Consider the following 63,237-nt stretch of genomic DNA (forward strand, 5'->3'; position numbering starts at 1 on the left):
ACTCGTAACACCTGTTGACTGGAATAATCGTGATTCGCTAATTCGTCTGTTAAAGATTTTTCATTGGCCCAGAGTCCTTCAGATAAACTGTAGCCCAATCACTGAAGCAAAGTAATGTCAAAAGTATTTGGACTCTATCCTATCGCGAAATGAATCCGCGAATTTTATAGGTCACTATTTATACATTAATTACAAAAACACAATGTGAGCTAGTCTTTCTGCACTCGCCAGAGATGTGTAAAATCTAACCTGTGTCACAACCGAATTCATGTGTTCTCATGTTGCAAATACAATTTTAATGCAAAATTTGTAAACGAAATTTAACGTGGAATTCTTGAAAATAATTCTGAATGTGATAAATGTACGTAAATGTTGTTTTCAATTAAATTTATGGACGCGAATCACACGTAGTTTCCGCAACCACCGCTACAATTCACTGCCACAGCAGCTACAGCAATATCCCGTAATTTGAATAGCAGAGTGAAATTTGAATCTATATAATGACACTGCTCCCATAAAAACGAAAACGACTTGAAAAAAATCCTAAACCCTGCCTTTTGTCCTGCTTTTCGACGAGAAATTTGATTTAAATACTGTATATCATGTTTAAATTCATTGAGCAGTTAGTACTATAATTTTTTCCTTTAGCTTCATGAACTTTGGTGTGGGAAATCCGTCACAGATGGCAGCACCGTGGTTACACATTTCTGTTCCATGCGACTCTCGATGCATTCACTAAATACCAAATGCCGCATACCGAGAGATAAGAATGATTTGGTTGTACACTCAAAACCAAGTACAAATAGCATTGTCCTAAACTTTATCTAAAACCTTTAGCTGAAACAATCTTTGATGAAATTACCTACTACCTTTAAAATAGGAATTGAAATTTAAAAAAAAATTAAAACTTACTTAGTTTCAAATTCGTCGGATTTTATTAATAACCATCTTAATATTACCTTAAACGTTTGTCCAAGTATTTTTATAAGGGATGAAAAACAGTGTTTGGAGGTTAAAAATAATTACTTAAGAATATCAGTAGGCATAATATGAAATTCGTTAAGACATTCAATGCTGGATGCATTAAGTTAAAAACATTCAAAATATTTTTTGCTGCGTAGAATATGTCTTTGTTTTAATTATTGGCGAACATATAGAATAGTATGTAGGCCACATTAAGTTCCTAAAATGTTCCAGGAGTTTATATAAGTTTCAAAAATATTTCCAGAAGAAATAAGTACTTCGAAATCTATCTACGCCTGTAGGCTGTGCCGAAATATTTTTTTTTTACAAACTGTAGTCCAACGGACACGCGTTTATGTTCATAACTAAAATTCGATGCAATATTTCTAAATGGAACGTAATTAAATGTACTAGTAATGAAACAGCAGACTTTTATTGCAACTCGTACATGCAAAGTATAAGAGATGTTTTAACCACAGCAATACACAAGCTACAACCTCCATTTGAGGCGCTTAATTTTGGTACCAAGAACATGTTGACATCCATCATGGGCGCATTCTCTAATCCAGATTTTAGGAGGATGGAAAATGTAGCATTGTGCATGTATGACGAGTATATGAATAAATCTCTTTTGGCACAGCTTACAGTCGTATAGGTAGATTTCGAAGTACCTTTTTCTTCTGGAAGCGTTCTGGAAACTTCTATAAACTTCTGGAACAATTTAAGCACTTCATATACATTACATTCTTTATCTTCTCCAATACTCTAAAATGATTGATTAAACATTTTCTCATATTTCATGCAACGAAAATGTTGCGAATATTTTTAACTCAATGCATCCAGCATTTAATAGCTTCGAACGAATTTCATATTTTGCCTACTAAGGTGGTTATGCATATTGGACCTTCAAACACGATTTTCCATCCCTTCGACTAATCCAATGTCGTATAAAAATTTGTTTGGACCAAGTTAAAAATAATATTAAGATGTTTATAATAAATTCGAATAAATTTAATAGTAAGGAAGTTATAATTATTTTTATACCCCTGTTTTCGCGGAAGCAGGGCAGGCGCGTCCATGTAGGCGAACTAGGCAACCGCCTAGGGCGCCAAGTAGCTGGGGGCGGCGCAGCACGACACACAACAGCTGATATAATATGTTTAACGATTATTGAAACTAGATGAAAATGGATTCTTGTAACAGTTTGGAATGTTTATATTAATATAAGTAATTATTTAAAGTCCACGGTGACCTGTTTATGATTTGTAATAAAAAAGAAAAAAAACACAAGCCTGCTTACATTTGATTGTTGACAAAATCTTAGGCTTATGTGGTGTATTTTGAGGCAAGGAAAATTTTTTTGGGGGTGTCCGATTGGGGGGGGGGGGGGGGGGGTTGGCGGGCATTAAGGTTTTTCGCCTAGGGCGCCAATTTACCTTGCACCGGCCCTGGGCGGAAGTAGTCTGTCTCGTCAAAATTTGTTTCAGCCAAAGGCTTTAGATAATGTTTAGAAATTTTGCGATGAATTATAACGTATTTGAAAGTATATCTACTAAAATGGTTTTGGTATTTTTGTCTTTCAAATATTATTTTTACCCCTTACAATAATGGTTGATCATATAAAAAATTATTCTGGACCTAAGTTCTACATAATATTTTAAGGTTATGTAATAACTAAGAACGGATTTAATGGTAGGCATATGGAATCTATGTTGTTTTTAAATTTCCACCCCTTTTTTTCAACTCTTGGTAGCATTGATTTGTCTTATCAAAATATATCAAAGACAAAAGTGTTAGATAAAAATTATAATATTACATAAAGTTTGAAAGGATTTGATTTGATGGTGTGCCTACTAAGGGAGTTATGATTATGGTCCGTTTGCACCTCGAAGAGATATTTTTGAAATTCGTACTATTCATTTTTTTTTTATTTATTCAACCACGTTTGCACCACTTTTTTTCCAGATAATCTTTATGGCAACGTATACTGTATTGTTGATGCCTAAATCACGTTAGGATTTTAATCAGGACTTTACGTTATGATGTTTATCTTAGAATCGACCCAGTATTGGTTAAATAATTGCAAATTAGAAACCAATTAAAATAAATATGGTATTTTTTGTTTTATATTTCTTCCTTATTTCTCTCAGTTATATTGAATTTTTTTCATAAGTTATTTTTCATTATTAGTTTTTCACGTGCTAACGTCTTATAAATAGATGAACGCCGGCTGCACGCACGGAAAAACATGACTCATTGTCACGTTCCGCCTGAGCCGAGCGTGCAAGAACCGGCCAACCACCCTGTAAGAAAATCTTCTATAATATCAAACAGGTTAAGGCTGGCTTTTTAACTAATTGTTCGTGATTATATTTAAACAAATTATTGGAATTAAATTTGCAAAAACTGTAAATTATATTTGAAAATTCAAAAGAATGCAATTTTTTCATCAATGTGATCTTTTTGACGTTACCACGTAAAATTATCGTCCGTAAACCGACTTTACAGACAACCCCCTTTATTGACGTGACGTCTAATAAATCGATGACCGCCGGCTGCACGCACGAAAAAGTGTCCCGTTTTGCACATTGTCCCGTTTCGCTGTGTCCCGTTACGCTCATTGTACGTTTGCGCCGCATCTATAACTCTTCCACTCGATTGGAACAACAATCGATTTGACTTTTTCGAGGCACATTAAACTTGAAACACTCCCTTACATTTCCTATCATCGTCCTATCCTTACCAGAATAACACAGATTGTAAGAAGTTAAATAGCAAACATGTATAAAAGTTATAGTTAAAATAATCTCTTCGTTAAAGTAATAAACATATTTGAATTAATGAGTGCAAATAAAAAGTAAATTTATCAATTAAATTGTATATTTCATTTAACTCCTTCTTTGTATCCATACAAAATATTGATAATTCGATAAAAATGATTCAATTTTATTCATAAAAGTATGCAATCATTTCATAAATGTTTTTGTTATGACGTTACCACGTAAAATTATCTTCCGTAAACCGACTTTACAGACGACCCCCCTTTTTTTTAATGTTCGACGCGTGGCAGTGGCGTACGGAGGAAGAGGGGCGTGAATAATGAGCAATACGACCAGCCAGGCGTGCGTGTGTTGCTCAGCGGGCGAGTCCAGGGATACGACAACTGCCGACCCCGGCGTAGCGGGTCGCGCCAAGGTGAAGCGGCTCTTCAGCCACCTGACCGCGCTGCTGGTGCTGAAGGCGGTGACGGTGGGGGCAGTGCTGCTGGGGGCGGCCAAGCTGGTGGCGGGCAAGGCGCTGCTCCTGAGCGCCGCCTCCTTCCTGCTGGCCGCCGTGCTGGGGCTCAAGCGGCTCGCCGCCTCCGGGGGCGGCAAGGCGGTCATCGTGCACGCCTCCAGGCCCGGCGGCGGCTGGGACGAGTACCACGAGGGCTGGGAGCCCTTCAGACAGGTCCACCGCCGCCAGGGAGGCGGCGGGGGCGGCGGCGGCATCAACCCCTACGGCGGGTACTACGACGCGGGCAGCCTGCCGCCGCCGCTGAGCGGGAGCTAACCCCGTCACACCCCTGCGACCTCCCACAAACATTACAATGCAGTGCCTTTCCATCTGCAGCAGGAAATTAAAGTCCATCGAACCATTGTTATCGCCTTGTAAATGCCGTAAGCAATCTAAATTGAAGCAAGTTGTGAAAAAAAAAAATTGTAACCTCTTCGTATGACATTTTATTTATTTTCACTTACATTGTTCAATATATGCGTGGAGATATCCTGTGTAAAAAAAAACTAATCTTCTGAAACTGTAATTAAACATTGTGCTGAATAAGTCATTACATGAAAATAATTTTTTTTTTCAGACTTGTATTCTGCGATTAAGTCACAAAATACATTTTGTGCCTTAATTTTTTTTTAATGTATTTATTATAAATGGCTTTTACTTTCGACTGTATTTATTACCATTTTCTTTTCTGGAGTAACTGCCAATCAGATTTGCTAAAGCCGTCCTTCATTTGAGCAGTTGGCTGGTCAGTAAATATGACGTGTCTCTTCTTGTAAATAGCCACTATAATGAAATAAGTAATTTCATTCCCTTAAGTCAAAACATTCAATTAGTTTTGACTATTTATTTGTATAAGTATTGCTTGAGAGGAAAGGGTGTAGCACTAGGATTTTTTTTTGTAAAGTCAGAGTACTTGCCTGAATATCAGTTATATTTAATATCACTAGATGCGATTCCATCTGTGTGTAATTTATTGATCGAAGTGTGTATTATTTAAAAATCTCTGTGTTATTCTGTTTCGTTGAATTAAATAAATCTTAAAACTACAATTGTTTCCACTTATTTCTTTATCAAACTCTCAATATAACCAGGGGGAAAAAATTCAAACCCTAATTTTTATTTAGTATGTAATTAATATTCTGATTATGTTCAAATGGGTATAGATGTTATATAAATGACACTTAGGTACACAATAAATAACGGTAATTTCAAGCTAACATTAATAGTATATTTGTTTACTTAGCATATCCATCTACATGAGTTTAAATATTTACAAATAATAGAGTATTATATCCTCGTAAAAAATGTAAAGACAGTCCTAGTAAGATAAATAAGCATTATGATAAATTTTAAGTCGTTTCTCAACACAAATTAATAAATTTAATGTTGAAATGAAATCAATATATGAATTCTTCTTCTTCCAAAAATATATTTTGTAAATTATTTTAACGACCACTTATTAATGATCTTCAGTTCCCTAACGATAGATAAACGGTTGGATTATATCTAAGGTCTGGAATACCTAGTTAGATAAAAATTTATTACAAAATATTATGATTATTATTATGAATGCAGAATGTACCAATAAATATAAATTATTTTAATAAAGGCTTTTTACTAAAAATCTACATTGTGAATATTTGTAGTTGTCATAGCTTTATAAGAGAACATTTGCTCTTAATTAATCATCTTTTGGTGTTTTGACGCAAATAAGGTCCATGACTCCATCTTAAATTGATGATTTAGTAGTACATATACATATTAAATATTTACATTTTTATCAAGTAAATGATAACATATGTTTTCACAAACTCTTTGAAGGATACATGAGAAAATTGTGTAATTATTTTGTTAACTTTATTTTTTATGCAATTAAAATTAGTTTTAAACAGAAACTGTTATCACGAAAAACTTCAAATTTCCAGTTGCTGCTGAGAAAATTGTACTGATATGATGTTTTGAACTTTTTGCCACAATTTTACTCCATCTTATTCATCGTTGAATTAGTTTGTCTCACCTATATACAATTTTCATTCCCAAATTCCGTCAAAGCCAAAAGAACATATCTGCTAGTTTTTTGCACAACTATTTTCAGATATCGCATACGAGATAATTAATCGACTTCAGGATATTGTCGTTTCGCACGGCCTAATGTCGGCAGCCCAATGCTCACATCAGCTCAACTGGTTGCCTACTTCTGAGGAAAACAAAACTCTGCGAATAAAACACTAAATAATTCCACACCTGACTAAAAACAGCAAGTATTGACATTGTGGGGTTATTTATGGTATTCCCTTGTTTAGTAAATATGTTTTGGCTTTTGCTTATATACATATCTTATATATCTACAAATATTTTAACCAATAAATATTCCATTGTTTATACTCTCCAGTTTATATAAATGCAATATATTTTGCTTTTATTCAATCAAATGAAACTAAAGAGCTACAAACATTATAAGTTTCTAACATTTTTGTTTTATTTTTTGTATTTTTACATTTGCAAGATATAAGTTAATATTTCGTACCCTTCCTTAGCACTAGAATGAGAGTAACCAGAAATTTTAATGTCATTGACTTCTTGGGAAAAAAAATTTCCGCAAGGTTAAACATTTTGTATCCTTACCTCCTACTTCAAGTAGCATGTGTATCAACATTTAAGTGCAAGTGGCTTGAATTTCTCAAATTGCAACTAGAAAAAAAATCATCAAGATGGTTAGAAGTGTGAATAACTCTTTGTTAAACTCATCAATATATTTCCATGAATTCCGTAGCTGTGAGAAAACTGAAAAATTTCCTTTTTTCAAACTTTTAAAAAATCCCTTTTTTTTAGAGAGAGAGAGAACAGTGGTATAGTAGCTCATGTAGTGAAGACCGGCGTGATAAATATTTATGAGCTACTATCTGTGATTTGTATTGTGGGGAGTCCTCAGTAATATTGGAGGTACTATACCATCGTCTTGAGAGCTATGTCTCACACACATAAAACAATTCTGTACTTTTACAAAAGATTCCTGTGAACATAAGTTGCCAAGAAATAGTTTGCACTCCGTTTTTAACAAAGAAACCCAAATATGCAGTCTTGGTTTCAAATATTATCTGTTAGTTTTTGCAGTTGGTCATAATGTATGATCAAAATTTTAATTGCGGGGAATAAGAATGTGATTCAAAAGTGGACGTGATAATATTTTAGGGTAAATTATATATATAAGTTAGATAACAGGATACAATGGACTTTTGCCCTTCTGTACTAAAAACTCAAATTGGTTCAAAAACAGGGATGCACAGGCACGTAATACAACATCCTAAAGCTAAAAATATGAGTGGTTTGTGGGATGGATGGGATGTTTTATGGGAGACATTTTAATATTAAATGTTTTTTTTCTTCTTTAAACCAAGTTACGTGACATAATTTCACTGCTGTTGTTCCCGATCCTGAACGCGAAAATCCAATATTTTTCCCGACCGAATACCGTTTCGAAGTGAACATGCCCTTCCCGTCCACTTCTAGATATTACACATAAAAAAATTGCAAGTAACCATAAAATCAAAGTGAGTTGCCGTGGTAAATTTACAGTAGTGGCCTTTAACTATTAGTAAAGACAAGGAAACGAAATTACCAGCAGTGCAAGTGGAAAAGAGTCTAAGAATTTGTGAACAACATTGTGACGTGAAATACTGTGAAATAAATAAATTTAGCTTTGTGGTGATACCCACAACTATGGGACAAATAAGATTTTTCCACAATTGTAAAGGAAGGCTATAAATACCGTTTTGTTGGTGCGTTCGGCTGGAGTTTTGCCACAGCGCGATTACGTATTCCGTGTGCACGTAACAACGATGTTGGAAAGAGAGGGGAGGAGGAGGGGCTAGAATCGTACGTGAGCGCAGTCCAATCCAGCGCGCCTCTTTAAGGATCCCCTTCCATCTCCCCCGCCCCCAATTTTTTTTTTATTCTTCCCCAACGGCACGAGTTAAGGAAGGGGAGTTGCTCCACATGGCGAGGCTATGTGTCACACTGATGGTCGCTCACGCGCTGAAAAGCATTTCGGCCTCGGGCCAACCCGGAAGAGCGGGAAGCAGTCATAGATTACACGACATCGTGCTACGTAGTCTATGGTGAATTCCCGAACGATATCTGCCAGTGTGTAACTTGAACACGAAGCACACCCAACTATATACACTGGGAACGCTTTGCTGTAATGAAAACCGAAAGTAAAGATGGGCTCTGAATGGACTATGAATTGAGTAAAAAAAAACACAGCAGCGTAGTAATGAGACCTAGTGGTTTAACTTTCTACAATTTCAATCCATCCGAAAAATTCTGAAAGAGAGCGGGTTGATTGGTGCCAGATTAAATAATACCAAAAAAAATAGAATGCCGTTTGTAGTTACGTGTTTAAATGGCATCGATTCTTTCACTCATCTCTTAAATTTAAAAAAAAATTACAGTGTTCTAAACTTGAGGGTTTGCTCCTGAAAAAAAAATCAAAATCGCTTCAGTGCTGACAGCAAAATCAGCCTCTCTATTTGGAAGTCTAAAAAAAAAAAAGGGTCAGGCAAGTGGTCACTTAACTTCAAAGTCAAAACTAAATTATAAAAAACCGGCTCTAACTTAGAAAATCATGTATTTTATCTAAAAAAAAAAAAATGTAACGGAAATTCACAACACTTGTCAAAATAACTTCAAAAAAAGTGAAGTATTTCTAAGATGCTATGGAAGAAGTTGTAAAGTTCAAAATGATACTTAAGGCAACCGTAATAATTTTTTTACAATATTACAAACATGTTATAAAAGTTATAAAACTTAAAAAAATGGGATGCCCTTCAAATAAAAATTACCCTACTTGCAATTTTCGCAAATGAAAATAAGGCTGTTTTCTTCTATTCTCCCACGGAGTCCATGGGCCCAAAAGAAACACAGGATGAGCACAAAAGAACTATACAAATTCAAAACTTCATAAATTCTAAATGGTACAACATACGGGCTTCAAACCTTATATAGTTCATAGAGAATCTCTAGAAGTTTTTTTTAACATATTACAAGGATTCTATGTGTGCTCCTCTTGTCACACGGCAAACGTTGAGACGGTATTCAAACTCATCCAACACCCTGCACAATATGTCGGTAGTGATGGACTCTACCGCAACTGCGATTCGCTGTCTTAGCTGTGGCAAGGATTGTGGTAGGGGCGGGACAAACACCATGTCTTTGATGTAACTCCACAAGGGGTTAGGTCTGGTGATCGTGGTGGCAACCTGCACCACACGTCATCACCAGCACCTGCTCGACCGAGCCATCGCCCAGGCAGATGTGTGTTGAGGTGTTCCCGTACAGCCAGGTGGAAGTGTGGAGGTGCGCCATCTTGTTGAAAGATAAAGTTGTCGGAGTCGTCTTGCAATTGAGGCAGCAACCACAAAGAAAGCATGTCGAGGTATGTAGTGCCTGTGCACATTTGGAACTGGATCCATTGTTCTTGCGATCTCGAAGTTGAAACTCTTTCATTTCAGTAGAGACACTGTACTTATTTATGTTCATCAATCACCATCATCATCATTATCTTCAAGTAACAGTAATAAAATGTTGAAGATATCTGTGCCAAAGGGGTTAATGCATGCATATTGTCACTTAATCGTCAAATGCTAATTTAAATCGGTAGTGGTAATAATAAGCCTACAGAAAAAAAAATTGTGCTCGGTGGAAAAAGTGGCCAATAGCCACCACCAGCTTGGCCACTTTGCCCGTATTGAAACCATCTCACAGCAGTTGTTCTTCCTCAAAACATGATGGAACTATGCGGTCACCAAGATAAACCACTTTCAAAATAATTTCCTTGATTAAATGTAAGTGACTTGGTTTTACAGTAAAGAAAATAATTCACAAACTGAGCACTTACCTTACATCGGGATGATTGAAAAAACCACAAAAAAAATTATGACAACTTCGAGATACGACACGCATTACAGGACAGGCCTTCTCAAAGCGAACAGTGACCGAAAGCATCGAGAGGAACAAACTCCAGGCATTATCCGGTCCATGGCAGCACCTGTGACCACTTTTTCCACGAACTCCCAGAGAAAACAAACATACATACATACATATTGCCCATCCATTCACCGTTTGTGTATGCGGTGGGAAATTCGTCAGAATGTCGTCCAAGTACTGTTTGTTATATAGGTACATGCTCATGCTAATATTTTCATTGTTATTGACTTCAAGCGATTCTTGTTAGTTATATGTTTTTTTTTATTTGTATATGATAATATCAGTATATGTATGTTCATATAAGTATATATATACATTAGTAGGGACACGCGAATACATTTCGTGTCAAGGTATTTCACAAAATACTGTAGCTTTTCTCCTGTGGTTATTGGCTGAGGTCGGTGAGAGGTGTCGTCCCGCTTTTGACGGAGCCGATGAGAATGTGGTCACCGCACTTACTGCTGCACCCTTCACTATTTGCCATGACTCTGAGAAAAAGCTACAGTGTTTTGTGAAATACCTTGACATGAAATGAAATCGCGAAATACAGGTGTCCATGTACATTAGTATGTATTTATATTTCTGTTTATTAATAAAATAAATGTTTAGATATTTGCATTCTAGATTGATTTATTTTTGAGCTGATGTCCCCGTTTTGAAGATATTTGGCTGGGGCCCGCGGCGGAGGGGAGTGGACGGGGGATCCATCAGGCCCCAATCCGCGCGCGCGGCGATGCTTCATCCTCCCGGGCACGTAGCGGAGTTATTCGGCCTCCTGGCAGGGGATGTATGTGTGCCGCCGGCGGCCGCCAGGACAGCCGCAGGACGGACCGTCAGGGCCCTGACCTTGTCCGCGCAAGGTCGCGACCCGGTCACCCAGCTGCTGGATGCGTCGTCGTCGTCGTCAACCCCTCCTGGGCCCCCCCTGACTACGCCACCCCCCCGCGGGGGGAATGTCGTCGTCGATAAAAGCTGAGGTCCCGCGGGTGATTTACCAGCATTTCGAGATAGGATTCCGGACCCGGCGGGTGTGGTCGTCTACCGGGTGTAGACCTTCTTCCTCGCCACGCGGACCTCGAGGAGGATGAGGGTGTTTCTTCTGGTCGTCGTGTTGGCGGTGCTGGCGGCTGCAGCAGCGGAGGAGGCGGACCAGACTCTGGGGTTCCCGGAGGGACTCCGCGGCGCGCAGGAGAGCTTCCTGAGGCTCGTAGAGGCCATGGACGCCAGGCCCTCGCTGGGGCTCGTCCCGGGGCTGGCGACCCTGGAGCGGACGAAGACGTCGCCGGAGCAGCAGGAGCAGCAGGAGGAGCGCGCGACGGGCAACTCGACGACCGGGGACCCGGGGGAGCGGCTGGCCGCGGCGGTGGCGCGCTACCTGAGGACCCACGTCGTGGAGCTGCGCGTCTCCCCGGCCGCCGAGCGGGTCCTGCACCGGGTGCTGCCCCGAGGTGTCGACGTGGTCCCCGCGCCCGAAGGTTCGTGGCTCTCCACACACCACCACTAGAGTCCCGGAAATTTCGCGGATTCCTCTGGCCTCAGGATAGAATTCAAAGTTATAGGTGTGCTCGACCCATGTTTACTTTCACATTGGTTGATTTCTTAGCGAGGACATTTTTATCCTTGTTATATGGCACTACCTGATTCGCTTACTTCTCTCCTAGCTGGACATCGTTGGCTCATGGTCGCAGAGGGGCGTGTCCAGATAACTGCGGTCCAATCATGAACACAGTGCGACAGTGTGGAGGATTGCATTCTAGCTTGCAACTAAATGAATCCGCGAAATTTCCGTGGCTCTAATCATCACTACTTCCATCCAAGGGCTATTTATAGGGACCGTGAAATAATTCGCGGGTTCAATGACCTCCAGGATAGACTCCAATATCCTCTACACACTCGGGCTAATGCCAACTGTTCGTTGGCTGCTGACTTGCGAGTCGTCTCGACTGGGTGGCCTGTGATTCGACACTTCTATGAGTGATGGGTCTCTAATTGGCCCTCAGTCCTCCAGATTAACAGTGAACCGATGACTGAAGCAGAACTAAGGTGTAATTATTTGAATTTTAGCATAACACGAAATGAACCCGCGAATTTTTCAGATCTCTAGCTATTTATTAAAAATTTCCCACTTTATTCCTTCCTTGCATTTGTTGTTCATCCGCACATATTTTCGACAAATATCGACGCTGTTAAAAAATTTCTCTGCTTGAATTTACGGGGAACAATGGTTATGTTGACATGCTTCGTAAATGAATCAACAAGTATATTAGCAAAACGTTAAAAAAATAACTTGTTAGGTTTCCTACAAAAAATACTCTTATTTCTTCCCCTGAAGTTGAAAATATGACGTAGTTTCTACAAAGATCCATATATATGAATTTTGAAAAACTATTCCTTTTTTTTAAAGTGAATATTGCTTAGCAATAGCGTATGTCCAAAAGCTTACATCAAGTCATGCACTCCCATTGCACAAATCTTTCAAAGATAATATCAATGCCCGGTATGGACCCGGTATGCATATTTCTCTGAGGAAGTTGGAAAAGAAAATAACTGATCTATCACAATGGTTAGCAATGGTATATGTCCAAAAGCTTACATCAAGTCAAAAAAAGAAATGTCAACACAGCGCGTGATACCGATCCTTAAAGGGTACATACAGATAGGACCCGAAAGACACCATATTTTTTCAACATTTTTTAGACTTTAAAAATAATTTTAAAGTTCACTATAAATATTTGCTTTAGTAAAGGCAGAGATCACAAATTAACCGATTTTCAAAGATTATACCATAACATAACGCCTATTGACAGAATTATTACAGTTGTAATAATTCTCAAAATCTAAAAAATAAAATAAAAACAATTTTTACAGAATGGAAACTGTATTAGCAGCCAGACACTTTAACTTCAGGCAATGTACTAAATTATAATCTACACTTCGACAAAACGTATTTTTAAACTTAACGACATTAAACATTTTATTGCCTAATAACTGTTTATAAACAAGATGGCGTCTTTTGGTTCCTATATCTGCCTCTTAATTATAATAGTACCTGTACAATTTACGTAGCTCTATATAGATATACTTTAACTGCGTTTTTATTACACAGAAAAAAAAATTCAGTACTTTTACAAAAGATTCCTTTGGAAACCAGTTGCCAAGAAATAAATTGTAATACTACAAGAAATATAGTGTAGCTTTGTTTAACATATGGCTAATAACATCGATAATATTGAGTATTTCTTACAAAATTCGGAGCATAAATTTATATATTAATTGATGTTCATTCAAATATAATATTTAAAACAACGTAAAAATAATAGAATATTTAATACTTGGACTTATTTTATTTCATCTTATTCATTGCGCAATTTATAATGGAAAACTATTCAGGGAATGGTTTTACAAATAAATTTAACTATTGGAGGTACTAAGACACCACAAAGTATAGAAGAAGAATCCGAACCCAGTATTACTGCGAACACTATTTTGTAGTGTTAAAGTTAGTTGTTTTCCTGTAATTATACATTGACAATTGTCTGCAATTTTACGTAAATATTTCAGTTCTATATAAAAAAATTTACATTTTGAAACTAGCTTTCGCGGGATGTAATCCTCAACTAAAATAATATATACAGAAATGATTTTCTCAGCTCCATATTCATCAAAGCCATTTTTAAAAAAGAATTAGTGTATTGAGAAGATTTTATAAATAGTCAAAATAAATCATCTGTATTTTCACCACGCTTTATTTTCTTCTTCGAGAAATGTTAAATGTATTTTTTCGCGAATCCTGTATCGCTCGTTATATTGCAGTAAGGTATGCTTATGCCAGCGATCGTTTCCTTGTAACTGGCTGTCGTCTATGAGAGAAGTAATTGCCCTTTTTGGCCCGGGCCATTCAGGGTGCGTTTGCTTCTGCACTGGATGGCTGTGATTGGTGCTCTAACAGTGGACACGCACCTGAAGTAAACCTATCCCAACCACGAAAAACGGACAATGCTACAAATTTTTAGCAGGCGGTTGGTCTGGAAATCTTTTTGCGAAAAACACATCCCTACCAATAAGTTCAAAATAGTTACCGTGCCTGACTTTTAACAATTTATTCATAGAAACCTCTTAAATCTTCAAATAATTTTCATTCCCGTAGCCTACGCTAAATGAACCTTTTTTTTTTCATTTAAATTACAATTCACTAACTGTACCGGGTAAAGTTCATGGGAATTTTGAATGAAGGATAATCGAGATAGTTTCGTTTTTAATGCGTACTACATATGCTACCTATCAAACCGTTATTTTTTATTTGCGTCAAAAAGTACTTTACTTGTAGAGTATCTAAGTGACTGTGATGAAACTAAAAAAATATGTTCTGTGCATACTTTTCGCATAATTTGCTATCAAAGTTCTGTTTTTTTTTTACAATTAGTTACCTACAGTACATAAGAGCAGGACTAAGTGTGTAACTCCGAAACCAATTACGTCTATTAATGAATAAATTCATTATTATTTGTAACCAATTAAAATACATTTATTTAATTGTTAGATTACTTTAAAATTTAAAAAAGAGTATTTTAATTTAATAAAATTATACACATATTTATGGAACATTGTATTTGGGATAAAATTAATAATTTATAACGTATTTTAGTTAAAGTTATAAACTTCATTCTGTGATGGCATTTAAAACTTAAATTAGGTACCTACTTTGTGTACGATTTTAATAGTTTTAAAACAAAACTTTGCTAACAAGTCTCTAAAATAACTTTCAACATGATATTTATACAAGTACCTACGAATGTAACTCATTCGTACTCTTGGTTTGACTGTATGGCACTGACTTGGATTTGCACACAGTAATATAAGGAATGCAATGTTTCAGAAAGTGCATTCAAATAGTCTTGATTTCCTACATGCTAAAATTTAAAGATAAAATTTAAAAGTCCCAATAAAAAAATTGGTTGTCTGTAAAGTCGGTTTACGGACGATAGTTTAACGTGACAACGTCATAACAAAACATTGATGAAATGATTGCATACTTTTATGAATAAAATGGAATAATTTTTATTTTAATAATAAAAGAATAAATACTTGAAATTAGACTAGAAAACAGATTTTTAAAATGCAACAATAATTAACCTTTATTGCCGAAATTGTTGTTCTAATAAGCAATGAAAACCACAATAACTTTTCACTTCACTTTATAAACAGTCGACGAAACAGTTCACGTGTAGATGACTTGCAATTAATTTTAAAAACTGGCGTTTAGCTATAAATTTTAAATATAATAATGAACAAGCTTTCATATAAATAAATGTAATCAAATATCTATCATCAATTATATGAATCATCATAATTTTTTAGTCAATTGTAACATTATCTATTATTACTGCACTCGCCGACAGATACTCCTTTTTTTAATAATAAAAGAATAAATACTTGAAATTATACTAGTAATTAGATTCATTTTCTTACGTACATTTGACGTAAAAATATTTATATTACACATTTATAAACAAAGTTTTAAGTTTTCACTTCTGTCGGTGCAGCAGAAGCGTACAATGAGCGTAACGGGACACAGCGTAACGGAACAATGTGCGTAACGGGACACTTTTTCGTGCGTGCAGCCGGCGTTCATCGATTTATTAGACGTCACGTCAAAAAGGGAAACCTTATACTAAACGGCCACTCACACATAAGGACATTAATGCTTGAAACTAGAACCAAACTAAAGAACAGCGTAGAGGAATTTCGTAACATGGTTATTTCACATCTAATTTTTATTATTTATTTCACGCTATTTTTCGCTTGTGGTAAACCTGGCAGACCTTGTCCTAGGCCGTCGGGGTTTCCTCGGGGTACTCCCGTTTCCCCTAACCGAGTCATCCCATCAATGCTCCATGCCTATCTGGTCATCCTTCATCGTCTTCTTGTCATTCGTTCCTCACTCTTAATACTTACATGAGAACTGAAGTCATAAAAGAATTTTAGTGGCCAGCAAGTTAAATATCACCAACTAAGGCGTTATGTATTGGAACTTCATTATTTTCTAAACTGGTACTGGTGACAGCATAATACGAGGTTTACCAGGTTTGTATTAAGGATTATATATATACATATATATAATATTCAAGGTGTAAGGGCGAAAGATGGAAAATAACGAATTGTGAAAATTGTCTTTAAACTGTACTAAATGCTGTAGGTATAATACGAGTATATGACATTGTTTTGTAAAAAAAAAATTATGGCCTAATATTCTATGATTTTATTTGAAAATAACTATTTCCCAGAAAGCTGAAAATTATGTGCAAATTTTTGGGCCCTTTAGTCATTTTCTCAAAAATATCCGATATCACAGTAATAGAAAAACTAATCGATAGCTCAAAGAAAATTGAGTTTCCACTAGAGACAGGTAGATAATTCGTCAGCATAGTTGCATCCGAATACTAGCCTTAGCTAAGGGATGCACTAAATGTGCATCGTAGAGGACGCGGCCATCTTTTATTGCTTCCGAATTCCTCACAAGAGATGCATCAGCAATCATACTACATGCGTCCACTGACTCGAGGTGTCTAGGGATGAGACACTCGCATCCACTGATGCTTCCCTACGTCCATTAGCTTCGGAATCGTGTGTTATTTTGTTTGAATCAAATATTACTTCAGATTTGCGACTTGAGATTTGTTTCAAACGTTATAAGCGTAAGTTATAACTCAAATAGAGACCAATAAAGACATTAGTAAAATTTATCGAAAGAGAACTAAACTTATAGGGGCATTTAATGCTAATTATAAGTATTTTTTTTATAATTGGAAATTCAAAACAATATTTTTATTTTGGTCACTAATGTTTAGGTATTACATATACGATACGTTATTTTTTAAAGGTCGTTGTTTTTTACGTTTTTCTAAATATTCGTAGATATCAGGACTAAAAATGGCTACGTGAACATTGGTACGACCAACTGTCAACAGGTGGGGCTAGCAGTAAAATTATTTTTATACTATCCATCCGTTATAAATGCCAAATGCGTCCTTGACATTGTGGCTGCCGTTGCTAAGGGGTGTCGGGATGTGTGTGCTACGGACGCGTCCAAATGTATTCGGATACAGCCATTTGTAAACAGTTCATTGATTGAAAACTAAATGAGAAGCCTAAGATGTACATAAAGTTCTGTCCCTGCCCAAATATTCACCTTTGGCCAACCTCGGGATTTGTTTTATTTTTGCGCAGGAAAAATTAATTCAAATATTAAAAGTGGTCGGTTAGGTTAGCTACATTAAAACACTTTAAAACACTATGGACGGTTAGTTAGGTTAGTATAGCTACATTAAAATAAACAGAGAAATGTAAATATATATAAATGAACCCGAGGTTGGCCGAAGGTGAATATTCGGGCGTGTTCGGGCAGGGACAGAACTTGATGGACATCTTAGGCTTCCCAAAATAAATTCCATAGATTGGACTATATAGCACTTTAAATATGTGTATTTTCTGAGTATCATTGCGTTGATTTTATTTTATTTTTCCGTGACTTCCCGTGCGGACGATCGGGCGCGCTGCTGGCAACGGCAGTGCTGCGATCTGGCAGCGAGCGGCGGTATTTATACGCGCGGCGGCGCCGGAAGCGCGCGAGGTCACGGGCCGTTACGCCTCTTGCGCGACGGGTCGCGGCGAACCAGGCGCGCGGCCCCTGAGCGAGCATGCGGAACAACAATTCATTCGTTATAGCACAGGCATTTTGAAATGAAATGCAAAAATTTTAATTTTTTTCCCACGTTCGGAGGGAAAATTGTGGTGTTTACAGCGTAACTGCATGGCGCAAATATATATAAAAAAAAAGCTTCAATATACTCGACGCGCACATTTTCTTGTTCATTAGTTAAATATATTTTTTTCCCTAAATGTAGTACGACGTTCTGATTGGCCGAATACGTAACATGGTTTCAGTAAATTCACAGTATTTATCAACAATTAAACTATCTATAACTCTGTTCAGTACAAATACAACGTCTGTGCAAATTATTATAGCAATGTACGAGAGCAGCTAACAACATCGAATCACGTGAATTTCCTTGCGATATGCTCATGTTGTTTGTGTTCAGAGCTTATACGAGGGTTCAAACTTAACAAAGCAAAAAAAGAATCCAATTGTTCCGTTGATAAAAAGTGTCATTATAATGAAGAATTAGAAGAGGCTATAAATGTTATAGGGCGGAATAGTGTTTTTATGAGGAAGGGAGAAATGTGGATTTTCGAAATTGAAAAATTAATTTTGTTACAATCAAGGCAAGTGACGCAAAGTATTTTTTCACTCTCGATTGAATGAAAACAAAAGACTATGTAACAACTCTATAGAAAGTTATAGTCCTTTTAATAGACGAAAATGCGTGTATTATAACGTCTTACCAGTGAAAGGAGCCAAACTGAGAGAACGAAAAAAAAAGAACCAAAATTACATAAAATAAAATGCCAGTAAGTAATGAAATAAGGTATAAATTTTTGGTAACTCACTTGAAATTATATAAGACAAAAAAATAGTTTGTACACTAATCATCTCCATTAATCGAGTCAAATCCAGAAAGCAAGTCTTCAGGTATGATTGGCATTGGTTGTATTTCTTAATGTTCCTCATTAAGGCGTGACAGGCCTTCACACACCTTGCATGGTCGTGTGCATTTAATTCCGGTCTTATTGCAGCTGCATTTTGACGGAGAAAAATTGCATCAGCATATACATGACACCAATTTCAGAATGTATTCAGGGGCTGCTTCCATAGTGATTTTAGCAGTCGGCAACAAAGTCTCATCCTGTCGTATCCAACCTCAGTATTCAGGCAGTAATTTATTACCAAGCCACAACTGTACCTGGTAGTAACATCTATATGAGTGCTGAGTTGCACTGTATGTCGTGGGTGGAACGGATACCAATTTGGTACTGTGGTATTTTTCAAAGACTTTTGAAATACTCTGTACATCCTTTCATCTAGAGAACGTTAACAATTTTTCTCGCCGTAAAAGGGACAAATATAAAGACCATCCAACTTCTTTCACTTCTGTATCTTTTATACCATTAGAGTTAAAAGTTGATATGATTTTCTCCATAGCAGCCTCTGACACCATATTTTTTTGGGAGATTTTTTTTATTTGTCTTTCTCAAATATAATACCAGTGCTGTAAACAACCATTAAGTGAATGGCCCAGCGAATGTTGCGAATGTTTGAAGTCTGTTGTTGTAGGTACGTTAATGAAAATACTCACATTAGTTTGTCCTGTTGGTTTTAATCAATACACTAAAATGTTAAATAAAACAAGGTCTGTCATGAGTACAAGTATCTGATTAACAATTGCAGGTTGAAGCTATTAAATCATCGCAATTTTGGTATTACAATTAAACTGCCTTTATCTCTACAAGATTATGTATAACTCCAAAATATCCTTACGAAAATTATGTCTTTAGCATTTTAATTACGAAGTAAAAAGATGTATGCAGAAAGGAAAGTGGAAAGGAAAATAAGGAGTACAGTTATTAGTTGTTTCAGAGCAATCACAGTTTTTTTTTTTTTTTTTTTTTGCGCATTGAACTTTTTTCCTCTTAACTTTAAGCACTTTTAGGATGTATTTTAATTTATAAAAATGATTATAACTTTTTCTATGGTGTTTATATCATCTTTACCTTGTTTCTATTTGATCCAGCGTCAAGTAAATGGTAAAAAAAAAACTGGTTTCACTTGTCTATAATTGTTTCAAAATTAACTTTTCAGTTTCAAAAACCCACACTTACAAACTTTCTTCCACTCCCTCCCCACTCCCTCCCAAAAAGAAATCCACTCTATATAAAAGTTTATGGACTCTTGATTTTCTATTCTCATCCCAGTTCACCTCGTGCTCAGAATATTAGATTTGGACTTTGTCATATCATTAATCTTAATTTAGATCTTTTTTTTTTGTTTTGTCGGGGCGGTAGTCCCGTAACAGCATAACAAAAAATTACCGACTCATTTGTTCTTCATTCTCATGACAAGTAAAATATTTTTCCATGTTTCATCAGCGGTCCGATTTTTTTTTTTTTTCGTAGGGTTTTCGGTACTACTATACTTGCACTACATTGGCTTATGATTCGCTAACATAGATGTTGAACTCAGCAGTATTAACGTTCACGAAGATCATCTATTTAATGGACCAGTATTTAAATATCACACACTAGCTGCATCGGAACTCGAATCTACAAGTGCTATGAAATTTCATAATCTCGAAAACGCGCAAATCATGAATAAATTTACAAAATTTTCTCATCCAAAGTTTGCGGAAATATTTCGTTGGTTTACAATAAATTTGAAAGGATTTGATACAGTGCCTAATAATGAAGTTGGGAATTTTTTTTTTGTCCTTGCACCCCTATCTTTCCACTCCTTGAGCTAATAATGGGTGTAATTTAAAAATTTTAATTATTTTTGTTCTACTCTAGAAAGTAAAAAAAAGTCAAAAGGATGACAGTTTTATACACTAAATATACAACGGGTTTTTATGTACATGGACCAGGAAACGAATAACTAGGTAGGCAACATTTGTGACGACTTATCGTCACAGCTTCTTAGGGTTTTAGTAAGGAATAAATTTGATGAGATATAATTATTTTATTATTTTTTTTTGCAACGAAGAATACAGAACATGCAGACACTGCCGCTACTAGAGTGGTGTACATAATTCGATAAGTAAGACTATTATGAACGTTCTTCAAAACACTGCATATTATTATTATTATTATTATTATTAATTTTTGTCATACATTAATTTATTTCTTAAGATAATTATCCTTTTACAGTAAAACATAAAATTATTCTCCTTAGTACTATAAGGTCATACATATTCCATTTCCATGTGATGCATCATAAAATTATATTAAATTTTTAAAATCAAAATAATTAATTTGGCCGTCTGAAAATATTTGTGTATAAAATGTTTTCATTATGAACTAATTTTAATTTTAAGTAACTATTAGATATTTTTTTTAAGTATCTAGTATCTATCTTTTTTCATGTTTCTTCAGTTCTTCAGCACTTTCGAAACAATCAAAACAAATTGCCACATACTGACAAATGTGTTATTGTTAAAGGCATATGAAGCGATCTCCGCATAAATATTTAAATTGTTGACAGTTTTCTTTAGATATACTGCGAAAATTAATTTTCTATTATTTACAATTTTTAATTATAAAATAAATAATATCATGGTAGAATATTTTTTATGATATGTAAAATAATTTTCTTATATCTTGAAGTACTCAATGATATTTTTTTAAAATAATTATAGCAATTGATTAAGATCTATATTTTAATTAATTCTTAATTTGTTGTTATACTGCTCTAACGAATGTAATTTTACTTGTACTTTGTAAATTATATATCATATTTTTGGAGTGAAAAATGCTGTTTTGCCTGACGTATAATGTTACTTTAAGCATCATAAAAGAATAAGAACTTGTTTATTCGAAGCAAAGCGTTTTTAATTACCTATAATCACTTAAACTCCTATCATATTATAAACATTATACCAAATAAGGAGACAGAAGTAAGGCGGCATCCCTGAGTTCTATTCGGATCAGGTGTCTAAGCCATGCGTTATAACCTTCTTAATTTTTAAAGACGCCTGTCATCTGTGCTGCAGGCAAATGTATACATACACAAGGGTACGATTTAATTCGCAGCTTAGATAACGAAAAAATATTTTCATTTGAATTGATATCATCAATATTTTTAATGCTCGCGAACGACTCTTGCAAAGTTCATTTCACTCGTTCTCCAGAAAATAACGGTTTGAGAGTTAAATGTTTCGTGAGTATCATTCCTACGATTAGAAACATCCTCGCGTTCTGAAACGCAGATGCAGGTGAACTGATTGGTTTGTATTTTACGTTTCTTATGTGCAGTCGAAACGCAGCTTAAAAATACGTATGTAAAAATACGTTAATTTTTGTTATACCATTTTTCTTTGAGCGCTATAAAATACACGTCTTATCAAAAATTATCTTTTAATATCCCCCCCCCCCCTATTTTTTTTACAGATCGGTATCCGGGAGCTTGTTAATACGATTTCTAGGACACTGGAAAGAAAGTAATAACTGTTGGTTTTTTTTGTGTCTGTTTTTTTTTTTTTAATTTCCATGAACTAAAGGAGAGAACTTTTTTTTTGTCAAGAGAATGTAGGTCCCTGCGTTTTCTCTCACGGGCGAGCCACTTCTTCGACGATTCCCCCTCCCCTACTCGCTCTCTCCCTTCCATCGTCAAAGTTCGGGCGGGGGAGTAGGGGAAGGGCGGGGTGGTGGTGGTTGGAGGGGAGGGGGTAATCAACCCGCGCCGAAGGGGAGGGAGCTAACCCACTGCCCGACTTCCTCCAGAGGTCCGGCAACGCATCTGACGACGCCCTATGGGGGGGGGGGGAGAGAGAGACCGGAGAACAGGAAAGTTTTCATGACCGACGCTTCGTCGGTGACAAGGTGGGGTAGGGCTGGGAAGGGAGGGGGTTTGAGAACAGGTGCGCCGAGAGAGAGAGAGAGAGATGAGCCCTGATTGGGAGAAATCTCCGCTGCGTTGGAAATCGGGTTAGTGAGGCGCGCGGGAGAAATTTCTCGACCTCCTTTTCCTGTCGCTCCCACAAGGATGTACGTACAAAAACAAATATCACTTAGAAACTACGTGCGCAAGTGTTTGACTGCGTTTCCCGCGACCCTAGATGCATACTTATTACACACTAATATAGCGTCTAGACTCAACAAAACATTAGCTGGGAAGCGTGATAAATAACATCGGAAATAATAACTTGTTGAAAATTCAGTAAAAAAAAAAAAAAGGCAATCTGAAAGTGAAACACGACAAACGAAATTTTTAAAAATCAAACAAATTACGTGTGCGAAATACAGTCAAAGGTATTTTTGTTTCATTCTAAAGCAATTAATAAACCAATCATAAAATACTAGCTGAAATACCTACCCCGGCGTTTCCCGGGCTGAACACATTGTGAAGAGACTTATTTCAGGCAAATAAATTGCACAAATATGTGCAACGCTGCATTAGCGGATGCCACGGATACAAATAAAGCATCTGCATTAAATTTTGTAGAAATTATTGTTGGAATACGGTCAATTTTTATTTAGAAACGCCCCCGCAACTCCCCTCGGAAGCTGATTTTCGTAAAGTTCGTTCTTAGTGGATGCCTATGTAGCAAGAGGAATAAACGTGGAAAATTTAAAGTGTTTAGGTCTTATAGATCCGTAATATTCTTGGTGAATGAGTCAGTAAGTCACTGAACCAGTGATAGTATTTTTATTTTATTTACATGGATTATAAACCGGTCATCTAATATTACAATTTTAAAAAGGTTTATATCAACATGAATGTAAGCAAATTGGATGCGGTACAGCCAATATTTCTATAGTTTTAAACCAATGCCTTTAATAGCCGATAAAATATAAATAATGCACAATTATTTAGTACAACGTGGATGAAACTCCTGAAGTATGCAGTGCATTTACAATAAATGTACACTGTTAAGCGAGAAAATAAATGGTGCTTTGTGCACATAAAAAAAAATATCCGCCAGTTGTGACGCGTCGTATGATGATGATGATGATGATGATGATGATTAACTGCCCCAAAATGACTTCCTGGATTCCTAGATTTAAAAAAGGCAATATTTTAAAGTACATATCACGTACTCTTAAACGAGACATTTTCACTGTGAATGTCAGTAAGAACTTCTAGCTGTAACAGCGATTTCTGTTGTTTTTTTTTGGTGACAAAATTGTACAGATCAAACCGCTCTATTGCTGTGACGATTGTATATTTCTGCATATTTGTTCATCTCTATCCGTCTGTCACAATGATAAGATTGTCGAAATTGTCTTATGCAACGTTTAGCTGTGACAAAATGTTAAGTATGGTGGGTAAAATTTTATTTTAACTTGGACTCCATACTTTTTTAATTTTCTAACTTATATTATAAAACTGTTCTTTAGACACGTAGGGAAAAATTTCAGATGATAATAGTAGCTTTTTTTCATAATTTTGTTTGACAGCAGACAAATATTTTTTTTATGTTATACTTCTTTCGGCTCGTTATGAAAAAATTATGAGAGTGAATTTTACGATGAACTTGCACCATTAAACGGAATTTTCCACAAGATAGAAACAATGCTATCCATTAATAAAAATTAGATACGTGATTTTAAATCTTATTATTTATGATGGATATTGAATACTAGTTCATATCATATGTATTGTTAATGTTAGTGATATAAATCGTATTTTGTTTTCAGGTGTGTTTTTACAAACGACACTATTTTCTCTTATGTATAATTTAGTTGCAATGTAGATGACTAATGATTGCCTTATTAATATGATTAGAATTAATAAATAATGAACATTGAGCATTTTTATTTAATTTGCATTCTTAAATAAAATTTATTTTACTACATTAAATAATTTTTTACATGTTTATATTAATATTGAATACTGAGTATTTATCTATTTTTTATTTTATAGTATATATATTATGTATAACATCACTCCAGTATTTTATTTTATTATTTTATTTTCTATTAATTATTTGTATGCAAAATTAAAGTTAGCTTTTCATTACACCAAGTAAGTATAACTCTAACGCACGTACATAAGAATACGTAACCATTTTTTTTATTCTTACCATATTGCTTTTCTTTACTTCGTGTTTTTTTATTTATATTCAAGAGAAATAGCATGAAAATAGTTTAAACGAAAAAAAAAATCAGTTAGTTAAGTAGATTTTTTTTAGATATTTTTAAGCGTGGGTGCGAATTTAATTAAGACAATGTTAATGATCAGTGGTTTTAACAAAATTATTTTGGTTGAAAACCATTGAAATATGATTAACGTTAGTCACGAAGTGCAAGTTTGTGAACTAGTTGGACCAGAAAAAGGTATCATAGCGACGTGACGACGGTATTGTGGCTTCACCAGCCCAGGTGGGTCGATTCTGCATTGTACTATTGCGGACTTCCGCAATACGAAGCTAAATACACGGTGCATCGATTATGTTTGCAAAGTTGCACATTCCCATGTTTCACTCATTCTTACACTGTCTTATACCTCTATCTGTGAATTTTCACTTCTAAGGCTCGTCCCGGCCATGCTACATACATACATATATATGTTTTCCTTTTGTGTTATAAATGGTTTTATTTATATAAAAAAATTTACTCTTCAGTTTATATTCAATAGTGGCTATGTTAAAATTGTATTTTAAATACTTGCACAAAAAGTTTAGGACGTGGTAATTTTTTTTATTTCATTTACAAAGGGTCAAGGAACACTCTTGGTTGGGAAGATCTGTTTTATAAATTAATTTTGGTTAACTTTATTACTCCTCTGTTAGTTTCTTATTGTATCTCCCCAAGTTCCCTGTACATCCTCGGCAAAGTTTGTTTCTAGAGTAAAAGAATAACTTTGCCACGTTATGGTGCACGCCTTAGTATGTAGCCACGTGATAATTAGGGACAGGAAAAATTCGCGTTTTCAATGACCTCTAGGATGAACTCCACAGTTCTACGCACACTCTGTCAAATGCCACCCACTCGTTTGGCTGCTGTCTTGTGAGACGTCCAAAACTTAGCAGCCTGTGATTCGATAAAGCTTTGGTCGGGCGTTTCTCATTGGCCCAGAGACATCCAGGTGAGTTGTTAGCCAATAGCGGAGGCAGCACTGAGGTGTACCTTATTGTATTTTGGCCTATCGCGAAATAAATTCGCGAATTTTTCCGGTCTCTAGTGATAAAAAAAATTAAGTTAAACTTGGTTTATGACGCTCTCTACGTCCGCTGCTGTGCAGTCCACCCCAGTGCGCTCACGACCCATATGATGCCTAGAGACCAGTAAAATTCGCGATTTCAAATCCCTAAAGGATAGACTCCATGCACTCTATGCACTCGTGCAAATTACATCTGCTGATTGGTTACAGACTCGTAACACCTGTTGACTGGAATGATCGTGATTCGCTAATTCTTCTGTTAAAAATTTTTTCATTGTCCCAGGGTCCTTCAAATAAACTGTTGCCCAATCACTGAAGCAAAATAATGTCGAAAGTATTTGGACTCTATCCTATCGCGAAATGAATCCGCGAATTTTACAGGTCTCTAGTGATGCCACGTGTCATTCACGAGCTTCACTACGTCCGCAAGATGTGTTGTCAGTAGATGCAGTCATCGGGAGACCGCGTGTCTTCGCCGCAGGTCGCGGCCGCATCAGAAAGCTGCTGCTGCCCCTGGTGCTGCTCCTGAACCTCAAGTCGTTCGTGCTGGTGCCCATCTTCCTGTCGGCGGTGGTGCTGGTGGCCTTCAAGGGCCTGTGGGCGGGGCTGGCCGCCTTCCTCGTGTCGGGAGCCATCGGCCTGCGCCAGCTCTTCAAGGGCGCCGACGACCAGGGGCCCAGCACGCGGCTCACCGTCGGCGTGGTGAAGCCGCACCTGGTGCCCGAGGTGTACCACCACGCGCCCGACTACTGGCACGGCTGGAGCCGCTCGGCGCCGCCCCCGCCGCCGCCGCCGCCGCCGTCGAGCCACGACGCCTACCCGTACCGCGGCTACTACCCGCAGTCGTCGGGCGCCTGGGCGGACCGCCCGCTCGTGTCCTAGAGCACCTCCTGCCTCCCGCCCTTTCTCCCCGCTCAGCTCCGCTTCTCAGTCACTTCAAACAACTAGACATCTTCGTGGACACTGACGCCGAGTCGTGCAGTAAAACCTCGTCGAAAGGTCTGTTTGCCTCAACAAAATATTTGTTTGTATAAGGCGAAATGAAAATATTTTGTTAATTGGAACAAATATTTTGTAGTAGGGAAAGATTCCGTTCACCCAACAAAATGATTTTGTCGACTCAAATGTATATTTTGGTTAAGGTGTAACAAATCATTTCTGTTACCGAGATTGGTTAAGCTAACAAAATATTTTGTTCCGCCGAGCAAATATTTGTTTCGCCATACATAATCAAATATTTGTTTTGATTCAAACAAACCTTTTTCTCTGTGCGGATCAGATTTGTAGACATTTTATTTAATTTTCCGCGTAAAGGTTTTTTTTAGCTACGTTTGCTAGAACCATAACCATAAGTACGCCAATTATTCACTTCTTTTTTTTCCTTTTAGTTTTGATTCAATGTACAGTTTCCTGCACACGTGGTATTATTATTTTAATTAAATGGTCTTTTGTTGAATTCAAGAAAACGCACAGCTGACAAACATCATGGCGTACTTGTAGCGACAGCCCGACGTCTCTCCAGCTGAGCTGTTGATGATGAAGCGTTTGCTTCGCCGTGATTCATTCGAACGCCGTACGTGTTTGAAACGGAATAAAGTAGACAATTATTTGTTAGGAAATCATGCGAAGAGTAATTTTTTTTAATTTTTTAAATGTCTTGTAAACAAATTAGATCATGTATACTCTATTTTTTTATTACGAAACTAATCTTTTCGTCGTAATAATCAGTAAGACTGTTTATTTAAGGATTATATGTTGCTTATTACACACATTACCCGGATTATCCGGATTTTTTTTTTGATTTTCCGGATTTCTGCGGTCTCACTTAGTCCGGACGGACGAGGTTTAACTCCATGCTTCGTTGTAAACAAAGGTAAAAACACGCGTGGGAAAAAAAAAGTGTTTTTGCTGTTTCACACTCGACCAGTTTTATGTAAGTTTTGTTAATGCACCGAGAATATTCTTTTGGATTCAGTTTCAAAGTAAGTGAACTCGGTGTTCGTAAACTAACGAAGGTAGCTGTGAATTTACGAACATCCCTAGATAATTTGTAACAGGTTCTTCGTAAACTGAAGCTGAACGTTTTTAACAGCGCACACGCCGAAATTACCTATGCTCCGTCAACGAGACTGTCGAAAACGGCTGGTAATGTTAATATGCATTCAAACGCTGAACAGATTTTCAGTGCAATATTCACGATAAGTCAAACTCACAACTCTGAACTGAAACCTCAAACAAAGTGCTAAGAAAGAATGTTATAACGTCACGATAATTTTTATTTTACATTTCCTTTGACAAATAAGGCGTTCGGTGATGGCGCCTCAAAATTTAATTTTGCTTCAAGGAACGGAACATAGTCTTATGGAATGTATGGAATGTTGTAAGTTGAAAGTTACCCAACTGTGACATAGACTTATTTTGTCCCGAGTTGCAGCTATGCTTCCCGACGCTTTTTCTAATTCGTTTCAATAGCTGCCATTTAAAAAAAATTCCCTAGAGAACGCAAACCGTGGAGAAAAAATAACAATCAAATTCGTAAATATGATCCCTGATGTCGTGTGAACAGATTAAAAAAGATGCAAAAATGTCTCTAGAATAGTTTTATAATCAATATCATAATTCATTACTTAGTTAAAAACGACAGGAAAATATTATAACGTCATAGCTTTCATATAAACATAAACTAATTCCTCGTGAATTCTTTGATGTAACAAATTGCTATGTCAGTCATAAGATGCTAGCTTGAGATCCTTAAACAATTTATACATTTTGTTTTATTTTTAAAGATTTATAAATACTAAGGTACCGTTCATATATTGTGTCCATAATAAATAAATATGTAAAATTTATATTGTATTGAAAATCTTACCTTATAAAGGAAAATAAAACATAGTACCACATAATTATTTGATTCCTATAAGTAAATTTAATTGTTGTATTACACATTTCAATTATAATAAGTGAACTTATTGAATTAACTGTAAACTTTGTGTCACAAAAAAAATACAAGTATCGATTGTCAAGTAGCGATTGTGTTAATTGTGAGCAGAGATTATGCATATTATTGAAGGATAGTTACTAAAGGTGCATAGCAAATTTTGTATTTATTTATTTAACGCATTAAAAAATACATGTATCTTTTTTATTAGTGAATTGTACATAAAATTTTAGGTGAATTAATTTTTACTCATGCGTAGTTATTCATACAATTATATTGTTTTAAATATTTAGTGAAAAAATATATGTAATTCTTAAATGTTTTTATTTTTGTAATGTAACATGAATTAGAGTTAACGTTGTTCATTTATACAAAGTTTAGTAATAGCTAGAAAATAGAAATTTATTATTTTTTATTTTTTACCCTTACATACATTTCAGGAATTTTAATTTTGAAATGTTACTATCTGTTTTATCAATATATAATTGTTTGTAGATTATTATTGTATTTTCGTGTTTTAACGAAAAAGTGTGAAGAACTCTCTAAATTTTATTTATTTGTGATTTAATAAAACCTCTAACAAAAAATTCCAGCCTCATTATTTAATTTTGAATGTTTCTACTCAACGCACAAACACGTAAAATTATTTAATTTCATGATTTACTGTCACATCTAGTGTGCCGTGAAAATACTTGCAAAAGTACTTCATTTGTCTAAATTCTACGTCTAAAACAGTTTAACATTGAATGCCTTATTTAATACTACACCCTCTACTTTGACGATCAAGTGTTTGCCTAATGTTCAGGCGTACCCCGTAACAACTTTGCTATCGCAGGTATTCATTCTTCTTCAATCTGGACGAATATACACCTTCTGTAGGATTCCCAGTTAGGGGGTGAGGGTGAGATAGCGTTTATTATTCCTATTTGACAGTTACTATTTTGGAAACACAAGTGGGCTCCCAAAAAAAGGACTTTCTGATCCCAGGGGGGTCAGGGACACCTACCCCTACCCCCCCCCCCCCGTATCTATGCCTATGTCTTTAGATACTTCCAATTAATTTATGTAAAAATTATATTTCAGTATTTCACAAACACGATTAAATATTGTCAGTCAAAAGATACAAAAAAAAACTCAACTGGATCAGTTTTGTAAATTGTCGTGCTAGTTCCTCCTCTAATTATTTTATTTGCAAGAAGTTTAAATTATGGGTGTCTGAGTTCAGTTTTTTTTGTTTGGTCTTCCAAAGGGTCCAACTGTACCCTAGCGCTAATGTTACATCTTTGTCACATGTTTCTACCCTTTTAATAGTATACAATAAAAAATCAAATGAAAGTTTTACATACTATGTTATTGTTTCACGCCTAAAATAAAAATTATTTTTTTGTCATATATTGGTTTACAAAATGAAAAATAAAAACGTGTAAAAAGCTAAAGTAAAATATTATATTTATACAATTTACTGGTGATATTGTTGCTAAGAGCAACATGGTTTTATTTCTTTCTATTTATTTTATGTACATAAATGTCAAGGACTTGGGAGGAATATTTTTAGATTTTATTGAAAACACTAATTCATATCTAACGTGATTTTTTTGTTTATCGACAAAAAATAATAATTATACCTACGGATGATATGCATAGTTTTCAAGTTTATTATAGAATTTTTTATTACGGTACGTAACCCTAGTAAATGAGTTCGACTCACATTTCATTAAATTGATATTTATTAAAATATATATATAAATATGATTTGCTTATCAGTTTTCCTTTTACGTTTGTTAGAAATTTTAAACTTATTTAAATAATAAAGGTGTGCATGTGAACTCTAGGGCTAATGGTAGTAATCGTTTTTAAACTCAACTGGGATTTTTTTTAATTTATTCTTATTTATGCGCGTTATGAAAAAAAAGATGAGAGTGAATTTTCACAATGCGCACCCACCATGCAACGACATTTTCTCAGGGTGGTTAAAAAACCTTCACATACATTTAAACACTATATAAATGTGCTTTAAATTATATACGCTAGTGAATACTGTGCCATATAGTTTAAACATTTATTTACTGTTAATATTAGTGAGTAAATTTGTGTTTATAAACTTTTTCAAGTGTATTTATATAATTGAAGATATTTTCCCGTATGCATAATTTATTTGCATAATAAATTATTACACTATACTTAATTAATGATCAAAATTGATAAATTATAATTGACATTTAGCATATTTTTTATTTTAAATTTTAACTAAATTTATTTGGTTTATTTACATTAGTTTATTTAAATAAGTTTATTTTATACGCGGGATTTATATTATTGAACCCTGAGTATTTACATTTTTTTATTTAAATTGTACACTATTAATCTTATTTAGAATAATATTCCAGTATTTTTATTTATTTTAATTATTTGCATGCAAAATTAAAGTTAGTTTTTTTTTTTTTTACTACGCCAAGTAATTATAACATCTAAACGCGAGTACATAAGCACACACACCCATTTATTTTTCGTAGCGCTGATCGAACTAGCGTCGCAGGCAGTGGCGGATCTAGTATGGTTCACCTCTAGGATTTCAGAGAAGCCAGAGAAAAAAATATGTCTTAAAATTACTAATTTTTTTTTATTTAATCTACTCACACTACACATAACATCCAACCACCAGATTTTATGATTCTACAAGAAATTCATTAATTGTATGAAAATATTTTTATTGGTTTCAGAAACAATCATTTTTTTGTCGGCAATATTAACGTCGCAGACAACTGGTTTTTCAGGGGGGGGGGAGCACTTGCCCCTGGTGCCCCCCCTCCCCCTTGTATCCGCCACTGGTCGCAGGTGAGAAACCAGATCGAGGCTGGCGGGAAGTGGGGCAGTGGCTGCAGGGTGTCGGAGGGAGGGGAACGCTTTCAGAGGGTCACGGTCGCCCGTGCATCGAGGTCTCCGGTTTACCGGGAAGAGGGAAGGGGGAGGGAAGCAGGAGGGCAGAGGTACATATGGAGCGACACGCCCCGGTCTCAGCTGTACTCCGCCCTGGCGCCAGTCCGCATCAGCCAGGCCTCGTCGCGCACAGGCTGGTAGCATCACACATTTAAACTATTGCTAAAAGTGCCAGATTATTCCGACCTTACGGCCGGCGTTCTCGCGTTCCCCCTCCCACACATGCGCCCTAATAGGTAGGGGCAGGCATTTTTTTTTGCAAAAAAAAGGCTGAACGCCTAATAGACTGCAAAAATGTGTACCCGCACCAGCGGTTTCTTCCTTGTGAATGGCGGCCGTCGGCAAGAGAAGTCGTTGCCATGTTTGACCGAGCCACTCAGGACGCGTTTGCTTTGCGCACTGAATCTCTGTGATTGGTTATGAAACGATCGACAATAAATAGGAAATAAACTACCCGATCACGAAACACAGATGATGCTACAGTGTTTTAACTTTCAACTGATCTCGGAATCTTTTCCGCGAAATATGCACGCCCATACTAATAGGGTAGGGTGGGAGTAACATTCCAGTTCTCTTGTTTAAACATTTCAGAGCTTTTTAAGTAAAATAACTGTGAGGGATCGCTCCCTGTTGTTGTTTGGTCGGGAAGATGTTAGAGCTCCGGCAATGACCAGCGGCTGGGGCCACCAACCCAGCATAGCCACCGCCTCAGCCCTTTTACCGCACTCAGCTAACCAGACAGTTGGCTGTGTCCTGAGCCCTAAGACTTTCTCAGCACTGCTGAGCCTTCCCCCGATCTCCCACATCACGCCGGGACCCCTCAAAAACACCCTGTGGACCCGTGGTCCGGTGGAGGCCTATCCAAACCTCTGCTAGCTGTCCGGGCTAGCACCGGAGCTGTGTCGTCGCTCACCACGTCGACTCAGCATTGGGCTAGGGAACCCCTGGAGCTTGCTCCAAGCGATCGGAGCACCACTACCCAATCAGGAATCGAGTAAATAAAAACTACCAACAGGGAGACAAGTCGTGGACTGTTCCTCCGACGTGACTGATCGGGAGACGCCGCCCAAGGCTGCAGAACGATGGTGCACAGTCCAGTCTGAACACTTCGCCGACCTGCGTGTCAACAGTCCTGTGGATGTGCCCCCAACTCATCTCACACTGGGCTCTCCCTCTTGAGGACACTCGCTGGGACACGATAACAACATTGCTCACGTGTCAGTCAGCAGTCACGTCTAGTATCCAAGGACGGTCGCGAGGCGAATGTCACGTGTTCCCCCCCCCCCCTCCGACACGTGACTCGGGCTCCTGACCACGTGGTTCGAGAGGGGGACGCACCACAACGCCAAAATACCACAACGCCGAACGTACAATAACGCCGAATGCCAAATTGACTACAACGCCGACAGCTAGAAAACTGCTGTCTACCACAACGCCGAATTACCACAACGCCGAAATACATTAACGCCGAAAAATGTCATTGCAGGACTGCCACAAATGTTAGGTTAGGTAAGGTAAAGGTTAGGTTATGTTAGGCTAGGCTAGGTTAGGCTAGCCTAGGTTAGGTTAGGTTGTGGTACATTTTTCCGGCTTTACTGTATTTCGGCGTTGTGGTACACAGCAGTTTTCTAGCTGTCGGCGTTGCGTTCAATTTGGCATTCGGCGTTATGGTATTTGGCGTTATTGTACGTTCGGCGTTGTGGTATTTCGGCGTTGTTGTAACGACCCGTTCGAGAGCCCGCCGTGGCCTTGGTTGGACCCCCTTCCCCCTCACCAACGTACTCACACGGAGTGCAGAAATCCCGAAGGAACCACCCACCAGAGCGGGGTATTTATACGCTGAAGGCAATGGGTAGTTCTGTTTACGTATTTCGTTTGCTAAACTGGTTTGCCAAACAAACGTCCCTAAATTTTCCAGACATGCTCATTTATTTTACTTAAAGTACGTGAAAACACTGTTCTTTTTTTTAGTTGCACTTCTTTGAGTGTGTTGAGAATAAAATGTTTTTACAATCTAAAACGTAACGAAAAGATCGCGCATTGCGCAACGGGAATTTCAAACGGTTTGAAGAACAATACGCATGGGCGTTTCTTCCAGATGTGTTTAAACTCAATGTATACAGCGTAGCACGTGGGTTATTTTCAAACGAATGATAAATTGTTCATGTGACAAACCAATTGAAAAATAAAGATACCCATACATTTTTATATTGGACTAATAGCTACAACTACTGAAACCTAAAAATTTTTAATGCTAAAATCAGCGAAGACGTTTTCTGCAATTTGGATCTCTTCAGGATTACTTGTAATTTTACAAGCCGAGGAATTGCTTGGAAAAATATATGTAATGGATTATATATAGGCTACTAGTTTGTGGGTTGTCGTTAATATAACGAACTTTACGCTATCTCTTACTGTTGACGTTAACTGTATGCTTTGGAATTTGGTCATACTGAAGGTTGCAGTCCAAAGTCACACGTATTATATTCTCTCTGGCTCATTATAATAAAAATGTAATTATATGAATCTACAGATGGAGTAACATTTTGTCGCCAGATAAGCAAAATATGTATAACACACTCAACTTTTTATTAATGGCAGGTATAATCAAATTTTAATGCATAAAAAGTTTCTGCAAATATTTTTTATGAGAAAATGCAAGTTTCCAATATGGATATAGCTGTAAGGTGCTTCTTTTAAAAGCATAATATTCAGAAGAGTTTTGGCAATGCGAGGCCACATAAATATATGCAGTTACATATATTTTTAACACCTAGCCATACATAAATGTTCATGTTTTGTAAACAAAATCGTTACTGCTCATTCCTTCATGATGCGATTTCTGTGTGCTGAGAGAGTTATATGCCGTAAAAATTTTCTTTTTGTGAGGTTCTTTTAACTTGAAACTTGTTTTAGTAAACACTTAAAACCATAATGATTCGCTACTTTAAGAGTTACAGAAGAAAACATGTTTATTTCTAGTACTGATTTTTTTTTAACTTAGCTAAAATTTAGCACATATTCAACTACGTAATTAAGCAAGATTAACCACAATATTTACTCTCTTATATGTTAGTTAAATAGTTTGTTATTTAAAAGTTTTTAATTTAAATTGAAATGCTTATTTCATTACTTAAAAACCAGTGAAAAGAATATATGGAACGTTTATTCGTTGTGCGTATATCAAATGCTAGGTACATAAATTCTTATCCGTTGGTACCGATTCAGTTGTAGTGAAATAAAAAAATCTCAGTTAAACAGTGAAAATCTTTGTCATTCTAGCTTATCTGTTGTGAATTTCTTAAATTTATAATTTATATTTACGCAAAAATATTCTTGTCAGATTGTACTGATATAGTGGTAATGAAATAAAAATATCTCAGGTAAGAAAGTAAAAACAAGTTGTCGTTCTAGCTTATATGTAGTAAATTTCTTTAAATTGCTAGTTTTACTTCATAATTAAATAACACGCGATTTTATTACTGGTTACTAACATTTCTCCGTAGGATCTTAATTGTTCTGTTCCGACATAAATCAAGCTTTTAATTTAGCACAATTTCTTTAACGTTTTCCCTGCGCCAATGTGAGTTTTAAAATTATGAGCTGAAGTTGGTAGACTCTGGACTGAACATTACCCTTTTAGCATCCGCTAAGGCTTTTCTTGTTGCAATATTAACTTCGTGGTTAAATAAAATTAAAAAAAAAAAACATTTACTAGTACAGAAATTTCTCCGAAGCTATGAACTTAAAATGTTTTCGGGTTAACACGAGTATACTACAGTTGCATTCTGAAAAAATTTTTGCCGGTTGTTACAAACATTCAACCTGTCAATACAACCACTGTTTCAGTTGCTGATCGTCATGTTTTGTCTTGTTTCAAGACCTAATTTCTTATTCGGAATCCTCTGATTTTTGCAAACATATTTAAATAGCATCTTTTTTTTCTTTACTTCATATTTAAATAACGGCCAGTACCTTAGTTTTATTTCAAGCCTATGAATGACCCGCAACAATGGCGCAGTGTCCATAAAACATTTTCGTCTAGTTACCTATCCTACTCGCAAGGATCGAAATATAAAAAAATTAAATAAGTTTACAAAATACCGAAATTAAATAAAACCAAGCTAATACAAACTAGTATTAGCTAAAAAATAATAATTTTTTATAATATGAAAACACCTTCCTAAACTAACTATCAGCATGCAAAAAAAATTACTTTTGTGTCATATAAGATAATAATCAAGGATATATTTTTCATACACTAAAAATAAAATTTAAAAATTTTTATTATTGATTATAATAATGTATGTAAGTATTTTTAAAAATGTTATTTTAAAAATTGAATTTAATGGAACAATTTGTGTTTAATAAGTATGCTAAACAGACTAACACACATTATCTTAAAAGTATAAATGCTCATTCACACATAATAAAGTCACGCATTACTGATACCACAGCTAAACCTGTGAATTGGAGGTTAGTTAAGTACCTTGAATATCGTTTTCTTGGACATCTTAGGTGAGTGTCGATGACTACGCTACTGGGGAAGATCCTTCCAGGTTATGTCGAAGGATGAGCTAAAAATAGAGACCTGAAAAATTCTCAGATTCATTTCGTGATAGTCTAGAATCCAACAACGTTTGCCTTTTTACTGCATCAGTGATTGGGCCACAGTTTATCTGAATGATACTCGGCCAATGAAAAACCTTTAACAAAAGAAGTATCGAATCACTAGCGTCCCAGTTAACAGGTGTCACGAGTCAGTAGCCAATGAGCAGATGTAACTTTCCCGCGTGCGTAGTTGATCATGGAGTCTATCCTACAGGTCATTGAAATCGCGAACTTTTCCGGTCTCTAGCTAAGAACAATTTTTCAGAGAACGTTTAGGTGTCGATGCTAGGTCGGGAACCGAGATACGTGGAGATATTTCCGTGACTGTAAAATAAAGGGGTTAATTTGTCTGACGCGGTGATAAAGGCCCGTCTACAATATTGCAGTGTCCTAAACTGACAGATCGCTGATTGGTCCACGTGATATCTCTGACGTCATTTGTGGTGTGGGTAATGGTCTGGATATACATTGGTGAACTGATCATTTAGTTCTGATCTGTGTCTTTTGGTAGCATAGAACAACAACAGGACACTCGAGATATTTTAGTTTCCGATTCCCGTTTAAAAAAATATTGGTTGTCTGTAAAGTCGGTTTACGGACGATAGTTTAACGTGACAACGTCATAAAAAACATTGATGAAATGATTGCATACTTTTATGAATAAAATTGAATCTTTTTTATTGAATTATCACTATTTTGTGTGGACACAAAGAAGGAGTGAAATGAAATCTTTAATTTAATTGATAAATTTACTTTTATTTGCACTCATTAATTCAATTATGTTTATTACTTTAACGAAGAGATTATTTTAACTATAACTTTTATACATGTTTGCTATTTAACTTATTCCAATCTGTGTTATTCTGTTCAGGATAGGACGATGATGGGAAAAGTAGGAAACGAATGGGAGTGTTTCAAGTTTGATGTGCCTCGAAGAAGTCAAATCGATGGGTTGTTCCAATCGAGTGGAAGAGAGATAGATGCAGCGCTAGCGTACAATGAGCGTTAACGGGACACAGCGTAACGGGACAATGTGCGTTACGGGACACTTTTTTTCGTGCGTGCAGCCGGCGTTCATCTATTTATTCGACGTTGTCACGTCGAAAACAATCGAAAAACATTTACTGCGCTCTAGCGACTTCTTCAGAATTCCGGACATCCGTGCGAAAAAAAATGTGACGTCCTGCGCGGTAGGATAAGGACACGTACCGCGCACGAGTCCTGACTGTGGCAGACGGAGTGAAGTGGGAGTGAAGTGTTGTACGTGTGTGTGTGTGAGACACGGGGATCGCAGGAGAGGAATGCGTGTGTCGCGACACGCACCGGGGAGTAACGGTGCGTGCGTCGCGAAGGCGTCTCTTTGGTGTTGGTTGAAGGAGGGGAATGGAAGGGGGGAGGGAGTGCCCCCTGGAGGCTAGGCCCACCCGCCTAGCCTTGGCCGTGGGACGCCGCTGACCCGGTGACCCACTGCCGGGACAAGCCTCCAGGCCTGGAGGGGAGGGGAGGTCGCTCACACCACTCATCCCCTCCCTTACCCACTCCTTTACCCCTCCACCGTCGAGTAGGGCAGGGAGAGAGGCCAGTACAGCAGGTGCGATCGCGACAGAGAAAGCAACGCTAGGACCGCGGACTTAAAAAAAAAAAAAAAAAAAATCGGCATGCCGTGACGTAGTTGAAATCACGCGTGTTTTTTTTTTGTACCTCGCCATTGCCAATGGTGTCACGCCTGAAACAATGCAGTGCATGACTACTACGTCTGATAAATTGTCAAAAAAGTACGAATCATCAAGCCTCCTTAGTTGAAACAGTCACTTTCATAAGAAAAAATACGGCCATTTAAAACTATTGGTTTTTTTTAATAATGTAGACACTATCTACACTTCAGCCGATGTTTTGGGCTCAGACTATCCCTGTTGCCTTGTTGCCACATTATCAGACACACACGTGGCCTGAGATTCGGTAAAATAAAGTCAGATGCCCGAAAAGTTCTGACCATATCAGAAGTCCAGCCCTCAATCTTGCAAATTAAGGGTCAAAATTTAAAAAAAAAAATGTTTTCTTATAATAATTCTTTCTTACGAATTTACAGTTTTTTTTTAGTGTCTAAAAACTACTTTCCATTTTAGTTAAGATAAAAATTAAAATAACTGTTTCAGGTTACGAAATCTCATTGCATTCTGCAAGGCATAATTTAAATATAAATTGTATCTGATTATTAGGTACATAACTATAATTTTTTGCGTCAGTAAACCATTCAATATTTAATTCATTTTAACCACAGATTATTTTTAGTTTTAACGTTTTTTGGGCTTAAAAGCAAGTTTTTTTTGTCCAAACAAGCTTATTTTGATGTTTCTATCGGCAAACTGTAAGCCAGTGTTGTAGCATTATGCAGGACACAAAAATCTATCTATATCTATCATAGGTTGAGGTACGGAAGTTTCACACATTCATTTACGCGCAAGATAAAATACTAACCTTCACACTCTCGCACTGTGTTCATGATTGGACTGCAGTTATTTGAACACGCCCCTCTACGACCGTGAGCCAACGATGCCCAGCTAGAAGAGAAGTAAAAATATTGATATTCTCACTAAGAAATAAAACAATGTAAAATCAAACCTTTGAATTCTACCCTGAGGCCAGACGTATACGCAAAATTACTGGGTCTCTAATCGTAATTCTGCGACAAAAACCATCAAATACGTTTTACTCAAGATAATATTAAAGAATCTCGTCTGCAAAGCTAAATACCATGAGTATTCGTTTTCGTCTTAACAACTCGTCGTCAGCGTAGACATTAGAGAAGGCTAAAGAAGGAATCGAAACTTCAGTACGCATGACTCTGATATGCATATGCCCTACAACTTGACTATAAGACTGCATATTTCACAATATTGGCAACGTTCTAAATGACAAAATATGTAAAATAGGTGACTTCTCGGAATAACTAGGCAATTAGAAAAACTTTAAAATTCACAAAAAGCCTAAAAATATATCTAATAAACTACTTAAATTTTCACCTTATCACGGTTTCTCACCAGGCACAAAAACAACAGAAGAGTTCCTGCACATAGAAGTACAGTTTACAAAAAAAAATACTTTATGCGTCACAACTAGAAAACTGTGGAATGAATTACATACATATATATATATATATATATATATATATATATATATATATATATATAACATGACCAAACGAAAAGACGAAACAAACACAACAGTTTTCTAAAACAGAAACAAGCGACGTTTCGGGAACTGCTATCTGCTCCCGTCCTCAGGCAGAGACGCACATGGTACGGAAACACAGGTGCGACTTTGCTTAATTTGTGTTTTTTGTCATTTGTGTTTTTTTGTAGTTTTCTTCTGCAGACATACATGTGCTAAGCAATGGCGTATGTCCAAAAGCCTACATCAAGTCTAATACTGGAAAGCTATTCGGGGAACGGTTTATTGCATGTACTGGTACCCTGTAATACAAACGTACAAATTTCTATAATTTTACTCGAATATTTATGTTCCAACTGTTGTGCTGAATTTTTTTGGGTTCAATATTTTTGTGCTGTCATTATTTGTGGTTTTTTTTTCGTTCTCTTAGTCCATTTTACTTTGTTTTTTATATATAGTATTATTTCATTTATTATAACTGTAAATAGGAGATTTGGTCTCATTTTCCCCCCCATAAATACAACCGTGCGAAGCCGGGTCGGGCAGCTAGTATATATAGTAAAAAGAAATATATGGTGTGTTTGTGTGTCCAAAGAATTACATTGAATGTGTTTCTCCAGAAGTTAAAGTTATTGAAATATAGGTTAACCATGGTAATGTGATTATAGTTAGTTTAAATATTTTGTTTTTTTCTTAATATTACTTATAACATCATTTATTACGATATAAAATGATACAAATTATTTGGTTTTCAATCGCCACCACTGCAGAAGGAATTGTCAAACGACGTATTTGTTAAAATCAGCCCTTGGTTGAAATGAATGTCGGTAGATATATAAATTTAAAAAAAATGTGATGAGCCTTTCAGTACTCTACAGAGGGGTGTAACATCTAACCTAGGTAACAACAAAATTTATGTCATCTCATGTTGAAAATACACTTATAATACCAACTCGGACACTAAATTGTACTAATAATTCTTTAAAATAATGCCGAGCATGATAAATATACGAAAATTGTGTTTTAAACTACATTTATTGACGCGAACCCAACGTAGTTTCCTCACCCGCCGCTGGAATTCGCTGCTGAAGCAACAATTCTACTATTGAATAAATTTATAAGCAGACAGAAATTTTAAAATATATAATGAAACTGTTCCGATAAAAGCGAAAAAGACTTGAAAAAATACTAAACCCCGGCTTTAAAACCTGATTTTCGACAAGAAATTTTATTAAAATACTACCCACTTTTGTTAAAAATTTGTTAAACTGGTAATACTATAAAGTTTCCCTTTGTTTTTGTGTACTTTGGTTTGCGCCATCCGCCACAGATGGCAGCACTGTGGTTACGTATTTCCGTTCCATACGACTTCCGTTGAAATTCACGAAATTCACTCCTAGCAAATGCCGTGCACCGAGAGATAAGATGTTACACATCATTAAGTAAATAAATGAGGAGTCTTCTCTGCATTTTCTTGCGAGTGATTTCGAAGAACAACGGGAACCTGAATTCAGGACGCAAGCTATGTCTTACCACTTAATCGCCTTTCTCGAGAAGTATCATGAATTTAAAGGTGCTAGGCATTGACTAATGATTCTATACAGACATCCTCCTGTTCGCTGCGCTGAAAGCAGTTAATATTACAATGTGCCAATCAGCTTGTATTAACAAACAAATGAGCCCATTTTTTTGTACAGAAATGGAACTGTCATTATGAAATTCCAAATTTTTAGTTGACACAGTACATATTTTAACGTACAAGTTACGTTTTATCAAACACTTTACTGAATTGTAACGTCACCTGCTGAAGTCTCTCTCTATCCCTGTGATTTATGCAACACAAATACGTCCCTGCGTAGTAAACGTACGAAATGCATATACTGCAGGCGCAAATCGCACTATTCGTCAACTTGAAGGAACTTGACTAGCAAGACGTTAAAAACAAAAATGTTTCTATGATTTTTCAAAAAAAAATACATTTAAGTGATAAAATTATTTAGTTTTATTAAGTATCTTCAACGTGAACAGTGTCGATAACTGTCTCAATATAATTTGAGGTTCAGACATTTTGACAGGATGAAAATGTTTTAGCTATTACACGGCAAATAACTGGGTGTTTTAAATAAATAAAAAATATATACTCAATTACATTTTAATTATATGTTCGATAAGAATTATTGTGGCATCATTCATATAAAAAGTTGTGTAGTACAGATTTTGAACTTAACAGATGCCTGTCTTTTTAAGTGCTATAATTTCACCTCTCATTTTCTTATATACCGTTAAAAAAAGTTTCATTATTTATTTAAGTTTTCAGGTATTTAGCAGCAATAAATAACCCAGTACATCTTCAAAAAGAAAAAAAAACATGGAATAATAGTAAATACCAAACAAATGTCAAAAAATACAACACATAAAGCTAATGTTTGCATCAATCAAAAAAGTTTCAAACAAAAGATTTTGGAAATATTAAAAAGATTTTAAAAATTTAGAACATGTTTGATACAATGCTGACTAACGGATTTATGAATATTCACCAATACTATTCGAACATCGCTCAAAAGCTCTAATCTAAACTCTCGCTGCAGAGAAATTCTGACATATAAAGTTACACAAGATTTTGTAACTACATTATTTACCATTTTTCATCCACTATGTCCCATTGTTTCAACATTTTGCAAAAAAAAATTAGTTCAATGTTTGTTTTATAAAAGCTTCTACTAACCAGATCACGCCTGTGATAAGTTAACTACACTCTAATTTTTCTATGTAACTGAAACATAAATATTTATTTTAAATTAACAGATATTTCTAACATTGTATATTTACATGAAGTAAAACAAATGTATCGCAACAAAAAATTGTTTGCAGTGATACTGGGTTCGGATTATTACCCAAGGCGTTTATGCTTTTTGTTGTCTCAGTATATACTTAATTTGTAAACTGTTCCCTGAATAGCTTTCCAGTATTAACTGAGCACATAATAAGGATGAGAATATAAAATAAAGTCAAATTATTGAATATTCAATTATCTTTCCCATAATTTGAAAAATGAAAAATCAATAAAAATATAATATTTTGCACCGATTTTCGTATTAATACTCAGTATTATCTCTAAAAATTCATTTTATATGTGCAGAAATAACCATAGCCATGTAATATAAAAATTTACAATATCATTCTTGTAGTACTACTCACTATTTTTTGACAAAATTTTTAAAGGAATCTTTTGTATAAGTATAAAATAATTAAGTTCTGTGTAAATGAAATCACGCCCGTCTTCGCTATGAAGTAAAATTGTCCAGTGAGAGGGCAGCTTAGCTGATTTTGGAGATATGACGTAACAACAGTGTAGTGGACTCTAGTTGGGTATATTGAATGTCTCAAAAAATATATGTTATAAATACATTTATATACTTTCTACGTGCTTTCTACGTGCACTTGTGAATTACGAGATGTTTTGTAAATAATAAGAAATTATACTCAAGTGTACTTACATGAATTTAAATAACTTATAAAGTTAACTTAAGTATGTAATGTTATTCATATCTCCTACCATATTAAACGGACAATCAGTTTTGTACTAGCTATAAAAACTGTAACAATATAATTAAAATTTAGAGATTAGCTATTTTTGAAGGTTAGTAATCATTCAAATTTGGTTCCTACTTAAGGATTAAATGTTTTATTGGACATTTATAGTTTTTTAAAACACGCAACTGCAGTAATAATTAATTATTAATATACTTTTCAAAGAGCGCGCTATAACGCAGACATTTAGGTACCTATAAAACAGAAGGAAAATACAGAGTAATGACAGTCATACAAAATTGTAGGGTGAGAGCAATTTTTTTTCCATCTTAGTTACTTTTAGGGGGAGGGATAAAAACCGAAAGATACCATATTGATATCACAGTTTTTATACTGTAACAATTTTGTAGCGTTTAATTTTGATAACTTGACTCCTTTAAGACATGATACACTTTTAAAGTCCATGACATCCATCCATCGACAGTATTATTTAAGCTTGAGTCGTTTCAGAAAACGAGTTCTCTACTGAACTACGACAATTTTACAAGGGAAACTATTTGTAGCAGTCAGTTTTACCTTATCAAATATTTATTTATATTAATTATGCTTTAACAGAGCAAAATAATGCGAATCAAACATCACAAAATAGTCATGGAATAAAAACTGTTGAAACAAATATGGCGTCCTACCATATCGTAAATTGGTACAAAACATGGCTATGGTTATTTTTTCGTACCTATACGAAATACATTTTTCAAGATAACACGAAAACAGCAAGTATTTCTTACGAAAATTGGCTCATAGTTTTATATTTAAATCTACGTTTCATTCAAGCATATTTTTTGTTTTATATCATAGAAAAGATACTCAAACATGCACTAATTTGACTTGAATTTTGTTTTATTATGCTTATTAATGTGCGAAATTAATAATGTAAAGCTATTCAGGGAACAGTTTACAAATAAATACTGGGATGTTACGTTATTTCAGTTAAATTTAAAAAAAAAAACAGTGTACAATATCTTTGGATTACGTTGTCCGGCAACTTGTTTCCTCCGAGCGCTGCAAGCGTCTCGTTTTTTCCCGGCCGAGCGGACGTCTAGCGCGCCCCTCCTCCGTGGCGGCCGCTGGGCCTGCGGTAAACAAACGCGAGCAGATCCCCGCCGGGAGGGAGGGTGTGATCGAGGCGCGCGTGACCATGTGAAGGTCCCCCCCGGGCCATGGCGACGCACACCGTGGTGATGGTGCGCAACGGCAGCTGCGAGTGGAACGAGCGGAACCTCATCCCCAGCTGGAGCGACACGACGCTCAGCGAGGCTGGCAAGCAGGCACGGCTGTCCCGTCTCCCCTCTGGCGGCCAGGCCCGGAACCAGCAGTGATTCCTCGAGCCACGCCCGCCAACCACTAGCTAGCGTCTTTTTTTTTGACGTGACAACGTCTAATGAATCGATGAACGCCGGCTACACGCACGAAAGTGTCCCGTTACGCTCATTGTACGCTGGCCCCGCATCTATCTCTCTTCGGGGGAGCTGAATTGTTGCCCCTTGGAAGGGCAGCCCTTTAGGATTTTTCTGGCGATGGTTTGTTTTTGTACAGCGACTGGAAGGGCAGCCCATCCAATTTCTGAAAACATGTTTCTTTTATTGTTTAAATAATCCTGAAAACTTGCCCCTCGGAACGGCAGCCAATCAGGATTTTTTCTGACAGTAGTGTTTTTGAAAGGTTGTCTGAATTGTTGCCCCTTGGATGGGCAGCCTGACAGTGGTTATTTTAGGTTAGGTTAGGTTAGGTTAGGTCAGGTCACTTTACAAACTAACCACTGCCAGAAAAATCCTGAAAGGCTGCCCTTCCAAGGGGCAACAATTCAGACAACCTTTCAAAAACACTAACGTCAGAAAAATCTTGAAGGGCTGCCCTTCCAAGGGGCAACAATTCAGGATTATAAAATTACGAAAATAGACACATTTTAAGATACTGTAAGGGCTGCCCTTCCAGTCGCTTTACAAACTAACCACTGTCAGAAAAATCCTGAAGGGCTGCCCATCCAAGAGGCAACAATTCAGAAAACCTTTCAAAAACACTACTGTCAGAAAAATCCTGATGGGCTGCCCTTCCAAGGGGCAAGTTTTCAGGATTATTTAAACACTTAAAGAAACATGTTTTCAGAAATTGGATGGGCTGTCCTTCCAGTCGCTGTACAAACAAACCATTGCCAGAAAAATCCTGAAGGGCTGCCCTTCCAAGGGGCAGCATTTCAGTCGCCCCCTCTCTTCCACTCGATTGGAACAAACATCGATTTGACTGTTTCGAGGCACATTAAACTTGAAACACTCCCATTCGTTTCCTTCTTTTCCTATCATCGCCCTATCCTTAACAGAATAACACAGATTGGAAGAAGTTAAATAGCAAACATGTATAAAAGTTATAGTTAAAATGATCTCTTCGTTAAAGTAATAAACATATTTGAAATAATGAGTGCAAATAAAAGTAAATTTATCAATTAAATTGTAGATTTTATTTCACTACTTCTTTGTATCCATACAAAACAGTGATAATTCAGTAAAATGATTCAATTTTATTCATAAAAATATCCAATCATTTCATCAATGTTTTGTTATGACGTTGTCACGTTAAATTATCGTCCGTAAACCGTTTTTACAGACAACCATTTTTTTTTAAATATATATTTGGCACTTAAGGCACATTTCACATTCTCACGCTACCTTTCCAGAGTCCCCTTCAAAGAAATATCCTTTGATGACGAATATTGTACCAATATAATCTTTTTCAAAACGTTAAAAATCACCGTTCAGCAATTTATTACCGTCGGACATTACAACATTCGAACAATTTGGACATCAGGGGTCTTTAACAATAAGGTGCAAATAGTATAAATTTTATTTTGAATGTTTCTCAATTATTGTCCAATAAAGTCGATCGTAGGGTTCGCTGGCCAAAAAAAAAAATTGTAAACGCTACTCTAGGGACTAATACCGGACAGCTTCAGTGTTGTTGTCACGTCAGTTCGTTAAATAGCAGACGGTATGCCATGTGTGATCCATGGTATGAACAAGGTATCTGTTTAATAGATACATATGGTACCAACAATGTGACAACGAAAATAACCTTATTTTCTGTTAGGAAAAACTTTTTTTTTTTAAAATAATTGTACTGATTTATGGGTGAAAATTATCCTCCAGTGCTTTAAATCCTCGAAAAGATGTTTATAATGTTTGACATCAGATAAAAAAAGTACATAATATACAATTTATCTATAATAAGTATATTTTTGTAGCTACAGCGCTTGCCGCTATGTTATTTTTCACACTTTCCCCTTTGTTGTTAGTAAGGAGCTGTTCGGTGTTAGTCTCTAGAGTGTTGAACGCTTTCAACATAATATGTAGTCATGGCGTTATAAATTGCCAGGAATCGGAATGTTGTGACAGTTGAAACAGAGTGGAGGTTTCTTAACCCACAGTTGTATTCGGTACTAATATACACTGTAAAATCTTTTTTTAGAAGTTTTTTACCATTGCAAAGATTATGGGATGTCCAGGTCGGCAATGCGCAAGTAGAAAAAAATTATAATCATCCGTTCTTGAGTTGGCACAAAATTTGTTTTTTTCATAATTGTTGCTTGATACAAAGTTCTCGTGTTGACTAAACTGTACTTATGAAATAAAACAAGTATTTTGTTTGGTCACTGACTAATAGCACATTTTGAGGGGGTGAGAGTGTACGGTATTTCTACAGTAATTTTGTGACAATAACCCCACAGTTTTCCCCATAGATGTTGGCAACCTTATAATACATGGATAGTTACAGCTTTAAACTTTTACACAAAATTAAATCATATCACATAAGGGCAATCTCTACTATGTATTTTTTTTTGTAAATGGAAAATAATATACATTTAAAATTCTTACACATGTATAAAATTTGTAAATTTACAAGAAAACAACTTCATTACTACAAAATAGTGTTCGCAGTAAAATACTGGGTTCGGAAATTAATGCTATATGTTTACCTAGTATCTCTATTAGTTAAAGTTATTTGTAAACCGGTCGCTGAATAGCTTTACAACACTACTTGTGCACATAAATAAGAATAACTAAACAAAAAAAGCCAAAAAAAAAAACCAAAAAAATTGTTGAATATTCGATCATCTTTCCCATGGGGTGGAAAAAAAATTATGCTTGATTTGAAACACTTGTGATAAAAACTCAGTATTATCTCTAAAAACGTATTTGTTATGTGATAGAATAATAACTATGGGCATACAATTTTCGCGAATAAATGTGAACGCCTATTAGATTGCAACAAGGTATACCCACAACAGCGGTTTCTTCCTCCTGATTGGCGGCCGTGTGCGAGAGAAGTCGTTGCCTTATCTGACCAAGCCACTCAGGACACGTTTACTTCCGCGATGAATTACTGTGGTTGGTGTTGTAACAATCAACCTGTAGCCTCCTAGAAAGAAACTCACCCAATCACGAAACACGGACGATGCTACAATTTTTTTTTACTTTCAGCTAGTCCCGGAATCTTATCGCGAAATGTACATGTCTCTACGTATTTGTTATGTGATAGAATAATAAGTAGAGACCGGAAAAATTCGTCTGTTCAATGACCTCCAGGATAGACTCCAATATCCTCTACACACTCGGGAAAATTCCAACTGTTCATTGGGCTGCTGACTTGTGAGTCGTCTCGACTGGGCGGCCCGTGATTCGACACTTCTACGAGTGAGGGTATCTAATTGGCCCTCAGTCATCCAGATTAACAGTGAACCAATGACAGAAGCAGCACTGAGGTATAATTATTTGAATTTTAGCATATCACGGAATGATACCCGCCAATTTTTCAGGTCTCTAATAATTAGGGATAGGAAAAATTCGCGGGTTCAATGACCTGCAGTATGAACTCCACAGTTCAACGTACACTCGGTCAAATGCAACCCACCCATTGGCTGCCGTCTTGTGAGACGTCCCAACGTAGCAGCCTGTGATTCGATAAATCTTTGGTCGGTCGTTTATAATTGGCCCAGAGCAAATCCAGGTGAGTTGTGAGCCAGTAGCAGAGGCAGCACTGAGGTGTAACTATTTGGATTTTAGCCTGTCGCGGAATGAACCCGCGGGTTTTTTTTCCTATCCCTACTGATAGTAAGCATGTGTTGTAGAGAGTTGGTTGCAACGACGTGTGAAGGTGAAGGTGAAGGCGGTTGTGGTTGCGCAGTGCTCCCGCCGCGCGGGGCAGGCGCTCAAGAAGGCGGGGCATCGCTTCGACGTGGCCTTCACGTCGGTGATGGCGCGCGCCCAGGAGTCCCTGCACATCATGCTGGAGGAGTTGGGACAGCCGGGGCTGCCCGTGGAGATGTCCTGGCGCCTCAACGACCGCCACTACGGCGCGCTGACGGGGCTGAACCGCGCCGAGCTGTCCGCGGCGTACGGCGCCGAGCAGGTGCGCCTCTGGCACTACAGCTACGACGTGGCTCCACCTCCCATGACCGCGAGGCACCCGCAGCACCGCGCCATCGTCGGCGGCGCCGCCTACGCCGACGGTCCCTCCGCGGCGGAGTTCCCCGCAGCCGAGTCCCTGCGCATGACGGTCGAGCGCACCCTGCCCTACTGGACGGACGTGATCGTTCCGCGGGTGCGCTCTGGAGCCAGGGTGCTGGTCTGCGCGCACGGCGACAGCCTGCGGGGGCTCGCCAAGCACCTGGGCGGCATCTCGGACCACGCCATATCGCGCCTCAACATCCCCATGTGCATCCCCTTCGTGTACCAGCTCAACGCCAACATGGAGGCCGTGGCGCCCATGCGGTACCTCGCCTCCGAGGACGTGCTCATGGACGCCATGGAGGCCATCGAGGCGCAGACGAGGGTGTGACCGTCGTCGACAACCCCGTGGATCAGTTCCGTCTATCTTTAACACCCGCAAAATTACGTGTACAACTGGCTCATCTCGCATGTGATGTCAGGGTTTGACATCTGCGTTGAACAAGACGTACCTACAATTACGAGCAATAAAAATATTTTTTTATTTTTCAGCTGTTTCATTTCTTCATGGATGGGTACTAATACTATGTTTTCAGTGCTCGAATGTCTGTTCACATGACTAGAGATACCTACAGTTTTTTTTTACAAATAGCTTAACAATGTGCAATTTTAAATACATATGTTTAATCATTCAATAACGATAAAAATACGTTCCATCGTTCAGGAAATCATATCCTTTGATGTATTGAGTACTCAACGGTGAAAAGGTACTCAAGTTTCCCTTTCTATTTAATTGTTTCATAAAAATACGTTGTTGTTTTTTTTTGGGGGGGGGGGGGGGGGTTTACTTGTACTTTTGTGGTATTTTTAAAGTGAATCGCTATAGCATATAAAAATATTTTCTACTAAAAATGCAGACAATATCAAATCAGAAAATTGTCCTACTTTCATATTGCTTGAAATATTTTTGATAACCTGTCAGAATAAAAATAAATAAAATTTCATAAGATAGTAATAATTTAACTGGAGTAATTTACCACATATAGTCGTTAGATGAAAGCTTTTATAATATTTAAGATTTTTTCAAAAGTTTGAACAAAAGATTCACCTAAGGAAAAACCACGTTGAGAGATTAATCAAACTGTCTGTGCGCAGTTAAAATAGCTCAGCAATCCGTTAGTAATGTTCTCTTTTTTTACGTGAAGCAGCGCTGGTTATCTTACTGACCTAATAGCATAAACTAATAATTAGTAAAACTTCATTTTATTCGCTTATTTTATGTTTAATGCATTTTTAGTTTCCTTTCTAAAACTTGTCAATACTTTCGAATTGTTGATGTTTTTATCTGGTTCCTTATAGGTGTGTGTAAATTTCACTTCGATAAGGTTAATGTTCATTATGGCTAAAACTAAGAATTTTTGGTATAAATAATAAACAACTCATATCAGAAAATGGTAAGAAAAAACACCAGATAAACAAATTTATTGTTAAGAATATATATTTACCAAAAAATTAAAAAGAAATTTAAAACACTGTCCATGTGTAAGAAAAAATGCCAAATATCTTAAGGGAACAATATTCATTTCAATACACAACGACAATAAATAGCCAAAAATACTTGAATTTATTTACTTTATAATCGATTAATCTCATATCTCATTCCATAGAACAATAACGAATAGAGACTGATTCTTCTATGCACATGGCTCCAACCACAGAACAAAGAGGTGGCACAAACAATGGGGTGGCCACTTCTGCATGGTTACAAGACAACCGGGTGAAGCCGTTTTATTTTCAGATCATAGTTTCACAATGTTGGTTAGACGCTCAAAACATTGTACGTAGTGTAGTGTTTGCACTGTGGAAACAGTTTTAAATGATTATTTTATGGAAGTCACTGCGTTTCACAACGGAGTTTCTAATTCATGCTTACTAACCGTCATCAGATGTGGTCAAGCATCATTTCTGCAATGTTTTGGGCGGAACAATATGGCGATAGCTAGGTAAAAAAATTAGCAAAAAAATGTAGTTTTCCAACAGAAATAAGATTTGTGACAAATATTAAAAATAAGATTATTTTTAGTGTGGTAAAAATTTTTATGCAACAATGACACCATGCAATGAAATTGAGAATAACAAATTGATTCGAGATTTTATATCCTCTACAATGTGCCAACTGTGTCCGTCATGGTGATATTTTTTAATGACCACATATTCTTTTTTTTTACTTCGCAGCATGTTCGTGCAATCTATCTCACCAAACGTGTATTATTTCCTCTAGGCTTTTGCATCTGAATATGTTATCTCTGACTTGGCCGATTTGTTGCAAACAAACGCCAGACATTCATGGACGGTGCTCGCATTTCTTCTACTGAGAATTATTTCAATTCGAAGTTCTCTGTGGGTTCGAGTTCGAGCGAGGTTTTGGACGGAAGCTCGTCGGGTATGGAGACGTACACCGTCGTCATGATGCGTCACGGGAGCAGTGAGTTGAACGACCAGAACGTATTCGCGAGCTGGTTCGACACGAAGCTAAGCCAGGATGGTAAAAAGGCAAGACTTCTTCGCTAGTTTGCATTAATTTAAACAGTCTAAGGTAAATATGTAGTTGGGCGATATGTGTTAAAAAAAATTTTAATCCGAAAATACTTTTATTCTATGCTCTTTAACTTCCTCTTTTCATTCAATCCGGCGGAGATAAGAAATTCCAAATACTTTAGAAGATATGGATTTTTTTTTTTCCATCAGAATACCTGTGCATTCATGCCGCGTATACCATTGTTTCTTGTTTACGAGTTGGCAAAGTAATTGTAACCGCCTCTAACTTAGGTGAGTTTTAAACGTTTCAAATTTTAATGTTTTATTTGTTATTTGGATATTGTTGCGCAAGTAATAAGTAAAAAAAATTACGTAAGTTCCTAATGTTCATCCTTTGTTCCGGTTTGTTAGGTCAGTTCAGTTACATTATAAATACTTTAAAACTAAACAACCAATAAATTAATTAATATTATTATTAATGTCCGCTTAGTTTGAAAGTATTTATAATGTAACTGATCTGACCTAACCAATCATTTTAATTAATTAGGCATTCACGAAAACACGGCAAAATAAAAAAATTGCAATGGTCGAATGATTGCACAGGTCTTGTATTGCAAAATAAGAATGGCGATATCTCCTAAAGTATTTGTAATTTCTTATCTCCGCCGGGTTTTATGAAAAGAGTAAGTTAAAAAGCATAGAATAAAATATTTTGGGAAATTTAATTTTTTTTTTTTTAACAAATGTCGCCCAAATACATATTTACCAAACAGTCTAAAAAGAATCACAAGTTAAAAACAACACTGCTGCTCAAGCAGTGAACACGTTCCTAGCTTCAAGGGACCATAGTGCATGCGTGATCAGGTTGCTCGCATTAAAGCAATCCGGGTTCGATACCCGCCAGGGTTAAAGCAAAAAAAAAACATTTGCAAGTGGAAAACGTGGTGGACGTTGTCATCAGCCCGTAGGTTTTCCCAGGTTACTCTCGTTTCCCCAACAATGCATTAGTGTTGATTCATTCACTTTACTTCACTGTTTATAATTAATTTAATATGGACGATTATGTTAAGCAACAATATTAATTCATTCTTGCGTCAAAACTCTCATAAGCAGATGTAGTTCTGTAATTTTTTTTAATTATCACAATAAGAACCAAAGGTAAAAAGTTATTTAGTTAATTATTTTCATTTGTCCTTTAACAGAGAAATAAGAGTATACAACTCAAAAGTTTATTATTACCATTATTTAAATTTTCATTGTCATTCATTTTTATTGTCTCTCCCCCAACCTTATTTTTCATTTTTCCGAAGCGAAAAAAATAATTTAAAAGGAGCAAGAAGCTGTAGCTAATCCTCAAAACCTTAATCCAAAACAATTTCGTTATTTGTTATTGTTTCTTATTGTATGACCCCCATGAAAAAGGTTGTATTCTAAACAATATGGTTAAAGTTTGGTAATAAATAGAGTTTGCAGAGTCATACAATTAGTGTATGCAATTAACTTTACAGAATAATGTTTGTAATTGGTATAATTTTTTTTTCGTTAGGTGTGTGTTTTGTCGTACAATTTGTGTGTTAACATTGTTTAACCTAATATGTAAGATTTAATGATGATCTAGACCATATTTGTTGCATTTTTTATTTATTTCTAATATATCTACTCTTTAATGTTTTGCACGCTTTTCATTGTTAATTACGTACCCATGATTTTCTTGAAAGTTGTTTGGGTCTTAGTTATTTTTTACAGTTAGGCCTAGGTATTTCTTATGGTGTAGATGATGCCTGAAATAATTTATTTGCTTTAGACTATTATAATTCAGTTGTGTTTGAAAGGATTTTCATTAATTAATTTGCATAAATGTTATTTTTCAATATTTTATCGCTAAGAAAAATATCGTTTTTAGGACTGGAAGGAAGAACATGAGTTTAATTAATAATTGGATGTTAGTTTAAAAAATATAAATGTAGACTAACTTTCAGTAAAATTTTAATGAAAAATGCGTTTATTTCTCAATGAAAAATTTAAAAAAATTAAGGTTTTATCTTGTTCTTCGCTTAAGATTTTATGTTGTTCTTTGCTTAAGAGCCAAATAGAATTTTACTTTCAATGTTATGCATTTCAAATAATATATAATGGCCGTTAACATAGTTAAACCATTTTAAATAGTTATTTTAACACAAAATTATTTAACATATTAAATAGTAGTTTAATGAAAACAAAAATTTAATTTAAAAGACACATTTCCGACCCCCTCTTATTTTCAGGAGTTACGACAGTGACATATGCTCTACGTGGCTTTAAGTGTTACATACTTATAGCAGCTACTTGACACTAAGAAAAGCTAATTTTAAACGATTCCTTCTAAACAGAAACTATAATTTTACAGTAATTTTACAGTATAGTACTGTATTTAGTGTAGGCCTATTTGGTTTCGAAAGTACAAATTAAAAACACCCGTAAAATATTGACGAGATATTATAAAATGAAATTTTTCAAGTTAACCATAATTTTATTAATTGTTTAATATGAAAATCAGTACTCGTTTCGTATTTCCCCGTAGACGGTATTGTATTGGGCGGTAATTCTCTCCCGTTACAACGAACGATACGATGGAATTCTTCCACGCACACACGCGCTGCAGTTGAACACGGAGTGTGCGTCGTTGCCGCCAGATAGCAGCACAGTGCAGGACGCGCGATGCGTGGTCTCCAATTCTCGTGTTCGGCGCTGAGTTCTGGTTTTATTGTTGTGGACACACCATAATTCCGGTACCAGTTACTGAATTCTGCCTCTCATGTGGCCGCGTCCCGTTCGCTTACACGAACTCTATCGTCAACATTATTTAGCAACGTAAGGTTATTGTGACGTTATTTATATAATTACATGTATATAATTGGATGTTGGTATTATGACGTCGATAAACTCCGACACCGTTTGAAAGTTTCCATGAAAGTTGACACATCGAAAGTGTTTCTTGTAGAAAGTTTTTATGCTATCCATTTTTTGACGTGACGTCTAATAAATCGATGAACACCGGCTGCACGCAAGAAAAATTGTCCCGTTACACACACTGTTCCGTTACGCTGTGTCCCGTTACGCTCATTGTACGCTTGGGCCGCATCTATCTCTCTTCCACTCGACTGTTTATAAAGTGAAGTGAAAAGTTAATGTGGTTTTCATTGCTTATTACAACAACAATTTCGGCAATAAAGGTTATTTATTCTTGCATTTTAAAAATCTGATTACTAGTATAATATCAACTTTTTATTCTTTTATTATTAAAATAGAAATGATTCAATTTTATTCATAAAGTATGCAATCATTTCATCAATGTTTTGTTATGACGTCACGTTAAACTATCGTCCGTAAACCGACTTTACAGACAACCAATTTTTTTTTGTAACTCGTCGCTAGATGGTGCTGCAGCACATCCCCTTCTACACCGTTCAACCGATCTCCATTAAAATTGGCATACATATATATATTTGAACACGGAGAATATTTTCGTGATATCCATTTTGCTATAGTTCGCCGCTAGATGGTGCTGCAGCTAATCAACTTCTTAACCGTTCAACCTATCTCCATGAAATTTTTGTTACACGTAGATATTTGAACACGGAGAATATTTTCGCGATATCGATTTTGTTATAACTCGCCACTAGATGGCGTTGCAGCGCATCAACTTCTAAACCGTTCAAACGATCGCCATGAGTAAATAGAAAATCGTAGGGCATAGACATACCAACAGAAAAATTGTGTTTCGTATCTTTAAGTGCACCACACTGTCATATAGCGCAAGTGACAACTTGTCCCAGAGGGTCAGGCTGTCGGAAAGGTTGACTGATGGCGGATGGAGAGTCAGTGCGACTGGGGGGCGCAGGACGCGAGGCGCGCCGGCAGGCTGCTGAAGGAGGCGGGCCTGCAGTTCGACGTGGCCTTCACGTCGGTGCTGTCTCGCGCCCGCGACTCGCTGGCCGCCGTGCTGGAGGAGCTGGGCCAGCCGCGCCTGCCGGTGCTCGCCTCCTGGCGGCTCAACGAGCGCCACTACGGCGCGCTCATCGGCCGCAACCGCGACGACGCGGCCGCCGAGTTCGGCGAGGAGCAGGTGCCTCCGCCTCCGCCTCCACCTCCGCCTCCACCTCCACCTCCACCTCCACCTTGAGCATTACCTCGAACTCGACCTTGAGCTTGACCTCTACCTCTATCTCCAGTTCTACGTCAACGTTGCGCTTGAGCATTACCTCGACCTCGACCTTGAGCAGTGGCGGATCCAGTATGGTTCACCTCGGAGGGGGCACTCTAGGATTTCAGAGTAGCCAGAGAGAAAAATGTCTTAAAATTACCAAATTTGTATTTAATCTACTCACACTACACATAACATCCAACCACCAGATTTTATGATTCTACAAGAAATTCATTAATTATATTTAAATATTTTATTGGTTTCAGAAACAATAATTTTTGTCGGCAATATTAATGTAGCAGACAACTGGTTTTTCGGGGGGGGGGGGGGGCACTTGCCCTTGGTGCCCCCCCCCCCCCCCCCTTGGATCCGCCACTGTAAGGTTTTTACCTCTACCTCCATCTCTAGCTCTACGTCAACAATGCGCTTGAGCATGACTCGACAACTACCTCGTCCTCGACCTCGACATATACCTCCACCTCGACCTCTATCTTTAGCTTAAGCTTGAGCATTACCTGGACCTCGACTCGAGCTTGACCTCTACTCAACCTTGAGCTTGAGCTTGAGCATGATCTCGACATCTAACTCACCTCGACCTCTACCTTAAGCTTGATTTTGTGCATGTTCTTACTAATTTATTAATTTCCATTATGTATTACATTATATGTTAATTTAATATTTATAATGCAAATAAATTATACACCCTGGATCATAACCTTACTTAGATATAAATAAACTTTAAAACGTTTATAAACACAATTTCTGTCACTAATATTTAATAAATTAATGTTTTTACTTATATGGACCAGTAATCAATATTAATCAATAAAGTAGGTGATTTAAATGCAGATATATATATTTTTATTTGCATGTAGTCTCTTTTTCATCCTGTCTATTTTTTTTGCATATAGCGCGTGTAATCATTTTTTTTAACGCGACTAAAGAAGTATAACAAACTTCAATTATATAAATACACTTGAAAATATACTATTAAAAGTTTATAAACACGTTTTCTACCATTAATATTCAAAATAAATAAAAGCTTTTAATGATATGGACCTATTTTTAATATCAGTCACTAAAGTATAAGATTTAAAAGGACATATACACCTAAAATTTGTACGTAACGTTTTTTCACGCTGTGGAAATTTCGTTTCATGGTGCGCGCGCATTGTAAAATTTCACTCTCGTCATTTTTTTTATAACGTGTCTAAAGACGTATAACTTTTAAAAAAAATTCCATTGGCACACACTGAATACTATTCCCGGCAAAAGTCAGTCGTGAATTTTTGCGAGTGGAAACGAAGTGGACTTTGCCATGGCATATTTATTGGTAGGTAAAGGGGCTGAAGATTATTTTTTTTTCTGATCGCAAACCACACCGGATAAATTTATTTTTAATGGGGGTATTAGGGAAAAAATTAGTTTCTGTACATAAAACAAAATCCTTCTCTGGTTTCTGGATCCCGCCACTGTCGCGAATCAGTGAGTTTCCTCCTTTCACTTCCGTTTCCTTCACTCTGGATTCATCAAATGCTTTAATCTCATCTCTTCACTAGTGGCCTTGCTAAATTCGCGTTGTATTATAATTCCAGGCTAAACCCCACACTTTTGTACACAAACAAGTCTGCCCTTCTATCGATATTTCTTATTGTTGTGATTTTTTTTTTATTGGTTTCTTCTTTTTTGTGGGGGTAGGGGGTTGTAAGCTGCCCATTAATAGAACAACGATTATTTCGTGGATTGTTTTATTCCAGGATAGACTCAACTTGTCTATACAAAATAAAGTTTGATTTTTTTTTAATGCCAAATACTATTGAACACATTACATTGAATACAGCACACTCTCTGGAAATTGCGGAAACCACTGCATTCAGCGCTCCTAGCGAGAGTTGTTAGGTACGTAGGATTGAAGGAGATTTGTTATAGTTACTATTTTTGGTAAACACTGAAACCTTTGAGCGTATACTTCTGTCAATCGATTTGAAGAACCGGTTTTACGGCTCCTATGTGTCTGGTTAATATATCGATAATTTTAGAATATGAAATAACGTGTGGTCATTTTGCCTGTTTTCGAAGTGTGTACCGTGATGTTATATCAGCGCGTATATCAGTTGGGATAAGTACCTATATAGATAATGGATCAGTAGAGACCTGAAAAATTCGCGGGTTCATTTCGTGTAATGCTAAATTTCAAATTATTATACCTTAGTGCGGCTTCTGCCATTGGTTCACTGTTAATCTGGAGGACTGAGGGCCAATTAGAGACCCATCACTCATACAAGTGTCGAATCACAGGCCACCCAGTCGAGACGACTTACAAGTCAGCATCCCAATGAACAGTTGGCATTTGCCCGAGTGTGTAGAGGATATTGGAGTCCATCCTGGAGGTCATTGAACCCGCGATTTTTTCCGGTCTCTACAGATAATACATAGGGGCCGGAAAAATTCGCGGTTTCAATGACCTTCAGGATAGACTCCAATATCCTCTACACACTCGAGCAAATGTCAACTGTCCATTGGCTGCTGACTTGCGAGTCGTCTCGACTGGGTGGCCTGTGATTCGACACTTCTATGAGTGATGGGACTCTAATTGGCCCTCAGTCCTCCAGATTAACAGTGAACCAATGACAGAAGCAGCACGAAGGTATAATTATTTGAATTTTTAGCATAACACGAAATGAATCCGCGAATTTTTCAGGTCTCTAATAATGCATCAGTTTCGCGACAAAACCGACGCAGTGCGTAGGTATTTATTACGGCTGCTACGATTTCCGAGTGCAAAAAGAATACGAAATCGTTTTGTTCGTTCCCGAAAACTTTGAGGTAGTTTCGGAATAGGTATTTTCGTGAAGCACGCGTGCCCCGAGGTGTCAGTCAGATGGTTGGTCCGTCCTCAGGTGCAGGTCTGGCGGCGCAGCTACACGGCTACCCCGCCGCCGATGACTCCCGACCACCCCTTCCACGACGCCGTCGTCTGCAACCCCATCTACGCGGCGGGGCCGAGCCCGGGGGAGTTCCCCTCGGCCGAGTCCCTGGAGGCGACCGTGGCGCGCACCCTGCCGTACTGGAAGGACACCATCCTGCCGCGGGTCCTGGCGGGCCAGCGCGTGCTCGTGTGCGCGCACGGCAACAGCCTGCGCGGCCTGGCCAAGCACCTGGGGGGCCTCACCGACGAGCAGGTCGTCTCGCTGGACGTCCCCACGGCGGAGCCCTTCGCGTACGAGCTGGACGCCGGGGGAAGGGCCGTCGGGCCCTTGAGGTTCCTCGCCGAAGAGGAGAAGGTGATGGCGGCGCGGTCCGCCATCAGCGACTTGATCAAGGCGGCGGTCCCCGAGTGACCCCCTAACTGGAGCGCTCCTGTCGGACACTGGTCTTCTGCTTTCAGTCACGTGTACAGTCCTGCAATAAACGAGAACAATAAAACCTCACAACGCTCTTCCAGATGTTCTTCTTTGTCTTCATAGCGTGTAAAGTTTGGTTCGTAAATAGGGACACCCAGTGGCGTAGCCAGGATTTGTGTATGGGGGGGTGTTAAGAAGCATGCCTCTCTCCCCCCCCCCTCCGTGTTAAAGTGGGGGGGGTCCGGGGTTACCCCCCCGGGAAAATTTGGATTTTAAGGTGTAAAATAGTGCTATTTTAGCAGTTTCCGGTACTTAAAATTAAATATTGTAATGGTAAATATTTTATTAATTTTTAATATGAAATTTGTTTGAGTGATGAATAAGAAATTTAATTAAAGATTTGGGGCTAAGGGGGGGGGGGGGGTTGAACCCCTAACCCCCCCCCCCCCCCGGCTACGCCCCTGGGGACACCTGTATTTCGCTGATTTCATTCCATGTCAAGGTATTTCAGGAAACACTGCAGCTTTTTCTAAGAGTCATGGCTAGAGACCGGAAAAAAATTCGCGGGTTCAATGACCTCCAGGATAAGACTCCAAATATCTTCTACACACTCGGGCAAATGCCAACTGTCCATTGGCTGCTGACTTGTGAGTCGTCTCGACTGGGTGGCCTGTGATTCGACACTTCTATGAGTGAGGGTCTCTAATTGGCCCTCAGTCCTCCAGATTAACAGTGAACCAATGGCAGAAGCAGCACTAAGGTATAATTATTTGAATTTTAGCATAACACGAAATGAATCCGCGAATTTTTCAGGTCTCTAGAAATGGCATATTGTGAGGATGCAGCAGTACGGTGACCACATTCTCATTGGCCCCGTCAAGAGCGGGACCACACCTCTCCCCGACCTCAGCCAATAACCACAGGAGAAAAGCTACAGTATTTTGTGAAATACCTTGACACGAAATGTATTCGCGAAATACAAGTGTCCCTATATCATAAAGAATACAATAAACGCATAAAACCTCTCATTACTAAGAGACCTGTAAAATTCGCGATTTCAAATCCCTAAAGGATAGACTCCATGATCATCTACGCAGTCGTGCGAATTACATCTGCTGATTGGTTACCGACTTGTGACAACTAATTCTTCTGTTTAAGATTTTTCATTGTCCCAGAGTCCTTCAGATAAACTGTGGCCCAGACACTGAAGCAAAATAATGTCACAAGTATTTGGACTCTATCCTATCGCGAAATGAATCCGCGAATTTTACAGGTCTCTACTCATTACTCTTAAAAATGTTCTACATTGTTTTCATTTCGTGTGAAGTTTGGTTCGTAAATAATATAACATACTCCAAAAAACCTCACATCACTCTTAAATATGTTCTTCTTGTTTTCATTACGTGTGAAGTTTGGTTCGTGGAGAATACAATAAACGCATAAAACCTCAGGCCACCCTTAAATATGTTCGTCTTGTTTTCATTACGTGTAATGTTTGGTTCATGGAGAATACAATAAACGTATAAAACGCATCACTGTTTAAAAAAAATTTCATCTTACAATTATGGATAGAGACCGGGAAATTCATAGATTCATTTCGCGATAGGCTGGAATCCAAACTTGTTCACGTTCATGATGCATCAGTGATTTGGACCAAAATTTACCCGAAGGTCTCTGAGCTAATGCAAAACCATCAAAAAAAGAATTATCGAATCACAAGCATTCCAGTTAAGAGGTGTCATGAGTTATGAATAGGGACCGGAAAAATTCGCGGGTTCAATGATATGTAGGATGAACTCCATAGTCAAATGCCACCCACTCATCGGCTGCTGTCTTGTGAGGCGTTCCAGCGAAGCAGCCTGTGATTCGATAAAGCTTTGGTTGGGTGTTTCTCATTGGTCCAGAGTCATCCAGGTGAGTTGTGAGCCAATATCAGAGGCAGCACTGAGGTAAAACTATTTGTATTTTAGCCTATCGCGATAATGAACTCGCGAATTTTTCCGGTCTCTACCCATAACGATAATAAAACAAAGTGTACAGAACATTGATAGAGGATATCGAAGTTTGGCAAACAGACCTGGTCAAACTACAGCAGAGTTTTCAGGAGCCAGTCCGGCACTGTCAGTTACGCCACACCGTCTTCTCTTGTTGCCCGCTCGCAGACCTCCGCCCCTGTCATTTTCAGCGCCAGTGCCCCTGGCGGGCAAAGCCGAGAAACGTTATTCCCGGTGTCGCCTAACGTTGCAGGTCGAGCAGCTGACGTCATTAGCGCTGTCTCTTGCTGTCTCGGGCCGCTGAGCCGACTCTTACTGTTACTGGGAAATGTCTGGTGGCGTCCCACGTCAACAGGAGTGTGGCGGATGCACGGGTTAGGATTTGTAACCGGTTTTTATAGTGACATGAATCAGGGCTTCCGAATCTTGTCGACGTCTTAGCCAGCAGAGACTGATGTGTAGGGACATGTATATTTCGCGATAGTATTTCGAGACCAGTGGAAATGACTGTTTCGTGATTGGTTGAGATTCTTTCAGTTTCGTGCCGACTTTCGGCACACCAATCACAGTCATTTTGTGTGGAAGAAAACGCGTCCTGTATGGCCCGGCCAAATGGGGCAAAGGCTTCTCTTGTATATGTCCGCCAATCACAAGGGTACAATAGCTATCGCAATCATGCCTTTTGCAGTCTGATGAGCGATAAGTATTTTCTCCAAAAAAATACTGAGAGTCAGATTCCAATTTTCTCGAATTATAATCTCAAATTCTAACCCGTGAGTGAACTTCGAATGTACCCCTTTAATCCGAACCTAGATGTAAAGTGTCAAAAATTAAATACTGTACAATCAAATGAAAAATACTAACTATGGTGTGAAACATTCTACCATTTAATTGGTTGTTTCGTGAACTAAGTTTCCAGAACTAATACGTAGTGTAATTTTATTTTAAAAAAATTACATGTTAAAAGTACAATATATTGAGAATTGATAACAGGATAGGTATGAGGGAAAAAAGACCTAGTAAACCTCAGAGGTTATTAATATGGACCGAAAAATTTCGCGAATACTTTTATTATATCATCTCGGATGATCTTGATTTTGAACTTTGGCCTTGACCTTTGACCTTCAAAATTAGCCAAAATTTACCTAAAATCGCCAAAATTAGCCAAAATCTCCATTTTTTAAATCCCGCCAAAAATTCTCAAAAATTCCTCAATTAAAAAATTAGGATTTCGAAAACCTCAGCGCCAGCCTTAGAAAGACCCCAAATTCCTAAAAACTGTTTAAGCATCCTTGTCTAAGGCCTCCGATAAGCCATTTCTTGGAATTAGGATACCATGACCGCCATTTTGAATTATGATGTCACCATTGCCATTTCCGTTACGGCCGCCAGTGCCAGTCCCAGGACATACTATCTATACTACTGTAATCCATCATAAAGGTAACTGAATCCGCTTATTTTTCTAGTTTAGTTATCAGAGGTGAATTTTTTGAATTCTTTTTTTTCTTTCGTTTTATTTAAATCCTCTCGGATATTCGTGAAGAAATAGTTCTCAAAACTTACAGATCTAAGAACTCTTTATATTAAATCATTTTCTCAGAATTGAAAGGTTAGTCGGTGAAACTAACTGTGGTACCTCATTCACCAGTTAAATTTTATTTATTTTGCATCTTGCAAACCATATGGTTAACATACATTAAACTTTCTGCCTAATTAGTCATGCTGTTCATTGCTGTGTGTGTTTGTTACGTCTTTCATGGTCATTAGGGTTCCAAAATGAGCTAATTTTGCAGTTATTTCTACTTCCCATATTACAGTAAATTACGGACAGCTCCTCATTGCGTCCAAAAAGGAAAATTTCCATTCTTGAAAAATACCCTCACATCTCTTGGAATCAAATCCGTGGTCTGATTAATGGATTGTTGTATTTCATGTCCATAAAATAATGTCTCAGTTATAAATTTCAATAATATCAACTGTAAGCGTTGTAGTGTGTTGATTCAAGGTCACAATTAAAGAGAAACTTAAACATTTTTAGATAAGGGCGTGAATGAGTACTGCTTTGTTGTTTTCTCGCTTTCAGCGCCACCTGCGCAAAATGGCTTGCTAAGAATAAATATGTAATTTCAGTTAAACGTGCGTTTCGTTTAATGTTTAAATGTGATCTTCCATGTGGCTAAGACATCCGCCGCTGGTCGCTATGACAGAGCTTTTTTCCACTGGCCTCCACGTTCATCTGACGTAACGCCATGCGATTTTTTCCTCCTCTTTGGGCCTTTATAAAAGATCGTGTCTACGTTCCGCCGCTACCTAATGGTTTACCAGAGTTGAGACACAGCATTGAAGAGGCTATTGCTTCCATTACTCCGGGCTTGTTAACCAAAGTGTGGGAGGAATTGGACTTTAGAATGGATGTGTGCTATTTAACTAACGGTGCACAATTTGATGTAGGCCCTATGATTTGTTGTAAACAGTCTAAATTAAACTGTTATGATA

General features: G+C 37.2%; 3 protein-coding genes across 4 annotated transcripts; all 3 read left to right on the forward strand.

Moving 5' to 3' along the window:
- The first annotated feature begins 11,217 nt into the window (after positions 1-11,217).
- LOC134534466 (uncharacterized) lies at positions 11,218-29,521 on the forward strand. Its single transcript, XM_063372940.1, has 2 exons — positions 11,218-11,699; positions 26,478-29,521. The coding sequence occupies exons 1-2, from the start codon at positions 11,309-11,311 to the stop codon at positions 26,876-26,878; spliced, it is 792 nt and encodes a 263-aa protein (XP_063229010.1). The 5' UTR covers positions 11,218-11,308; the 3' UTR covers positions 26,879-29,521.
- Positions 29,522-44,301: 14,780 nt separating this feature from the next.
- Positions 44,302-49,229, forward strand: LOC134534467 (phosphoglycerate mutase 2-like). The gene is made up of 2 exons (XM_063372942.1): positions 44,302-44,512; positions 48,420-49,229. Exons 1-2 carry the CDS (start codon positions 44,405-44,407, stop codon positions 49,071-49,073), a joined length of 762 nt encoding a protein of 253 aa, XP_063229012.1. The 5' UTR covers positions 44,302-44,404; the 3' UTR covers positions 49,074-49,229.
- Positions 49,230-50,996: 1,767 nt separating this feature from the next.
- Positions 50,997-58,843, forward strand: LOC134534468 (phosphoglycerate mutase 1-like). Of its 2 annotated transcripts, none has more exons than XM_063372943.1 (3): positions 50,997-51,235; positions 55,101-55,325; positions 58,304-58,843. In XM_063372943.1, exons 1-3 carry the CDS (start codon positions 51,029-51,031, stop codon positions 58,742-58,744), a joined length of 873 nt encoding a protein of 290 aa, XP_063229013.1. In that variant the 5' UTR covers positions 50,997-51,028; the 3' UTR covers positions 58,745-58,843. The 2 variants fall into 2 exon arrangements, with proteins under 2 accessions (XP_063229013.1, XP_063229014.1); XM_063372944.1 differs by having other exon boundaries at positions 51,010-51,227.
- Positions 58,844-63,237: the final 4,394 nt, after the last annotated feature.

This window comes from Bacillus rossius, chromosome 7 (genome assembly GCF_032445375.1).
Source record: "Bacillus rossius redtenbacheri isolate Brsri chromosome 7, Brsri_v3, whole genome shotgun sequence".
NCBI classification, from domain to species: domain Eukaryota; kingdom Metazoa; phylum Arthropoda; class Insecta; order Phasmatodea; family Bacillidae; genus Bacillus; species Bacillus rossius.

What these genes read in the sequence shown, in the direction of transcription:
- LOC134534467 (XM_063372942.1), top strand. Translation starts at nt 44,405, where the DNA reads ATGGCGACGCACACCGTGGTGATGGTGCGCAACGGCAGCTGCGAGTGG. An exon ending in TCAGCGAGGCTGGCAAGCAG is followed by an intron (nt 44,513 to 48,419) that starts GCACGGCTGTCC and finishes GTGGTTGCGCAG; the next exon opens with TGCTCCCGCCGCGCGGGGCA.
- LOC134534466 (XM_063372940.1), top strand. Translation starts at nt 11,309, where the DNA reads ATGAGGGTGTTTCTTCTGGTCGTCGTGTTGGCGGTGCTGGCGGCTGCA. An exon ending in CGTGGTCCCCGCGCCCGAAG is followed by an intron (nt 11,700 to 26,477) that starts GTTCGTGGCTCT and finishes TCTTCGCCGCAG; the next exon opens with GTCGCGGCCGCATCAGAAAG.
- LOC134534468 (XM_063372943.1), top strand. Translation starts at nt 51,029, where the DNA reads ATGGACGGTGCTCGCATTTCTTCTACTGAGAATTATTTCAATTCGAAG. An exon ending in TAAGCCAGGATGGTAAAAAG is followed by an intron (nt 51,236 to 55,100) that starts GCAAGACTTCTT and finishes TGGGGGGCGCAG; the next exon opens with GACGCGAGGCGCGCCGGCAG. An exon ending in CCGAGTTCGGCGAGGAGCAG is followed by an intron (nt 55,326 to 58,303) that starts GTGCCTCCGCCT and finishes GTCCGTCCTCAG; the next exon opens with GTGCAGGTCTGGCGGCGCAG.